This window comes from Pinus tabuliformis, chromosome 6 (assembly GCF_031772625.1).
Source record: "Pinus tabuliformis cultivar Carrire ecotype Pingquan chromosome 6, CPIR1, whole genome shotgun sequence".
NCBI lineage: Eukaryota > Viridiplantae > Streptophyta > Pinopsida > Pinales > Pinaceae > Pinus > Pinus tabuliformis.
This window is the reverse complement of record NC_142292.1, coordinates 1,859,840,124-1,859,901,071: the sequence shown is the minus strand read 5'-3', so window position 1 is coordinate 1,859,901,071 and position 60,948 is coordinate 1,859,840,124. Positions and strand designations below refer to the sequence as shown.

Genomic DNA, 60,948 nt, shown 5'->3' with positions numbered 1-60,948 from the left:
TTTATTGAGCTGTCGTGTCAATGACTTTTGCCGATGTCAAATACTGCTTTAAAAAATGAAATAGTTTAAATGTGCATGCTATTGTCTCTGGGCTTAATGATGTTGTCTGAGCATAAACACACAGATAGATGGAGAGCAAAGGACCTAATAACGAAACAATAGTAAATAATGCGTGGAACAGGGAATATCTATTACTAAACAGAGTGAGTACAACACAATTAACCACCTAACTGGTTGAATGAGCTTCCATAGACAGTGCAGTGCCTAACTTTTCGTCACTTGTTAAACAGTGGAAGCTCTCAATATCTAACCTTTCATCACTTGCTATACAGGTCTCAGTACCTAACCCCACTTGCTATATAGTGAAAGCTCTCGTTAATAAGCCTTCAAGCCTTTTTATAATGTATAAATCAAAACCTGAAACCTTTATTGAGCAAAACTTCATAACCATTATTACATAATTTCAATCCAAAGATTCGTTTGATGTAGAAATGGAAACCTAAAACCTTTGTGGAGCAAAACTTCAAAACCATTATTACATAATTTCAATCGATAATTGAATGAGTTTTAAAATATCCTCTAGTATAAACATTTGAAGCCTTTACACTAGCTTTTTGTGCTTGTGCGATTTTCCTACGATTTGAGAACAACTTTCTCCTTTTTGTGCTTGTGCGATTTTCCTACGATTTGAGAACAACTTTCTCCATTGTAAGTGATGAAATAAACATATAATGAAATAGACATATATGAAATAATAATGTATTCTCCTAACTCTATTTACAAAATATAATTTCCTTACAAGTGCTCTTTCATACAGGGGCTCAATTGTCTCCTGAGTTCTATATATGTCTAAATTTCTGAATCTCATTCAGAATTGCTTCACAATTGTAACCAGCTTCCGTAGAAACTATATTTGGGCTTTCAGAAGGGACAATGTCTTCTCTCTGATAACTACCACTACCTCGTAGTAGTTTCTCGGAACCACGATCCACTGCACCCTTTAAAATTATGGTTTTATGTAAGCCCGCTAGCATTTCTTCATAATCTGTATCACCAGTTTCTCCCACGAAAACATGCATATTTGCTACGTCCAACCCCCATCGAACAAATAAATACCTACATTACCAGTAATTACCTTGTTAGCAGCAGAATGGAGAACTTCTCCAAGAATACATCCATGACACTTCATAAAACATAAACATATGATAATATGATAATAAAACATATCATGTTTACCAGATTCTCTCACACGATGTGATAATCACGATATAATGGTCATACAAAATGTCGAGGAAAGGGGGATAGCCAAGAGAATATTTAAATTTTCAGTAATAAGATTAGACACTATTTACTTCTCATTTTCAGTGGAGATATAACCATAGTTTTGATAGGTTTCAAAATCCATTTTTTTGGAATCAGTATAATTATGAGCTTTGGCGTATAGGTTCTCCTATTGATGCTCCTATTATTGTGAATGGGAGAGGAAAATCAGAGAAGATAACTTCTTATAAGAATATGAATTCCATTTGTCAAAAAAAAAGCTAAAAGTAATTCACGTTGAGTTGCTCCTAATGTTATAATTGACTGCCCCAAGATGATTTCAAGGAGCAATGCCACATATTGAAGTCATGCATCTCGGTTGTCAAAGCAACTATGATGCGAGTCTGATTTTCATGAATGGTATGATTTGCACATATATCTATGATGCATATCCACATGGAAGGCACGTTTTGACATATTCATATGGGAAGTATCTCTCGAAAGACATGTTGTACTGTATTATTTACCACTTTATTTCCTTATGGATACTTGCTTTTTCTCAATTTGAGGGATAATCATGGTCAAGCTTTTAATCAAAATAATAGATATGAACATGAATAGATTATCATATCCAGTAATGATGGTCACTCATGATAAGGGTTTGTACTATTACAAGATGAAATCGCTATTTTTTGTTTAGTATGCCATTGGACATTTCGGACTTGGTTTAATTAAGTCATTGGGCATTCCAGACTTGGTATAAGTCAATGGGCATTCAGAAGGTAATAGAGAAACATCGTAATTATTATGGTTAAAAAATAGTTTCTAGCAAGATGTATCATATCTAGAACATAAATACCTTCAAGATAAAATCCCCAAGCATAAAAGTCATAATTTGTCAATTTAGACCAAGGACTAAGCTCTCATCTTCCAATAGTTATAGGGAGAAAAGGGTATGAATCAAGAAAAAGCTGAAAAGCATTTTTGCTTTCCTTAAAAAAGAAAAGTTAAGGATGAAGTAAATGTGATACTAAGTCAGTCTGTCTTGTTTCTTACTAAATTGTTTTAGTAAGCATCATCTCCTTGGTAATGGTGATCAAGGTGACATAGAAAAACTAAGATCTCCTTAAATTGGAAGAAGATGCTCTTGTTGAATAGAAGTGGATAAAAAGTAACGAAACTATCATTTAAAATTATTGTTGCTTCCATTTAATGAGAATAGGATTGGAGGATTGCTTCAAGTTAGGTTGTGGATTTTACAAACTAAGAATAGTTGGAGTCCCAAGGTTGCGGGGGAGCACCCCCCGCCTCTGCTGCCAATCCACGCTTCGAGCGGGAGCGCACTCCCTAAAAAAACACTCCTTGCCTTTTCCGGAGCGTTCGCTTCGTGACCGCTCTCGTACGCTCCGGGAGCGTTTTTTTTAGAGGGGGAGCATTCGGGGAGCGATCGCTCCCACTTTGAAAAATGTCTCCCAATTGGCGCAAAAAAAGGCCGCAGCCGAGAGGGAGGGCAACACCGGCGGCAGAGAGGAGAGAGGGAAAGGGAGGGGAAGGGGAGAAGAGAGAAGAAAGGGAGGGGGGGAATAAATAGACCCTCTCTCCTCCCATTATTCACTTCATCCATTGAGAGTGAGAGCTTGAGCTTGAAAGTTTGAACTTGGAGCAAGAAAGAGTTTGAAGCTTGGAGTGAGGAGCTTGGTGAGAGAGGAGCTTGAAGAGCTTGCAAGGGGAGATTGGAGCTTGGGATTAAGGCCAAAGAAGTAGCATCTACACTCTAATCTAGCATTTTTTTTTATGTTCATTGCTAAATAAATAAATATTTTTTTTCTCTATTTCCCATTCTCATTCCTCCATTTTTTTTTTTGGAGATTCAAAACTTCAAATTTCAAACATCATGGTTATATGGCTGGGCATTTTCTTCTTATTCTCATTCCTCCATTTTTTTTTGGAGATTCAAAACTTCAAATTTCAAACATCATGGTTATATGGCTGGGCATTTTCTTCTTCTTGGTTCTTTTTTTTTTATTATTATGGTGTTGGAGAGTAGGGGGAGGAGGGTTGAACATGAAGAAGAGGATGAAAAAGTGGGTTATAGCAAATTTGATGAAAACCCCGGAAAGGAGTATGTTGGTGAGGAGGAAGAGAGTGAACATGATTGACCCCAAAAAAAACTAAACAAGACCAAACCCCATTGTGGAAATATGTTTGTAGGCCTAAAGAAGGGAAAGGGGGTGGAACCACTAAATTTGACTACCCCCATTGCAACAAAACTTACACAGGTTCATACACCCGTGCCAGAAGGCACCTCTGTGGGAAAAGGGCATGGGATGAAGATAAAGCAATAGGAATCAAAACTTGTACAAGTGTGTCAGCAACAGATAGAGCCAAATACATAAGGGAAGAGGAGGAAGCCCAATACAAATCTAAAAAATCAAAGGGTTTCTTTGAACCAAGCTCACAATCACATCAACATGCACAAAGAACTCCTTCAACATCCTCCCATGGCAGTGGATATGGAGGCACAGGGTCACCAAACATCTCTTTAAGGCATAGAACCATATCAGATTTCCTTGATGAAGGGTGTAGGAATGATGTGGATTCAAAAGTTTACCGGTTTCTCTATGCATGTGGGATACCATTCAATGTTCTTCACTCACCTTATTGGCATGAAATGGTTTTTGCCATATATGATGCCCCTAAAGGATACAAGAGCCATGAGTATGACAAGGCCAGAAGCGTTGGGCTTGATCATGAAAAAGCAAAAATATCATATTCAGAGTAGAATGACAAATTCTTGGATTGAGCATGGGGTGTCCATTGTATCTGATGGATGGACACATGTAAAAGGCAAGCCATTGATAAATGTTCTTGTTGTGTCTGTTAGTGGTGCCATCTTTCTTTCAATGTATGATTACTGAGACAAGTTCAAGAACAACGTCAACATTACAGAACCATTACTTGAAACAATTGAATGTATTAGGCAATACAATGTCATCCAAGTCATCATTGATAGTGCGGCTATACCCCCAACATATTTTGGTTTGGGTGTTTGGTTCACACAATGAACCTTTTGATGCATGATATTATTAAGAACAAAAACCAACAATACAAATGGATTGATGATTTGTACAAGAGAGGCAAACAAATGATAAAATTTATTACAGATCATAGCAATACCCATGGCTTTTCTATAGTCACTCAAAATTGGCGCTGTTGAAGATTGCGAAGACCAGATTTGCCAGCGATTACCTCACCTTCAGGCACCTTTTGAAGGTAAGAGGGTCATTGGCTAACATGGTATCAAGTCCACACTGGTAGGTATTAAAGGATAGGACTACAAATGCAGTTGACAAGCAAGGTTTTGAACAGGTGGAGGAGATCGCTCTTGATGGTCTGTTTTGGGCACATGTGAGGCAAGTATTGGAATTCACCAAGCCCATTTATCACATGATTCATTTTGCAGATACAGATAAATCAGTGATTGGGGAGGTGTATGAGCAGATGGATACCATGTTGGGGCAAATAAAAGATATTGTTCAGAAAGATGATCCCAACTTGTATACACTGATTCACAATTGTGTGTGTACACGGTGGAATACACTTAATGTTCCACTACATGCCTTGGCGTATATCCTTATGCCAAAATACTACTTTCCATCTTGGTTGGGCCAACTTGCACCTGGCGGTGGGGTTAGGGTCAAACCCCATACAGATCCAAAGGTATCTATAGGATATATGGAAGCATTAGACAAGTTGGTACTTGACAGGGAGGAGTGTGCTAATCTGCGTCTTGAATTAGGCAGATACTTCAGTTGCACTAGTTTGTTTGGTTCTTTGCATGCAATGAAAGATAGAGACATCTTTGATGCTCTCACATGGTGGGAAGCATGTGGCGAAATGGGACTTTTGCCAAAATTGGCAAAAAAAAAGTTCTCTCACAAGTTGTAAATACTTCTTCTGCAAAGAGGTGTTGGAGCACCTACAGCTTCATACATAATGTGAGAAGAAACAGACTCAATGAAAATTGGGCAAAAAACTTGGTTTATGTGCACTACAACTTCAGGTTGTTGAGTCATTACTATGATCGGGCTTATGAGGATCTAAAATATAAAATTTGGGACAACCACCCAGAGGACAATAATTTGGAGGATGAAACTATACGTCTTGAAGAACTGGAAGAAGAACTTATGAGAGATGAAGATGAAGCAACAACCATGCAACCCCCACCATCCAGTAGGAGTGCTCGAGTTCCAAGTCTTATTCCTTTGTTGTCGTCGCCTCCATGTACTTCCACACGTGGAGGGCATTTGCCTTCTAGTTCTGGTTGTGGGACTGTGCGGGAGGAGACTCCTAGAAGACCACCATGACCTGCTCAGAAATTAGACATTATTCGTGGCGACAAGAGGACATTGTAGATGATAGATTTACTTGTCTTTTCTAGTTTCTAGTAGTTTTTATAACTGTTGACTCTTTCATATTTATTATGATAATTTTTGTAAACATTATATGACAATTTAAGTTTGAAGTTATAACTCATTGGTAATGAATTATGAATATGATGCTTCATAAAAGTTGAAAGTTGTTTCATTTCATTTCATTTCATGTTAGATATTCTTTGTTGCAATGGTTACACTTAGCTTACAAGTACAACTTTGGTGATCAATTATGATAATGTTATATATTGAATTTTGAAAGCTTGAAACTTTAAGATTGATGAATCGTGATTCATGAGACTCAATATGTTGTATGTTACTAACTTGTGGACGTGGTTGATGATGATGATTATATGTTACTAACTTGTGGATGTGGTTAATGATGACTATAACTTCTAGATGATTGTTGTTATATGGTTCAATCAATGTTTTTTAATGTTTTTTATATCTAATTCATCATTCTACATGTTTTTGTTGACATATATGAATCAAAATATAAGAAATATAAAAAAATATATATATTATATAAAAACACTCCCAAACCGGGAGCTTCTAAAAATTTCGCTCCCGCTCCCAAGTAACCTTGAGTTGGACTTCATATAAGATCAAGTGGGAAGGCTAATAACTAATAACTATAGTAACATTGAGTTGGACTTCATGAAAGATCAAGTGGGAAGGCTAATAACTAATAACTATAGGATGACCAATTGAGAGGCTTGTAGAGGTAATTTGTCAATTTAGACAAAAGACTAAGTTCTCATCTCCTAGTAGTTATAGAGAAAAGGGTATAAATCAAGAAAAAACTGAAGCATTTTTGCTTTCCTCAAAAAAGGAAAAGTTAAGGATGAAGTAAATGTGATACTAAGTCAAGTAACCTTGAGCTGGACTTCATAGAAGATCAAGTGGGAAGGCTAATAACTAATAACTATAGGATGACCAATTGAGAGAGGCTTGTAGAAGTAATTTGTCAATTTAGACAAGAGACTAAGTTCTCATCTCCTAGTAGTTAGAGGGAGAAAAGGGTATAAATCAAGAAAAAACTGAAAAGAATTTTTTCTTTCCTTAAAAAAGGAAAAGTTAAGGATGAAGTAAATGTGATACTAAGTCAATCTGTCTTGTTTTTGTAAATTGTTTTAGTAAGCATAATCTCTTTGGTAATGGTGATTAAGGTGACATAGAAAAACTAAGATCTCCTTAAATTGGAAGAAGAGCTCTTTGGTAATGGCAATTAAGGTGACATAGAAAAACTAAGATCTCCTTAAATTGGAAGAAGATGCTCTTGTTAAATAGAAGTGGATAAAAAATAACAAAACTATAATTTGAAATTATTGTTGCTTCCATTTAATGAAAATAGAATTAGAGGATCATTAAATAGAATTAGAGGATTGCTTCGAGTTAGGTTGTGTGGATTCTACAAACTAAGAATAGCTGGAATTTATAGATAATCAAATGGAGTCTATAGAAGATCAAGTGGGAAGGCTAATAACTAATAACTATAGGATGACCAATTGAGAGAGGCTTGTAGAAGTCTAGGAATAAAATTGATACAAATTCTTGGAATACTAGATACCAACTAAGAGAATACAATACATCCTTTGGAGATAAAGGAGGTCCAAAATGCTAGGATCTCAGCCATAATAACAAAATTCTACAGAGATGACTCTCTCAATCCAATTATAGAATAGATAGATTATTATAAGTGGATTATAATACAAACACCCCTATTAATCCAACATTTAAAAAGTTGAGCAAATATGTAAGGTGTTAATTTAGGTATGTTTTATGCTTAAGAGCAATTTACTTCAAATTTCTTATTAGCCCAATATCAATCTCCAGATTAGCAATCACATCAGCATGATAGTCAAATGCAGACAGAACATAAATAGTAGAAGACAAGCCAAGACAAGAGGACACAAGATATGGCACCAGCCAGGGACAAACCCTAATGTAGGGAAACCCTTGATCAATTCTTCTTATAATCTTCAATAGTTCAGTAGAGAGAGAGAGAGAGAGAGATAGTACAAATATACAAAACTGATATTTTATGACAGCAACAGCAAACCCTAACCAGCAAAGTCAAAGCTGGTCAAACAGGTCAGATTTGACCCCCAATCAACTCGGTCAATAACCGAAACAACTCAGCCTCCAATAGCAAGAAGAAGCACCCCAAAACAGTCCGAAAATCACCGTCAAACTTCGGTCAACTGCAGTTAGCCCTAGCACAGTCAATGCTGGTCAACGCAAAATCAAGGGGTCCAAAAAGCTGTCCAGAACTGCGGCCTGCCAAAGAGAGGCAGCCTAACCCAATCATCCACACTCAAGGAGAGATAACACTGTCCAAAACGCAATCCAAAAACCCTCCTGCAACTTCGGTCAAACTCAATCAACGCTACCCTAACAGAAAATCGGACTTCGGCCTTCCACACGTGAGAGAGAAGCAGCTCCAGAAATGCATACCCAAACAAGAGAGAGAAGGATGAGATGAGATGATGAAATGAAGCCATGAGGTCTCCTCCTTTTATAGCAACGTTGAGGTTAAGTTGGAGGTGAAAAATAATTGATTTGCTTGCTAGTCGTCTTCTACGACTGGATCACTAGCATTGAAAACCGTCTTTACATTGGATGGTTCGGCAATCTTGACAAATTGTCAAGAATATAAATAAATTCATATCTTCATATATACATGTTGGAATCGGATGATTTTTAGATCACCTACACCTCTCGAAGAGAAGAATACAAGAAAAATATCAGCTGCTCCAAATAAGGTGACCCACATGGAGTTTGGCCCTAGTTGCCAATTTTAACATAAGGCCTACCTTGAGATCTCATTTTTTCCTTGAGTTCTCTCTTAATGAATGAGGTTGCCTAAGGCCTACCTTGAGATCTCATTTTTCCTTGAGTTCTCTCTAAATGAATGAGGTTGCCTACGGCCTACCTTGAGATCTCATTTTTTTCTTGAGTTCTCTCTAAATGAATGAGGTTGCCTCTGGAGATCTCATTTTTTCCTTGAGTTCTCTCTTAATGAATGAGGTTGCCTAAGGCCTACCTTGAGATCTCATTTTTTCCTTGAGTTCTCTCTAAATGAATGAGGTTGCATAAGGCCTACCTTGAGATCTCTTTTTTTTCTTGAGTTCTCTCTAAATGAATGAGGTTGCGTATTTGCACTGCTAGTAATACTAGGAGATCCCATTTTTTCCTTGAGTTCTCTCTAAATGAATGGTGTTGCCTATTTGCACTCCTAGTAATATGTGAATATGTAGGCCTACCTTGAGATCTCATTTTTGCCTCGAGTTCTCTCTAAATGAATAAGGTTGCCTCTTTGCACTCCTAGTAATATTATCATCTAAATGAATGAGGTTGCCTCTCATTTTTTCCTTGAGTTCTCTCTAAATGAATAAGGTTGCCTCTTTGCACTCCTAGTAATATTATCATCTAAATGAATGAGGTTGCCTCTCATTTTTTCCTTGAGTTCTCTCTAAATGAATGATGTTGCCTATTTGCACTCCTAGTAATATGTGAATATGTAGGCCTACCTTGAGATCTCATTTTTGCCTCGAGTTCTCTCTAAATGAATAAGGTTGCCTCTTTGCACTCCTAGTAATATTATCATCTACATGAATGAGGTTGCCTATTTGTACTCCTAGTAATATGCAAATATGTAAGGCCTACCTTGAGATCTCATTTTTGCCTCTAAATGAATAAGGTTGCCTCTCACTCCTAGTAATATTATCATCTACATGAATAGGTTGCCTATTTGGTAATATGCAAATCTACCTTTCCATTTTTGCTCGAGTTCTCTCGAAATGAATAAGGTTGTCTATTTCCACTCATCTTTTATAATTTAAGTACTTTCTCGTTAAGTCCCATAGTGTATTTAATATTGTATGGTAGGTAGGTTTTGATCCTTTGAAATTTGTTTCACCTTCAACATTAATCTTCTTTCCATTATTTTTTCTTAATGTACCATTTTGTACTTGGATTTTTTAATATTTATTTCTCAATTGTCAATGGTTATTTTAATAATAAAAGTTTAAGATATTTATCTTAGCATCCTCTCTTCAATCACTCTTCAAGCTTTATGGTTCTTAAAAATGGCTAGAGTGTCTACTTGGAAACATAGGACATTTCGAAAAAGCAACACGATTCTACTCCAGAAATCAGCTCAAGCATTAATTTCTTTTCTCATTTGAGAAGCATGAAAATACTCTATCCAATTCATGTGAAAATAAAGTCATTATTTTAAAATGTATAGAGCCCTTTTATATCAATGGAAATAGATGTAACTTTCAATGGCACATGCCTATCAAAGGCGAAGAATACTATGGTCTATCACTACAATGATGAATACTATGTCTTGTCACTACAATCATGTGCCTCAATGAATTTATGAATCATATCCTAAAATATATGAAGAATATAAAGCACATTGTTCAAATACTATAGTCTATCACTACAATCATGTGCCTCAATGAATTTATGAATCATATCCTAAAAAATATGAAGAATATAAAGCACATTTCTTGAACATGAGAGTTCCCCATCACAAAAACCATTATAAATTAAGATAAATGTCAAAAAAATATAAACGCACAGGTATGATTCAGTAAACCATGCTCCTTTATATTGCCAAGGGCATTACTCTCAAGCTACTACAATTGAAAAAAGTATAAGCATACCTCAAAGCTTGTGAACGGGAAGCAAGAAGCGGAATCACATGTAATTGCGTGGAATTTCGACAAAACATCGGATGGCATCTGAGACCCCGCATTCTTAACCTTTGACGAAATTCATCCACCTTCCGAACCTAAACGCACAAATCCAGTTTGGTGAGAAAGAGACATTCCATAAAAAAGGCACAAGGCCAAAAACAAATACTATTCACCATTGATGAGGGGCTTTGAAAAAAAGATCAGTAAATCTCATAACATGTCTGTTCAAAAATTTGCCCTTAGTTAACCCTAATCAGTAATAATAATAACCTGCCTCGAAGAGGATTTAAGTTACATACCCTTGTTGAATCCTTGACAACATATGCAACGCAATGGGCATTACTATGCTTTGCATCCTCAAAAATAACACGCTCCTGCTTTTCTTGGCCATCTCTTTCTGGGGCAGTTAACAAGGACATTGTTTTCCTCAAACCTTCCCCACCCCAACGGTAGTCAATGTGGGAGTCATAATCTGGATCAGGGCATAGTTTTTTGTTTGATCCATCATCCGGATAAGCAGGAATTGTTGGATAGTAAAGTTCACTCCCACTGCTACAAATTAAAGCATCAAATTCATGAGGCAGTATATTGCCAGAGTTCAACATTCCCAGAGTTTCATCAACTGTCAATGCAGTTGATAGCACAAGACCCGCAAATCTTGCTGCTGTTGCATCCGAACGCACAGCTTTGATTATCTCCTGAATGATTTCCAACATACGGGGAGATACATTACCAGTGTCATCATAGCAGTCCACAGCTATAACAAAAAGCTTCCTCTTCTTTCTCAGTGCGGGATACTTGTTTGAGACAATCACGTTATTTGCTGGAGCCCTTGGCTCATTTACATCCGGCTTAGGTTCAGTTTCTTCAGTGATAGAAGATGGTGGTCCCCTTTTCAGTTTATCCAAAATTCGTTTTACCTGATTATATGTTTCTGGGTCGCCCTTTGCTGCCAGAAGTTTGTCAACTTCCGCAGAATTATCCAGAGAGCCATTGACGGAATATTTCTCGCCATCAACAGAAAGTCGAAGAGACATGTCCTGGACGTCCTTCAGGGAATCACCCATCGATTCCTCATCCATAGTAGTATCCATTAGAGTGTCAGTCTGCCACTGAGGATGCCTCATCCTGCATACATCCACCCGGGACAAATATTTTCTGCAATGCTCAGGCCATGAAAAAAGGTGAATGTTTCTCAACCCATTACGGCGACATTCATTCCATAGGTTTTTGTCTGCTACGAGCTCTAGCAATGCATTTGCTATGGCCTTCTGATCATGGGGATCGACTAATAGTCCATTGGTCAAAGTCTGCAAGATGTTTCAGAAATAGAAAAAAATTTAAAGGTTTGATTTTTGCCACATATTTAAATATCAGATTTGAAACTAAAAAAAAATCCTGGAAACCGCACCATCCAATCTTTGCCCTGAATATTTTTTCATCGCACAAGTATTAATTGCAAGACACCAAATATCCAAATTGGTTTAAGATATAAAATACTGTACACTGTGTATGTCCACTGGTCCTCCATTCTTTGTAGCTACCATCGGTAAACCATGCGCAGCTGCCTGCCAGTTACACAGCAAATTTTGTCCAAACAAATTCAAGTTGAAAATAAATTATATTGCTCCCAGGAAAAATCTGAACAGACACGGCCACAGAATAGACTGCAGAATTAAATCAGAAAATAAACTATGGCGAAAACAACATACGCTTAGGTACTAAAATGTTGAGTAGAGAATTTCTATACCTCAATGAGAGTGAGACCAAAAGGTTCCACCAGAGCTGGATTAATAAACACACCCTGTTAACAATCAAAAATTAATTAAATACTACGAAGAATTGACTCTATTTGTGGTATGTACTATGTAGTTTCTTCCATAACTAAAATAAAGAGTCTCTAGAAAGTTAGAAACAAAAGCACCTTTGTTTTTGCAGCAAGACGGTAAATTTCTGGAACATCTGATTGCTTGTGATGCTTTGGATAAGCAACTTGTCCATACAAGTCATACTTATCTATCAGCTTCAAAACTGTTGTTAGAACAGCTGCATTACCTCCCGACATTTCATCTATATCATCTCTGTTTCCCATTACTAGTGTCTGCATTAACCATTTTATGTGTAGTTAGTTTATGATTTTGTAGACAATACGTGATATATGGACATTTTTGCATGTGCATGCTGCACAAGATATTGATACCAGCTGGCCAATATAAACACCACAGTCACTAAATAAGCTCAAAAGCAGAGTTTCTGACCAAATTTGCCAGCTCTTTTAATGGCCGGCATTCTCCAAACGCTTTGACTAGAGTAGTGAGATTTTTTTTGGGATCAGGTCGTGATAAAGCAAGAATCATGGGTTTGTGCCGATTTGTGAAAAAACGCATCACCTGTGGCCAAAACATAAAACAAGTTAAGATGGCATATACTGGTGGAGCAAAGCTAGCTATGAAATGAGGAAATGTCAGCTGATGCATATTGGACTGATAAGAATGATTTACCTCGGACCATATGGGTGGCAAGGCTTTAGGAGATAAGTTACCATCACCATTGATCAAAGCTGCAAGGTCTCCATCAGCTTCTGCAGGCTCTTGGTCTGCAACTACATTGCTGAAGTCCATACCAGGAGGTATAACCTGGAAATGAAGCAGCTTAGCAGTCTCTTTTTCTAGAAATATTATATGACTAATTTCAGAAAGGTTAACTAAAAAACTTTATTAAGCTTCCTTCCAAGCAAAAAATTGAAAAATAATATGCATAGATCCTATGTTTCATTATTTTAGCATTTTCATATATACTTCTTTCCTGCTACATACTACAATTTGGAACGGCTCTGACTGCATAGACCCTCCCAGTGCAACTCATGCCAATGCCAACCCATTTGGAATTATGACTGAATAAATTTACGTATGTGCTTGACAAAGGTAACTCACCACCATTCGGGGCATGAACCGACCATGGCAACTCACTTGTCGCTTTGCACGGGCTCTCAAAATCTTTTCAAGTCTGACATCAAAACCATCATAAAGCCCCCACTGCTCCACAATTTCCTGCTTTGTACTCGTAATGACAAGCTCTGCAGCATCCAAAGATAGTTCTTCTGCTTCAATACGGCGCATTATTTTGTAAGTTGCATTGATGTCCTCTTTTGACTGCCTGCCTTGCTTCAAAAGCTGCTCAAGTTTATTTCTCCCAAGGGAATGACCAGTCAGAACCATTGGAACATTCAAAGCTCCTGACAAGAGTGCTGCACTATCACCTGCATCAGCATAGTGTCCATGAATAACATAAGGCCAAACTGGATCACCTTTACCCGCTTGATCCCCAAGTACTTTGGACATGTTCAGAATGTGACCTAATGCCCCATCTACAAATTCTTGAATGTAAGGCCACAATAATTCCTTGGGAATATATTTATCTCGTGGACCACAAGGGATTCTTATGATATATGCACCACTGCTTTCCCCTCCACCATGCCCATCAACATCATAAGATCCCGAAGATAACATTTCTGTTGGCTCTCCATAGCTCCAATCAACATCTGGAGAGGAAATCTGGCGTGTGAGTAAATCAACACGGTATACACCAGGCATCATTGACAATGCTCTTGCAAGTTCTACAACGTATTTAACCTGAACAATATGAAATACGAAGCAATCAGTAAGACTGTTGAATATCAAATCTTATTGACCATTCAAAATTGCATTTCCTCGGCAGGCAAATTGAACAAATATTTTTGTATTTGAAAGAATAAAGATCTTCCAAAAGGAAAATTTCAAAGCATATGCTACAAGGGAAAATACAGTCTCTCTGGAGGTAGCATAATAAAACACACACCTGCCCGCCTGTATCAGAATCTCTACCCAATTCCATGTTTTCTCCTCTTACTAAACCATGCAAGCTGCACAGAACAAGAGAAATATATAAAATAATTCCCCAAAAAGAACAATGAAGGAATTAATAAGGGCTTCTGCTTTATTATTGAACTAACGAATTTTCAGCTATCATCTTAATATGGTAAAAAGCTTCAATTATTTTTTGTACAATTAAAAAACTGACAATATGAATTTAGTTGAAGATAATTAGTTGGTATAGAATCACTGCCACGGGTGGCTCAGTAATCTTAGCAAGTTAGAGATATCCTGTTCTTTTCCAAGCAAAGACAATTCAGGTGATCAATAATTGGAGCATTAAAATTGAACATCTGAAGTGCTAGAGCTGTTGAGCTAGAACAAATTCCATTTTTAGCTATGCCATCCACATATAATAAGGGATAAATTATGCATAAGTTGATATAAGTAAAGTTTAAATCGCTGAAGAGGCTTTAAAGGAGCTTTGGAGAATCTTTAATGACTGGTACTCATTTGTTGTTAACTGCAACAAAAAACTACAAACTGACCCAATTAGAAGAGAGTTGCAAGAATTATCTTGAAGAAGCTTAAACAAATAGCTTCCGGAAGCAGCAAATACGTAGACTGATTTTATTAAGCAAATACGTAGACTGATTTTATTTCAAACTCAAATTGTATACTAAAATTATATTCATTAAGTGGAAAAATTTGAAAAGCGTTTTACAAGTGGCATGGGAGCAAGAGAGGAGACATTCCCCATCAAGTCTCCAGTCTATTACGCACTACAAAGTAGAGGAAAACACATATCAATATATAGTCAATGGCATAAAACAATGAGAGCATAATCATGATGACAAATCCAAGGCCTTGTAGGAATATATATGGCTCCAACCAGAACTGGGATCAGCATCCTCAGCCTTAGAGTTGCACAAACCTCTAACCACTCTTACTCTTTATCTTCCACTGTTTGGGAGATAGAAGGAAGGAAACTGGGATGACCTGGGAAATGTGGTATCACAGTGATTACTGTCACCAAAAACTAAAAAGAGACTTAAACAAGAATGCTAAGTTTTATTCATATGCTATAATTTTCAAGGCTATTTGAGCTCCTAATATTTTTGCACACAGTATGAGCACTCGGCTATGCTCTGAGAGAGAGAGGGGAACCAATCACCATACTGGCACACAGTCCACCTCAAGGAGAGGTGAAATTCTCAATCCAATCCATTTTCAATTAATGATAAAGACAACGACTAACCATCAAGAAAATGTTCAGTTTATCAACTTGCATTTTACATGGACAGCAACATGTGTTCTAGCAGCAAGGTTGTCAAGAATGCCAGATACTGGTTGGAGGGAGCTAGTCAAAACCAGGCCCATCACTATTGAAATCGTGTGCTTGGATACACTACTGTGCTACCTATGTAACTGCATCAATTAGTACCTACTATATAAGTTCAGTTATGCCACACTTGCACCAAGTGATGCTACTGCTAAGAAATTTTATAAAAATAGCTTTCAGCTAAAATGAAAACTGGCATCTTTTACAGTTCTCTGTTTTTTGACAAAAGTACAATAAACCTTCCATATTGCATGGAAAAAGAAGCGGCTGAAGCTTCCTAGAGAAATTGTAAGTAGTATCTCGTGTATCGATCTTAGTATACACAGCTGTTAAAGTTCCAAACCATTTCATTATATCCTTGTCTGAGTTCAATGCTGTCTGGAGTGGATATAATATTAGCTTCCAAGAGCAGCCATGAGAACACGGCTAGTTTATCAACATTCACCTTCTAATTACTTATTCTGGTATTCTAAGTTTTCCTACTGTTTCTTTAGTGTGTGGAACTATGCAACAGGCATTTAACAGATTCTCCAACAGAATTCTTTAGAAGCAAACCGAGGAACATGTCAGATTTTACCTGAACTCCCTAGACAGTAAACATACAATAATTAGATTAATCCAATCTTAGTTCATCCCTTTCAGGAAAGTAACCACAAAGGCTACCTTCAGTTTATCAAAAATTCCAAATACTTATTTCATTCATACTAGTTAAAATGGAACACTGCACTAGCATAATGTACTCAAAATTGAGAGGGACTGATGAAAAATTAGAACCTAATGTTTCTTCAACATCACAATAAAGTATAGGGTTAAAGGTGCTCATAAAAAGTTTTATCCTTTTGACAAAATGCCAATTAACTACACAAGCAATAGCTTGTTTCTACAACACCAGATTGAATGGATACAGCTTAAGATGCTTCATAGCTAATATGGATTAAACAAAAAATTTGAAATGTGTCAAAAAACAAGACCATGTATAGCATTTTCCAAATGACCTATCTAAACAGGGAAACCAATGGAGCTGTAATAATCTAATGACATACTAGAACCGCTTTTCACAATGATAGGCACCCAAATGCTAAATGATCATTGTAAGTTATGTATGGTTCAATAATTCAATGGGACATGCGAAAATGATTATACAAACATTCCTGTTCAATCATGTTATGGAGTATCCTCTACCATCTCTGCAATCTCTGAGCACTCAAATGATCAAATTCACAGGTAGTTTTCATACAGCAAGTTGAAGGACATGACTCAAATCTTTATAGTGTTCAAAGATTCAAGATTAAATTCATATATATTTTTCAAAAGCAAAATATTTCAAGGGGCTTTGTCAAAACGTTTACTCTACCAAATTATTGTGGAGGGGCATATGTTTGAGTAATATAGATGCAAACCAAATTACACATTTTTTTTGTTTTGTTTTCTACTGAATTCTATTATATCTTCTTCTCATGCAATATGCCCAACAAATAGTAGTTTTTACTCCAATGAATTTTTTTGTACACAATATCCCCAAAAACCAAGGTTACATAAGTCTGAAGCTGAAGTTCAAAAGGACAAGACAGCTGCTGCAAGAGTGTCAAGTTCAGTTGAAGTAAGAGCCAGACACATTAGGCAATGGAAAAAACAAATTGAACTATTACTCAACCTCGAAAGAAAAAGAGAACAGTGGCAAGGCTTATCAGTACCAAATACTAGAAATTCGTGGAATGCCCCACCAATATGGTGCATGGAGAGACTGCCATGCAAATATTGCAGCTTCACTTGAGATATCTAAGGTGCACTTGAGATATCTAAGGAAATCACCGTCATGCATATAGCTGGGATGGAAGCCAGTGAATGGGCTGACACAAAGAGAGTCCAAACCCTTCTGGGCATCAGCGTATAGTTCCCTGGCCCCTTGTCCAGGTAGAGTACAGAGCTAACCCCTTTTTGCCTTTTCTTAGTCTCCATTCTGCACATAGATCAAACTTTTGGGGACTCTGCATCTCAGATAGATATGTAACCTTACCTAGAACTTTAATATTTAAGGCCATCAATTCATCTAGCACCTTGGGCATCCTCATGTCTGTTGCTCAAAAGTGTGTCAGGTTCTCCAATTCAAGGCCATCTCCCACAACTACCTAACCCCTTCCAAGTAATCTTCGGATGTGCCAAACCTCCTCCAATTGCCTAAGAAGGAATTGAATTAGGCCATTTGAGAGGATATTTGTAGACAGCACACCTAGGTCACTTGGATCGTGCCATTGGAGGGCCTCATCATTGAAATCTGTTATGGTGGATCGTGCTTTCCTTCGGGCAAAGGGTTTCTTCTGAAAGTCCATTCTCTTGATAAAGTTTCCTGGTTAGACATCACAATGCAGTAGTCTAATGAGATGACCTTTTTGCCCTTTTCCGGGCAGATTTTCTGGTCAATATTGTTTAGAAATACAGTCAGAAATTAGGAAAAGTTTTAGTTTTAAGTTGTTCAGTCTGCACAGTCCAAATGCTCTAGGCTATTGCCAAGGTCCTGAAGCCATTCTTGGATTAAAAAAAGCAATTTATACAACAAAACATTGTGATATGACCAAGAATCATGTCCCCAGTTTTCAGCAAAAATGGCCAAAAAGTCACTTTGTTAGACAACATCTATTGCAATGCAGTTGTTTAACAAGGTAACTTTTTGGTCCTCTTCCAAGGATATTTTCTGGGGGATTTTCCCAGAAATCCGGTCAAAAATTGGGAAAATCTTAGTTTTAAGTTGTTGAGTCTGCACAATCAGATTGCCCCACCATTTTTCCAAAACACTGAATCCATTTTTGAATTCAAAAATGCAATTTAAACAAATGTAATATTCCCTTTTCTTGATATGGTCAAAGTGGACGGAATCTGCCCATAGTATTTATCGTAGTATTTGCCCATGGTATCTGCCTTTGTTTTTCGAGGGAAAACAACAAAATAAGGTTTCTAGAGAGTCCATCAAGCTTATAAAAGGGGATAGGAGTTAGGCATTTGGATTATCTTGAGTTTATCAATGTTATTGTGTTTTGTTGAAAACTCGACTTGGCCAGTTCTAGTTGGATCCCGGGAGGACAAACCCCGCGGAGACTTTTGTTTGGTGGATCCATCCAGGGTTCACAATTGTGCTTCAATGTCTTGGAATTTTCAATTGATGAGCAGTCGTGCATGCCATAAGCAAGGGCTTCATGGTCAATCACATTGGCATGTAATATTTTCTGATTATTAATAGAATAAGTGGATGCTTTCTTTTCAAATCCCTCTATGTTTAGTGTTCGATTGCAAGCATTTCTAATTAGAACACTTAAATGTGTCATATTTGTTGATTTTTTGCTGTTGTTAGGGATCTTATAGTGGTATCAAAGTTGTGCATCATGCCAGCCTAAGGGTTTTATGCATTAGTGAGATTTATTCTCACTTTCGCTGACATTTCCATCTTCGGTGGTATTTAATATCACCCTAATTGGTCACTTTTGGAAGTTTTCCTACTGCCAGTTCAAGGAATGAATCTTGATCCATATTGGGACAAAGGGTTTCGCAATTTATTAAAAAAAAAAACATTTTATTTGGGGGTTTTTGGCATTAATGGTTTTTTGGGTTCAAGGCTATTGGTCTCGGGGCTTCTCAACAGGGTTTATCTCATCTGGATCGAGACTGTCTTAATCACTTTGAAAGATCGAAGGCCCAAATCCATCACAGATCAAGCATATTTTGATCGATTTGTGAACAGGAAGGCCGAATATATGCTGAAGATTGAAACCCTCTTATATTACATCCCAGAGCGACCCTGTTAGCTGTTGATCCATTGCTCAAATCAGTTCTTGGGAGCGCTAGAGGATACATATTATATCGCACTAGTGTTTGAAATGGTGAGCAAAACTCCCAAATGGAAGGCTTGTATGCCGGACTACAATTCACCTAGTGGGAGAACGAAGACCCTGCATAGACGCCATTGAACAAAAGAGGCCTAAGCCATCATGGACTAAAAGGCTAGATATTTTGGGCATCCACTAATTTATTAAGTCTTGATAGTCGAAAGTTACAACACCGTAATCATAGGAGCAGTCTGGTTTCCTTTTGAGTGTCACGTTATCATAAGCAATTGCTACTATGCACCATCGGATTTGCAGGTTTTGTGGGATGACGTCGTCCAAGAGTTGTGAGCCGAAGGCTATGACGTAGTGATAAGGTGGATTGTCAGCCAAAAGTGGATTGCAAGCGCTGTGGGTCACTACCCAGTGGGCAGTGGTCGTTTGAGCAATAGGACCACTGACCAGGAGTAGTGGGCCAAAGGTCCTAGGTACATCAATCGACTGACAACGGATCACAAGGGTTGTGAGCCATTTGCAGTAGATAGGGGTGCACACAGGGGCGCCATGCAGAGAGGACGAAGCCATCAGGGACTGACACTTGCATCTGTTTGCAGAGAACAGAGGGAGAATTCGTGAACCACTCAGTCATGAGGGAAGGGCCGTGATAGACATTCAATCAAGTTGTTGAACAACCAGGTCTGATCCCTTCTCAATGTGCAGACAGGCTGAATACGTTTGGACCATTCATGGTTGACCGTTGTTGGCTGGTGTAGTGATATGGTTAACTGAGTGATGTAGTTTATGATTTTGCGATTTTGTCGTATTCAATACTCCAAAATTATTACAAACCATTTATCATTTAATTAAAAGTGCTTCCATCCATATTGCTCAATATATGCTTGCTTGGAATGTGGGTATAATTATATTGATTAGATTAAATGTCTCCATCAGTGTTTAAGGATCTCTACGTAATTGATCAAAGGTATTCTATCCATTATATGATATTCGTTTTATTTCTGCATGATATTTATGAAGTTCACGGTGCCAAAAGGCCCGCATGTTGTCACAGTGGATGCACCTGGACTGACGACAACATAAGAGTGTGTCATGGACAAAGGGTGCACAGTCAACGCACCTGATCTAGAGTACCGAGAGATCACACTCCCCAAGGTGACGGGAATGATCACAAAAGGGGTCAACGTGTTACACTGAAATAGAGGGTGATCACAAGCACAATGGCTTAAGCCACATCAGGGATGATTGTCTACACATCAACTGTCAACGCTCCAAGAAAACGGTATAACGATTAGGTGGATAGACCGCTGATCCAACCAAGACTGCCAATCCTTAACAGGTCATTGGGGACGCACTGAGCCATACAAGATCGAACAACAACCACAGAGTTCACCAGGCCTCACGTAGCGGAGCTCCTAAAGTCGTGGGTTCATATGCAACCACATAGACATCAACAAACAAGTGAGAGGGACCATGTGACAGTTTGCAATTGAAATTGAGCTGAGAAACCTCCTCAAGTGTTGCATAGCAGCATAGACTGGCTATTTATTTGCAACAATGCTTGGAGGAGCTATGTCCAGGGTTACAGTTCATGGTGTTTCGTGGAGGTGTTCTTAACAAGAGTCAAGCCAAAATTATTTTATCGCAACACCGACAGGACTCAGCGATTGGAGTAAGCTAAATCAATGTTATAATTTAGGATCAATCACATGGAAGTTTGGAGGGCCGCATTTCAATTTTACAGTCGGTCGAGGAGCCACACGCATCAATGTCGGACTCACATGGTGGTATAGACCGAGACGTTGCCACAACAACTGAAGTCTCAAGTCATGAAGGCCAACATGCAACTCTCATGAACTTACAATGTGCCGACACTGCCTCGTTCTTCATCCGCCACCAGTAGTTTCTTCACGCGTTATTGGGGCAATGTTGTATTTGTAGGCAACCATGGACCAATCCAATAGTCGCATTGCAAGATGGGTGCACATGTATTAGAAGGTCGTGAGGCCATATTTGTCAGCACTGGGTCATAAAATTGGCCAATCCACCGATTTTACCTGTGCAAGGGTGCCAAAAATGTGGTTGAGAGACCCCACGATCAATGTGGAGTAGATGAAAGCAGTCGCTGGGGGCTGCATCACAGTCAACTGAGCAATGTTTGAATACTAAGTTTTACTTTGCACTTGTAGGATGGAGTGATAAGGGCTTAATATAAAGGGTGTAAAATATGTAACAAACATATATACATATAAATGGGTTATAAGTATTTATTATTAAGAAAAAAAGAGAGAGCACAAGGAGGGTTTAATTTATTTTTGGAAAAGGGGTTTGATTTGTATAGAAGGATGGTTCATTAGGAGTGGTTGCCAAATTAAATTTTAAAAAAAAGGAAGGTGGTGGGGAAATCATTTCTATTATTAACTCTAGCTATTATCATCCAAGACTGTAGCTACAATATCTTTGGGCCAAATCTGTTGAAGTGAAATATTTGGGGAGGCATGATTGACAAAATATTGATGTAATCTCCCTATGATGAATTTATTCATGCATATTTTCTTGCTTTGGTATGTCAGAAGATGGGTTGTTTTGAAGAGATCCTAGAAAACAACTAGAAACTTCTTGACGAACTAGTGAAAATATATGGTCCTTTACACACCAATACCTCCTTAGACTAAAATAATGGTCAAAGCAACAGACCTTTCTCGAAAAAATTCTATGCCATTTTGCAGTAGAAGCACCCATGGGAAGCGAAGGAAGGACAGGGACGAAGGGCTAAGCTCTCCGCACTTGGATCTGAATTGCAACGAACAAAGTCTGTCAAGACCTTCGTAAGTTGGAGGAATTAGACATGTGTCTGTCTGGGGTGGGTCAGCCATAATGGAAGAAACTCAGTTGGGCTCTCAAGCCATCCATGCTTGCGTTGATACAACCCAAACTCTGGGAGCATCCTTATGAAGAGATCAAGCTCACAATTTCTTATTGTCTCAGCAAGATCATAGCTTTAACATTGTCTCTACTGCCTTACAATAATGATCTCATGAGGGAGATATTGCAGTTGATAGTGGAAACCCTTCAAGGGTTGAACAACATGATGCTTCCTACCTTTCAGAAGTGGCGCAAAATTTTAGAACTCATGGCAGAGTTCAACTTTGGCACCTTTATGTTGAATTTGGAATGTGACGACTTAATCTTTTAGTTGCTCCAGAGTCCAGACCTTTTACACTAGCATTACATTAGCTCATCCCGACCGTGTCAAAACAAGCATGCAAAAGATTGTATCCTTGTCTTGGAAGGAGACGCTGACATCTGCAAGATACTAAGATCCAAATAGTTGACCATTTGGAGAAAGGAACTAGTTGTATCACCAACTGCCTATGATCTAGTCGAAAAGTTGGTCATGCAAAACATAAAATTGTTCAAAAGGATGTTGACTAAGAAGGAGCTGAAGAGGATTGATGCTGGAAGCAAAAATAAAGGAAATAAAACCTGTAGCAAGAATGAACTAAGAAGGAGGACTATGGTTTATGTGCAGGGGATCTTGGGCACCTAACCATTCCTGCCCAGGGGATAGAAAGGAGGCAACGAGGGCATAACAGTTGGAGACTCCTTTAAATCACGGGGATTCATCTAGATTCTATAGTTGGGTTCATCGATTTTCAGGAAAGCACCCATGAAGGATCTGAGCAATCAAATACAAATGGTGAGCAACAACCCAATGTTATTCAAAGAGACTTGCAGGACAAGCCGATGATAATCAACCAACTTAACAAGCACCTAAAAGTACATGGGGAAAGGAAGGAGGAAATTCTTCCTAACGATGTGGTACATCATGTACAACTGAGTCGATAGATTTCCAGAGAGACATCCATGAAGAATATAAACAGTGCACCAATGCATCCATGTTTGACAGCCGAAGAAGACGAACAACAAATTGTCTCCACCATAGTTTTAAAACAAGGCCGATCTGACTCGAAATCGACCTGGTTGACTAAGCCATACCCCTAGCTGGGCCGATTAAGTCAATTATCCGGTTCAGTGGTCGGTCCGTTACCGAACCAGCCGAGTTGGTCACTGATTCGGCCAGTTTGGTAATGGACTAGCCGGACAAACTGAGCTCGACTTAAACCGGTCAATCTCGACGGGGGAAAGAAGGTGGGATGAGGGGACTTGAAATCATTTTTTTGTTTAAACTATTTCCTAGCCTCTCTATCTTTCTCCCACGCCTATAAAGGTGACCCAACCCCCTCATATTTCCTCACAACTATCTCATTGCATTTATGTGGGCATTTGTGAGGAGTTTGTGAGCAGTTGCATTTGGTTTTTGGAGCAGCATTGAGGAGGTTCTTGGGCAATCTTTGGAGCAACATTGAGGAGTTGGTTTTTGGAGCAGCGTTGGTTATGTGTTTTTGTTTTGATCTCTATATATTACATGTATTAGACAGTGCACTCGGTGCCATTTTGATATAATAGATATATTCATGAGCATGTTTTGATCAACTGTTGTCGTCTCTCTATTACTCTAATGCTTTGAGTTTGGAAACATGAATGAAAATATTTTAAAATATGATTTTTCATTAAAATTAAATATTCAATGTACTTTTTACAAACGCCGAGCCATTGGAATCAACTAGTCCGAGTCGATACTGAGTTCGAGTTTTAAAACTATGGTCTCCACAGATGGATAGGGACAAGGGGAAGACATTCAAGGAAACTTGAGGAGCTAGTTGTAGTGAACCGACATGATGAGCATGATCATGAGGAGCAGTATGACAAACATAGTATGCAGGGTGAGCCATTTCCAAAGAACCGGTCAAAAGCTCAATTTGAAGTTGTGATAGTTGGGCATCTGGTGCAAACAAATGCAGAAGCAATCAATAGGGCATTAGAATTTCTAGGAGAGGATTGTCAAGTACAAATTGAGCATTTCGAGATAGATCTTATGATGTTGAAGCAAAGGATTTAGACAATCCATGGCACTGTCTTATAGGAGAAGAGGAAAATTGAGAAGCTCATAAGAGTACATGCCGAGTCAACATTCAAACTATCTAGTGTTGAGGAACAACTCAAGTCCCTCACAAAACAGCGATAGGAGTAGAGTTGGGAATTCCAAAGCAACCCTCTACAGGGGTACATAGATAGGGCTTGCAACACTACCAACCCACCTTAATACATAGGGGAGAGCAGGACAAAGTTTTCCAAATGGATCATGTTGAGTGACCAAGTAGAGAAACATGAGTTAGGCATCGAGCAACATCAACAAAGTAGATTTGTTCCATGTGCAGGTATTCATCCTTCCCACATGATGGATTAGTGAGAGATGAGTTGGTATTGTATTGATGGGATGATTCTTAGGAGGATACTCTTAGCCAAGGGCATATCACAACATGGGCCCTTAGGCACAGACAATGATGGAGAGCTGAGGTGGTATCATAACCTACAGGGTCCAAGACTTAAGTGGCATTGGGATCCAGGTGGATCTATTGATGGTAGGATTTATTAGAGGATTGCTTAGGATCCATTCATGTTTATTTAGCAAGGAAGCATAGAGTAGCACAATGGTTTGTATGGGATTTTCATATCGGTATACAAATGTGTCTGTTGTGGATAGATGTTGATTACTTGAGGGCAAACAATCTTGGGGCAGATGGATTTGTAATTTTCCCTTCTCTTGATATGGTCAAAGTGGACGGAATCTGCCCATGGTATCTGCCTTCATTTTTTGAGAGAAAACAATAAAATAAGGTTTCTAGAGAGTCCATCAAGCCTATAAAAGGGGATAGGATCTAGGCATTTGGATTATCCTGAGTTTATCAATCTTATTCTGTTTTGTTGAGAATTCGCCTTGCGTAGTTCTAGTTGGATCTCGGGACACAAACCACGATTGTGATTCAGTGTCTTGGAATTTTTAGTTGATGAGTAGTCGTGAATTCCACAAGCAAGGACTTCATGGTCAATCACATTGGCATGTAATATTTTCTAATTATTAATAGAATAAGTGGCTACTTTCTTTTTAGATCCCTTTGTGTTCGAAGATCTGTGTTTGATGTTCGATTGCAAGCATTTCTAATTACAACACTTAAATGTGTCATGTCTGTTGATTTTTTGTTGTTGTTTGTGACCTTACAACAAAAGAACATTGTGATATCACCTAGAATTATGTTGACAAATTTTGGCAAAATTGGCCAAAAGGTTGCCTTGTTAGACAAGGGCTATTGCATTTAATGAAGCGACATTTTGGCCTTTCATTAAGCAGATTTTTTGAGTAATTTTGCCAGAAATCTAGTCAAAATTTGGGAAAGATTTAGTTTCAAGTTGTTGAGTCTATAAAATGCAAGTGCTCCAGGGTTTTCCAAGGCGACATTAAACAAAGGAACATTGTGACATTACGAAGTATCATGTCACCGGATTCCAGCGAAAATGGCCAAATTGTCAAAAAAAAAGGTTGCCTAGTTGGGCAACATCATAGCAATTTGCATCATGCTGAGTTTATGCCAAAGTCGTAGTCTAAAAAGGCCACAATTTTGCCTAGAAAATAATGGAAATTCTGGTAAGATTTTGAGAAAATTCAGCAGAAATTTTTGGAAATCCGGGTTACAGCTGTCAAGCTTCAGGGTTTTGGGTGCCCCCTGTATTGAATTCATTTCCACCATAAAAAAAAAATGATTCAAACACTCCCAGGATTGGATTTCTTGTAAAAAAAACCATCGGATTGCAGTGATGGCTTGGGTAGACATCGCGCCTATGCCAAAAAATCATGTAGTAGCAAGTACGCTGTCTGAAGCTTGAAAAAGTAAATGGTTACCACTTGTCGTACCCACTGTCTTAGTCATGGTTCTTACCTGCCTTGACTGTCACGTAAGGATTATAAGAAAAAATGTCTACATGGGATACCATGTTAGCTACAATGTTCGCCTTTATACCGGTTGCAAATGTGAATATACTATTTTCTTCTTCCCACAAAATCGTTTCAAATGTGAAAATACTATTTTTTTCTCCCCACAAAAGTCTTTGGGCAAAAAGTTCACATGATCGATAATGTCCGCCTTGAATCGGTTTCACATTATATATATATATATATATATATATCGGTTGCGTGCGTGCGTGCGACCTAAATATTGAATCGTGTAACACAATACTGCTACAGAGTATAAAAAAAATTAATATATATATATATATATATATATATATCGGTTGCGTGCGTGCGACCTAAATATTGAATCGTGTAACACAATACTGCTACAGAGTATAAAAAAAATTAATATACAGTTATCGTAGAAGAATATTCTTTGTATCCAGTCCGGCAAGTAAAATAAACAAAACTAAAGAAAACTAGTTGATAGAAGTTAAACCAAAAACGATGACGGCAACAGAACTGAAATGAAGTGTACGTGAAAAGTACCTTATGAGCACAATGTACAGGCGCTTTCCCTTATTGTCATCAGACCAGACTTGCAAGTCGGAGAAGTTCCGCGAAAAAGCGCGCTTGGGCGTTGCCCTGGGAGTGGCAACATCAGCCTTTTCACCCTCAGACAAATCCTCCGACATGTCCTCTGTCGCATCTCTCCGCCCTTGCTCGCGCTCGATACGCCTCTTGGCCAGCCTTTGCGCATCGTCCCACTCGATCTGTTACAATCTGCCTCCGTCAGATAACAGAAACAAAAGAAAAACACCCCACGTCTCTTAAATCTGTTTTTCCGGCGAAGAAAGCAAAGCAAATTGGGAAGGTAACTTCAGTTGCCTGTTTTAATGGGGTTTAGACTCGGGGAGGCTTATCAAGTGAGCATATTTGACTGAATCTCAAGCAGTTAAAGCGTGGCTTAACAAGTCCGCCGGTGGAGAACTGGTTGCATCTTCGGAGTAAAGGGCAGTGCGTGGTGGTGCGATGGGCCAGTTCGGCCCCACGGCACTTGAAAGAATCATGAAAAAGGGGCCGTTGATTAGGAATCTTCGAGAATCTGTTTCGACATATTCTACACAACCTACCGTGATGGCACACAGCTAGCACATTACTATGGCAGATTCCGATTGCCATGCGATTCCATTTAACCAGAGCTCTTAGCCAGGGTTACAAAGAAGCGAGATATCTAGGGCAGTACCTGTTTCTGTCGACGTGCCAGGTGCCATATCCTCCAGCACATATTTTCGAGTCTGTTGTTACGTTCCAGGGAGTTCCGCATCGCCACCACCTGAAAGCACCGAAGCCAGACGGTAGTTCAATGACTATTTCCATGGAAGAAGACGTGAGTGATAGAGATATTTCAAAATTTTAAAATCGTTGTCTTCAGCTCAAATCCTAACAAAAACCTCATTGCTTTGGAGTTTCTTTAAGACGAAAATCAGTGCAATTTTGTGGCTGGTATCTTCTTTATTTTTCTATGTATGGATACATGGACCTTTAAATGAAGGATTATAAATGACAAAAAACTACAGAGCAACCAGTCACTAGCAATCGTTGTTCAATACAAAAGAATCTTTTGCTGTAATGGAGTATCTTTAGGATGATTATCAGGAAAAATTTCTCCCCTATATTTTTTTTCTTCTAATGTTCGGATGCGTGGAATTTTAAATGAAGTTTAAATAAAGTCAGAAAAGATACATAGAGAAGCCAATCCCTTGCAATCGTTGCTCAATCAGAAGAAATTTTTTCTGTTATGGAGTATATCAGAACACTTTTGCCATGTTATTTTTTTCTTATTCTGGTTAGATACATGAAACTTTATATTAAGGTTAAATAATGGCAGATAAAATACACACAGAACTAGTACCTTCCAATCTCTGTTCCATCCCAAGAAATATTTTACTGTGATGGAAGATAAGTTCAGCAACGTAATAATACTAAATTAAACGGAATAAAGTTGCCATAATATTTAAATTTGCGAAAAAGCTAGATGCCACTAGGTACTCTGCATACCGCATGCATAATAATGGCTGATTATTACTAGTAATACAGGATGTAAAGAGCTGAATGTTTTTACCTTTATCCATGTGCGATGGAGATCGGATTCATCGAAACCAGTAACGACTTCCTCCACAAAGTACTTTGTCGGATTAAAACCTCCGCCATCACCAACTGTAAGCGCGGGTCGAGTCTCGGCTTCTGTAAATCCGGCGCCAGCATCCAGTATTGCCTCGAGATATCCGTTTATCCAATCATTCCCAGCCATTTTTTCTTAAAATTAAACCACTCCGCACACGATACAGGCAATAAAATTACCGAAGAAAGGAAGCTCGGCTACAGAAATCGTCCGGAAATTAGAACACTGCGTGTCCGCAGCGACAGAACTTTAACAAACCCCGGCGTTTAAAGCCCACTAAAAAGATGAAGTAAAATGAAACGGGACAGATATTAAAATCGCAGAATTCACGCGGAAGAGCGGCTCAAACCTGCTGCCACGTGAACCGAGAAAAAGAGAAAAAGTTAATGGAGCCTCAGGATTCGAGCCTTGACAAAAGAAAATTCATAAAACGAAGAGACATGCAAAATAAGGCATCAGAGACTTGACAGTAGCAATCACACAGAAATACAACAGACAATAGCTTAGAGGACATCAAACTCTAATATTTATAGAGACGTGGAAGAATTTCATCAAAAACGTGGAAATCTCGGTATCTCAAACGACTCTGGAATTTGATGGACACTGTAGTCTGCGATCATCTGCCCAGGTAGTCAAGGCTATCGGTACTAAATTCCACGCCCCCAAAACACGCTAAAAACTTTAAACTTCAAACAAACATGGCCTTCAGAAGACTCGGAAGCCAATCGTGGCTACAAACCATTGCAGCTTATTACAGAGTTGATTATATAGCTTTCTGGCGCGGAGGCCGCTGAATTGCGATCGTCATCAGATCGATGCCCTCCCTCGCGGTCACATGTGTCCCGAGTCCTATGAATCCCGGGTGACAAACGGCAGCTCGCAGTCAGCTCAAATTTTAAGATTCATCGCAATTATTGCGGGTTAACTTAACACGAAGAATCATGAAAGGGCAGCTGGAAGTGTCCCGGGAACTTGTAGTCGCCGGTAGCATGGCTCTTAGTTCCTGCCTGAGAATAACCCTACGGTCGGCAGTTGAATCTCCGGTGATCCCCGGATCCCGAATACCGTTAACCACCGCCTCATAATTGGATCTCGGAAGCCCGAGCTCGACTCCCTTGGCTCTCCACTTCACGCGGTGACATCCTATTCTACCGCCTGGAGCCTGTCAAACGACCCACACGTGGATAGACACTGTCCACCGCTGTCGTTTTTCTCACTTTTGTGGCAACCGACGATACTCTGAGCACCGCTACCTTCCTCGTTTTACCATTCCCAATCCAGGACCCATCTACCGATAACGATAATGGTTGAATTTAAACGTGGAGCACACAAATTTCCGGTGAAAAATCTTCGAAAACAAACAGATAATTCAGGGAACTGTGGTTCAGATTCGGCGCCGGTTCAAAACCCACCGATGATAGAATCTCGATTTTATGTACAATTTGCCGCATAAATGAAAACACTTCAATTATTTTTCAAAATAAAATAACATTACATTTTAAGACTCGGCAATTATTATTACACGTGGCAATAAAAATAAAAATAATGCGCATAATCGCACGTATATTCCTTGAATAATATTCTTATTATTTAATTGGGATTCGGTTTTGCTACGCATAGATGTGCTAGGTGTTTGTATGGCTGTAAGGTGGATCGAGCGATATAGAGTAATGTGAGGTTGATGTTAATGTTTGTGGTTATAATGACTTTGAGCAAGTGGGACACAAAGTAAAAAAGGCACCCTTTGAAAATTGATTTCAATTAAATCTTAATATAGTTTTAATATAGTTATAAGTGGGGGACAAAGTAAAGGTGCATCCATTGGAATTAAACCCTTATATGGGTAGATATTCATTATTAAGGTTTTATTTTGTTGGGACAGGGTAGTTTTACTAGAGGATTGGAAGGTACGTTTTGTGCTTTCTAATTTGGGTGTGTTTAAATTTTGAATGAAATTATAATATATTGTGATTTTTTATTATTATTAGAAATGGATATTTGTATGGCTTAAAGTTTGTGTTGGGTTACAATAAATATTTAAAAGATAATGTGATGTAATTGTTTTTTATTTTTTATTTTTATTTTTATTTGTATTATAGATTTTATGATTTTTAATGAAAAATAAAGTTTCATAAAATTGGGTACATTTTAATATGTATATATCATGCATGAAGTTTTTAATAAGAAGTAAAATTTGCAACAATATATAGATCATATTAAATCTTCATTTTCTTCCTTTAGTGTTTAATTGAGGTCTAAACATTAGTTCACTTCCTTCTAATCGCTTGATCCATTTAGATTGGTATTCAAAATTTGAATTTTATCTTGTATGTCCACAATGTATTGATGAAGTGCTTCTATTTCATCAATTTGCCTTGTTGCCTTGTCTTTTAGCCTTTGGATCTCTTCCAACACATTCACATTTGTTTCCATATGTTTTTGGCATCTCATGTTCATCACCATCATGTCAATTTGGACATTTTCCATTTGCTCTGCTAGCAGACCAACTCATTCCTTGCATATGCAATTGTTTGGATTTTCTCTTCCACTGTCATCCGCTGCTTTATCTTTGCCTTGCTTCATTTTCTCCTATCCTATCTAGGTAAGCCAACCACATACTTCAAAGCACCACATAATCACCCCCAAGCTTCTATTCTTAGCATACCCCTTAGACTCCTCCAATTCTCCTCCAATGTTGTTGCACTCTAGCAAACTCAAACATCGATACCCTCTATCGACCAATCCACAACACTCAATTTCCCAAATTTCCCAAAATTGTTAGTTATCCTAGATCAAGCCAACTGTACACTTGTTTAGCAAATCAAATATGCTTCGATGACCATAGTCAATGCTCCATAGTCTGTCACTATGATTATTAGTATGAGATTTAAGAGGCACCTGAAATGCAACTTGTGTCTCCAAGGAAGCTTGACAGACCTAATCCCAAGCAGTGCATTTTTCCAATTCCTCTGAATGTTGGGTCCAAAGCCAAGCACTGTGGAGGAGCCAAAAAAATGTTTCTACTCTTAATTTCAACCCAGTACTACCTTGCTCCCAACTATTCCATGCAGTGAGAGCAAAATGAGGCAACCCGAGCTCCCAAAATTTTTCTCTGATCCAACTTGTCCAAATGGTTTTCTCTCTGATGATAGAAGTTTTCCCCTGAACATGCATACAATATATAACAAGAAACAAATAAGAGCGAAAACAGAACTAGAGATTGGAAGTTGTAACTGGAAAGGATGGCTTACTAGACTATTTGTGTCTCCATGGAACTTGCCAATTTTGTAGCTTTTCCCCCAATTTTCCATTGTTAGAGCTCTGTGTGAATTGGCCACCCTCTACATTCTATTAATCGACTTCCCCTACAATGTATTCTACCTCCCCCAAACCCCACATGTGCGAAGAGTTATAGATACATGCCTGTTTATAATGGAAGCACCTCCCAAGGTGATCATCTTTGGAGGTGGGAGTACAATGACTGAGGTAGTCTACATCCTTTGACCTACATCACACTAATGATAATGGTACTGACATCTAGATATTGCATGTGTCATGTTCACTTGTGCCACCATGATAGTCGTCAGGTCCCTTACTCCACTTTTGTATTGATGTCTTCCCTATTCACTATCTATATACATCAACAATTTTTATTTTTATTTTAAACTATGTTGGGCCATCTGGACTATGGCAAAGGCCACCTTCCTAATGTGCCATTTACTTGTAAATGCTTTTCCTATAGGTGACATGCCTAATTGGCATATTATCTACTTCATTTTGAGTTCGAAAGACATGAAAGTATCATTTTTTTAGAATGTTTTCCAAGAGCCTTCTCATTATGTTTAATAGGTTCCCTGATTGCTTATCACAGGCGATGTTCCTTTGAATAGATGTTGTATGGTGATAAGAGAATCACCCAAAATTCTGATGTTGGACACCTATGAAGCTCTAGCTAAGATCAAACCTTGTAACAAACTATGCATTTTTGCTTGATTATTTGTCATTGATCTAGATTCCCATACGTGCGCCTTAACCAAATTTCCTTCGAGGCTATAAAATTCCCCTCTCACTCCTGCCACCCCTAATAATAAAGTTAAAAGAGTATTTTAGTAATATATATATTTTTTAATTAAGTTTTGGATTCTTCTTATTAAGATTGAATCGCTTGTAAGTATTCCAAATATCTTATACAGATTGATTTGTGAGTTATTAAATAACTTAAAAATTATAATGACAATCAAATTTGAACTTAAATCTCATCTAAGTAATACTAACTAGTTACCAATTCTTTTAGATTAAAAAAATAAAAAGAAAGAAAAAGTTTCCCTTTTGTTAATTAAAATGATTCCATATACTAAAGGTGATATTAATGATTATGGATTCTAACTAGGAAGGGGATATAACAACTTCCACCATCATCAACCAATCATGCATGCCAAATAGAGAAATATTTTATTTAATATTAATTTTTATAAATAAATGAATTTTAAATTTATAGATAAAGATATGAAAAAAAGTAAAGAGTGTACAAAAAAAGATGTAGCTAAATTGATAATAAAAGAAGTAAGAATCTTTAGTAGTGAAAAGAAAAAGATAAGGAAAAAAGGATATAGGGTTGATATAAAGTTTATTAGAGTGGAAATATGAATTAAAAGTAAGAATATTTAATATTGAAAAAAGACGAGATAAGAGATAAAAGATATAAGGTTGATTTAACATTTATTGAAAAAGAAATGAAAATTAAAAGTAAGAATATTTAGTACCAAAGAAAAGATGAAAAAATACAATATATATGTTTTATTCAAAGTTTATTGGAGTGGAATTTTGAAGTAGGAATAGTCTTTTTGACCTCTTTAATGTATAAAAAAAGCGAATGATACATTTTAGTGAACTCATGTTTCAGGTAAACTTTGATTTTTAGATTATAGATGAGATGTAATTTCATTTTTTTTTTTTTTTAATTATCTTTTTATTTCCCTAAATAATGGAGAAGTGTTATTGATGCCTATTGAGGTGTTAATTTCATCCAGATGGTAAAAAATCGTTGAAAATTTTGTTTTTTTTTTTTTTATAAAAAATATCAGAGTAGGAGTGCTTGAACCCTATTTTTAATGATGGGAATCGATTCAACACCATCAAACATCCCTGAAGCACCCAAATCTTGAAACTTGATAGCTATAACTGTGATTTCCAAAAAAATTTGCCAAATTTTATCAAAATCATGCCAGAATTGTCATGATTTTCCAAGTGAAATTTACACTTTGTTAGATTATGCTCTATGAAATTTGTAGTTAATTCATATAATCCCAAAATAATCAAAATCTTACCAAATGATATGCTTATACTTGTAAATGTGTGTAAACATTCATGAAAATGATAAGGCCAAATAAATATGTATAAACATACACTAAAATGGTAAAGCCAAATATAATTCATATACAATTTTGGTAAAATAAATACCTTTCGCTAAGAATTTCTTAGCCAAAAATAACTAAATTAAATGATACATATAGTTCTCCCTTAACATATTAACCTTTTAGCTTTATTATGATAATAAAAAAAAATTATAAAAAAAAATGGACAAAAAAATCCTAAACATATTAACTTTATTATGATAATAAAAACAAATTAAAAATAAATAAAAAGTCAATGAAACTATATCTAAAAAAATCTCTCTCTTTTTTCGCATCAAACTATTTAAAAAGAAACACCTTTACTTTTATAATCAGTCTAAAATTTCAAAGTATAAGGATTTTTAAATACACAATAACACCCTTGAGCGTCCTACTCAGTCACTCAATATGGTTTGAAAGGTTACCCTTCACACTATTGGTCATATTATATATGAAACACGAGGGACACCATAGTGGGTTTCCTAATACTTTTGAGGAGACATTAATTATTTTGAATGTATAAAGAATTATTAAGTATATTAATAATAATGATGAATGAAAAGCAACTTGAGAATTTATTGTTAAATGTAAATTTTGAATTTAATAATAAATATGGTTTTTATTTCAAATTTTGAATTTAATAATAAATATAGGGTTTTTTTTAATAGAAATAATAATTGTTTTTATTTAATATATTGTGTTATATTAAATTGATTAATTATTTAAATGTTTTTACATTTCTAATAAAAAATTTTATTTAATATATTGTGTTATATTAAAATGATTAATTAGTCAAATGTTTTTACATGTTTATTCAAGAAAAAATTAAATATTTTTTCTTTTTAACTTAGGCATTACTTCTTTCTATATTATGATAGCAAAATTCTTACATCAAACTTATGTTCAGGTGGCTGGCTTGCCCGCAGGAAACCAGGCCGCCACCTATCAGCGTTATACCCAGACCAAAATTTAAAAATGTTTTTCTCCTTAATACTGTCATATCTGTGCTTTTGAATACTGCTAACTATTTTATCTACTAGTCTATAACCGAACAACCATACACAGTTCATTTCTAAAAACATGTTAAACAAAACTATACAAGGGCCTAGCTTCATCATTCCTCGTCTGATGAATTAACTGGGGCGGGCGCCATGGCACTTGACCCTGGATTCACATTCTTCTGCTCCATAACCCATTTCATTTCCTGCATCATTTGTTCCATTTTTCCCAGCATCAGATTATTGCTCGCTGCCTGAATCTGGACGGCCGCTATTTCTTTCAGGAATATGGACTTTAGATTTTCCAGTTCTTCCATTGTCTGGCTCCTTAGCTGCTCCTCTCTCTGCTTTCTTTCCTCCTCTTCTTCCTCCCGGACTGCCTGGTTCATTTCCATGGCTCAAGCTACCACGTGCTTCATAATCCAATACTGTTGGAGCGACTTATTAAACAGTGAATTGCGGCTCCTGGTATTTCCTGGGTCTGGAACCAGATCCTCCCATTCCCCCCGGGGAATCTCCTTGTTCGCGCTTATGGATCTCAGCTCACGTTCCCACCCATTTATTTGTTCTCGAATTTTAGGGGAATTCCCGGCCATATACGCATTGACCATGTACATTCTTTTTTCTGACTCTGGTTGCCTTCCTCTCCGCTTCGGGTTGCTGCTCGATCCTTCTTCCTGGGTTCGAACCTGTTTCTCTTTCTTCGGAGCCATCTTGCTGTTATCTTGGAACCTTTGTTTGATTATGTCTTGCCTACCTATCAAGACACCAGACCACAAGTCAGTACCTCTGATGCAAAAGTCTACTTCAACCCACTCACTTACCTCCCCTATCTTAGAATTATGTTCCCGCTTGTTCTTCTGGCACGAGATCCCGGGCCACTCCTCGACCTGCCCTGTAGGTCGGCCCTTTCCCCTCGCACCCCTCTCTACTTCTCTGGAATTCCCTCGCTGTCCCTCTTGGTGTCTATCTATATACGACGCCATCATTCCTCCTCTCCCCGATTGATGGGGTGAACTACTTTCCCATCGATAAACCGGTGGAGTTCTACTCTTAGCCTTCCGAGATTTTCCAGGATAGCAGACAAGGGTATGGTTCCTGCGGCCAGCAGGGAACCCGTCTTTTCTTGGCTTAGCTACCCTCCCCACCCACCAGTCATTCCTGGACTTGGGTTTTATCCTCCTCCGAGGTCCGTTTTTCTCTCTGCCTGGGACATCATCTTCTCTAATAGGGTAAAGATTTTCCTTCCCATATCCGGGATAGCCTCCTCCCTTCCTAATACTAGCTCTTGACTTCCTTTTCCTAGACATCTCTGAGAAATAACAGAAGTATCTACCTCTAACTATCTTTAGAGCTGAAAGAGAGGGGAGTGAATATACATACCACCTTTCCTCGCTGGAACCGGAGCTATGGGCTGGTCGCTGCGCCTTGCTGCCACCTTTCGTCTTTCTTCCTTGCTTCGTGCTATGCTGCATGAAAACTCTTGCTGCCACCTCAAGCCCTTGATTGTATAATCCCCTTTGTCCTTCCGTCCTTACCTCCACCTGTCCATTGGATTTCCTTGTTCGCATCCCTGCGTCCTTACCTCGGGAATTGCCGCTAACTGTCTGACCACCTTTACTCGTCATAACTACTACATTCTCCCGGCTGCTCCTGCCGTACCCTTTCTGTACCACTGATGCCACTTGTCATCCCTACGCGACCTCTTATCCCGACTCCCCACACTCCCTCCAATTCATTTCTTAATGACGCCTCGATTCTCTCTTCTTCCCCGTCAAGTGACCCTATCCTTCCCTGCCCCGTCAGCTGCCCTGCTCCGTCACTTATACCACCCCTGTCCTTTCTCACGATTATACTGTCCATCCCCACCCGCTGTAATCTTTCCCTGCATCTGCCACGTACTAGCTTTTCCTGGCCGTTTACCTCGGAGTTGCCGTGGCCACCCTTATCGACGTCGAGAAGTTGTTGTAATTGTTTGCGCTCCTCCGGGAGCAGCAGCTCCATTCCTTCGCTGTCTATCAGCTTTCCCCTGTTCCGACTGCCCCAGTTCGCTAACCAGTCTGCCGGGTGATTGCCTGAGCGTCTAACATGGGTGGGGATCAGATAATCTATTTTGGTAAGTAGCTTCCCAATTTCGCCGATGAGCCACGCTGTTTGCCAACTCTTACTTATTTTTTCCACTGGTTTTTTCTGCTACAATTGCCTCACCATATCCACCACCAATTTTGAGTCACCTTCAATTTGGAGACTCTTGACCTTTACCTGAATCGCAATTTCAAGGCCGCGCTTCAGCGCATGCAGTTCCGCTTCGTTATTTGTCGCCTCCCCGCAGTCCATCGCAAATATTCTCAAGGTTTCTCCTCTGTCATTCCTGAAGACCCCCCTGATAACTGCTTCTCCTAGGTTGTTTTTGGCCACCCCATCAAAATTTAGTTTTGCAAATCCCTATGGGGGGTGCCTATACTGTTTGATTTCTGCCACCTCTCTAACTTAGTCTTTTCTTCGGTCACTGCATATCATACTCTGGGTTATTTCTAGCCTCTGCAAAATCTGTGCCTCTGTTAGTGAAGCCTTCCAGTCTTCTTCCTTCCAGCGTTTCGTTAAAATTGTTTCTCTCATGTTCTTGATTATTTGATCCCATATGTCTGCCGGGGTGCGTTTTTCTGCTTTGAAGATCACATTGTTCCGTGCCTTCCAGATGTTCCAGAGCATGAACCCAACGGATAGCAGCCAAGCACGATTTACCACCGGGTTTTGGTAAGGTTTCCTCAGCCAGTTTTCTAAGGTATTGATGATGTTTTGGTAATTTTTGTGACGTCGCTCAAACAACTTGTAATGTCTATCCCACAGGGTGTTGCTGACAGTGCATCTGTTCATCAAGTGTTCCATTGACTCCTCCTGTGCATTGCAGAGCGCGCATCGTGACGGTCCCTGCCTCCCTTTCCTCTGAAGTTGGTCCCAGGTAAGCGCCCTGCCATGTAACATAATCCAGACAAAGAAGGAAACTTTCGGCCAATGCTTTATTTTCCATAGGTTTTTCCATTTCTTCGTCTCTGCCTATTGATTCTGATTAGCTTTTAAGTAATACCCTTTTGCTATAGTGAAGGTTCCTTGTATTCGGGTGCCCCATATTAGGATGTCTTGCCCTGTTTTTTTCGCCACTTTATGGGATGCCATTTCCTTGTAGTAATCTTGCCATCTGTCAGAGTCAGGGGCGCTACCCAATCCTCCTTTTGTTTCCAATTACGCCAATATGCGGCTATACCTGGTTTCCAAAATTTGCCAACAACATCCCCGTCTGCCTGGGAGGTGAAAGCCTGGATGACTTGAAGGGCTTCCTTATGGATGAGTCTTTCGCGTTGTTGCCAAGATTCCTCCCAAAACCTGGCTTTATCTCCTGCTCTTATCTCCCAAATGCTATATTCCCTTATCAGTTCTTTGTTATTCCTCACCAGGTTCCAAATTGTGGAGCCTTTGGCCTCTGTCTGACTTCTCATCTTGTCTTCTAGTTCCTTCGCTGCCTCATATTTCCTTTCCCAGATTGCCTTCCATAAGTCTTGGCCACCCTGTGTCCATCTCCACCAAAGCTTCGCCCCCATCACTTGGTTGAGAATGTAGGGGTCCCTCAAACCTAATCCTCCATCTTTGGTTAGCTTGCTGAGCCACTCCCAAGATAATAAGGCCCATTTTCTGGTTTTGCTGGTGCCCTGCCAAAGAAATTTCTTGAACATGGCGACTAGCTTTTGACTGATGGACTTGGGGATAGCTTGGCTCGATATCTGATAAATTGGAATAGCTTGCAGAACTGCTTTTAGGAGAATTAGTCGACTGGGGGTATTCAGCGACTGAAAGGTCCAATTGTCCATCTTTTTCCTGATTTTATTTATTAGGGGTACCCAGTTAGCAGCCCTGAATTGGTGCTCATTAAGCATAATACCCAGGTACTTCGTTGGAAAAGTTCCAATTCTAAATCCCATTGTGCGCGCCAGAAATCTTTGGGCCACTAGCTGAGTGTTGAAGAAAAATATTTCTGATTTCTCTTTATTAATCTCAGTCCCGGAAGCTTGAGTGAACTCAGATAAGGTTTTGAAAATCTGTTGGGCCTCCTTGAGTGTGGCCTGCCCATACATCATTACATCGTCTACAAATTGCTGGTGTGTTACGGGGAGATCATTCCCACATATTCTCAGCCCCTTTATCTAGTCCCTGGCTACTTGTGCTTTTACCAGCCTGCTCAATCCTTCCGCTGCCAAGATGAAGAGGAACAGAGACAGGGGATCTCCCTGTCTTAGCCCTCGTGAGGGGTTGAAAGCTTCGGTGGGGGTGCCATTCAACAGGACTGACATCACCGGAGTGCTCACCATAGACAGGATCCATTTCACCCATCTCTCATCAAATCCGTGGGCTTTGAGGATACCTTCCAGGTACACCCAACTAAGGCGGTCATAAGCCTTAGCCAGGTCTAATTTGATTAGCATGCCTGAATTTCGAGAATTTTTCAGGGAGTGGATTACTTCCTGGGCAACTATAATTCCGTCTGTTATCTGCCTTCCTTTAACAAAACCGGTTTGTTCCTGAGCTATGAGGTCAGGCAGAATTGGCTTGAGTCTATTCACCATAATTGTTGCTAAGATTTTATACACGACATTACAGAGGGATATTGGTCTGAATCCCTGCAGTTCGTCTGAATTTCCATTCTTAGGAATCAAGGCCAAGAAGGTAGCATTCAGTCCCTGATGCATGCGTTTTGTACACCTTGATTCCTCCACTAAGTCCAGCAGGTCGTCACCCATGAAACTCCAGGCTGCTTGGTAAAACTCAATGGTGAAGCCGTCAGGTCCCGGGGCCTTATTCTTCGCCATTTTGTTCACCACTTCCTCCACTTCTTCCTTTGTAATTACCCTGAGCAGAGCCAGATTTTGTTCTCTAGTTACTTTTTTAGGAATATGTTGACAAACCTTATCAATTTCCTCCTCCCTGTTAATGTTTGGTTCTGTTAGGATCCCTTTGAAATAGTCCACCAGGAGCTGCTCCATATCTTTCTGCTGCAACACTCTGTTTCCTTGACTATCCTTCAGTGAAAATATTCGATTGTGCTGTCTGTGATTCAGCATCACTTTGTGGAAGAATTTGGAGTTCTTTTCCCCGTCTTTCAACCATTGGACACATGATTTCTGTTTCCACAGAATTTCTTCCTACTTGCGTCTTTCCTCCAATTGATTGATTAACCTACCTTCCTCCTCAGCCAACTCCTCGCTTCTTCCTTCCTCGATGATTTGTTGTTGTATTCCTGCCATTCTAGTCTGTAGTTTTCCTCTCTCTTGCTGTATGTTGCCAAATTCTTCCCTGTTCCATTTCTTAATTTTGCCCTTTATGTCTTTGAGTCTGAGCTGGAATGTGTGCATTTTGTTCCGACCTTCCGCTCCCATCTTGCTTTCCTGCCACCAGTTTCTTGCTTTGTCTAAGAAGTCTGGATCTCTTAGCCAAAAGGATTCAAAACGAAAAGGTCTCTTTTTATTCTGGTTATTCATAGCTATTTCTAGTTTGATTGGCCAATGATCCGACCCTATAGAGGGGAGGATGGAGGCTTCGTAAAAAATGTCCATACCTATTATATACTCAGAGACTAGAAATCTATCTAATCTTGACGCTATTTGTTTGTTCCCGCCTCTTCTATTGTTCCAGGTGAATTTCCCATTTATTGTTGGTATATCTACCATCCTTAAGTCTGTCTGGACATCCCTGAATCTTTCCATCTCCAGGTCTTCCCTGCTAATGCCTCCTTTCTTCTCTTCTCTGGAGGTTATCAAGTTGAAGTCTCCTGCGATAACCCACCTTTGCTCCTGGTGCATATTTTTGAGTTTTTCCAGATGACTAAGGAAGAGGCCGCGATCTGCCGGGGTATGGGGCCCGTAGACTGCCGACACAGCTACCCATTCACTTTGCCCAATGAGTCTGAATCTGCTGGTCAGGATTCTGGGCATTCCTATCCACTAGTCTGATAGGACTTCTGTTGGATTTCAAATGACTGCTATCCCTCCCGCGCTTCCTTTAGCGTCTATGGTTACTTGCTCATATCTTGGGTTTATTTTATTGAGAATTTCCTCCATCTTCTGGCCTGAAATTTTAGTTTCCTGGATTAGCATTATCTGTGGTTTGTCCTTCCTCAGTCTTGCCACTAAATGTCTCTGTTTCCCTTTGCTGTTTAAGCCTCTAATATTACATGATGTCAAAATCATTGAGGGGTTTGAGATAGGTTTTGAAACACCGCTGACAGCAGAGCCACTCTTCCTGTGTTTACCAACATTTCTCCCATTAGTTGGATAGAATCTTTAAGATTTTTCCGTCCTTGTTTCCCCCCCCCCCCCCTTGCCTTGTCCTTGCTAATCTGTTCTGCTTTCCTTCTGGCTCTCTTGGTATTCTTCCGGCACCGCTTTACCTTTTTCCTGTTTAGCTTTGTACTGCTGAAAGGTTTCCGCATACAACCTCTTCTGGTCTTCCGGGATAAATCTCTCGTCCAAATTCCTCCATTCATTTAGTAGTTTTCTTAGGACTTCTTCTTCTTGACTAAGATCTTCCCTGATTGTCTCCATGTCTGTCTCCATCTGTTCTGCCGGTTCTTCCTGCTCCTTGCCTTTGTCCGTGACCTCACTCGAGGCTTTCCTCTTTATGTGAGCTCTTTCACTACTTGAGCTATTGTCTGACTCTTTATCTTCTTGATTTTCCATGGTTTGGTCCTCCTCTTCTCCCTCTTCCTGTAATATTTCAAAGCTATTTGATTTCCCTGGGATTGTTTGTTTTTCCTTCTTGTCTTCCTTGGGGTTTACCTTGGTGATTTTCCGTTTACTTTTCACCTCTTCGAATCCTTCCTGATCTACTGGCCCTCTCTTCTGCAGATTACTTCTCCTTTCTTCTTCTTCCATAGTAATCGGGCAATCCTTAACCAGATGTCCATGTTCATGGCATCTACGACATCTAAACGGTATATGCTCATAGTCTAGGTTTTGCTGCCAGACTTCTTCATGATACTCTAGTTCCACTGAATCTGGGATAGGGTTTGCTAAGTTCATATAGACGCATATCCTGGCATACGATGTATACCTTCCTTTCTTCATGGTTTCTGCTATTTTCACAAAACTTCCTATTGTGTTTCCTATCCCTTCCAATATTTCCGGGTCCCAAAAGTCTATGGGTAGCCCAAATAATCGAACCCAGACTGGCGCTGCTAGAAATTTTTCCTTATCGGGGTTATAGCATTCCTCCCAATACCTCATAAAAAGACCAGCATTATAATAAAAATAAGGTCCATTTTCAAACACTTTTTCCTTATCTTGCAGGTTAGAGAAGATTACCGTGAAGAAGCCCTTCGCTCCCAACTTTAGCTCAATGTGTCCTTGGGGCTGCCATTTTTGCTGTATCCACTTGGTAAGGTCTCGTTCAGATGACCATGCACCGACAAACTTGCAGATAAGGGCGTGGTCTTTCATGTAACTTCTGTACCTTTCCAGTTTATTTGATGGAATCACAAACCTGGGTTTCTCCTCCGCACATGGCAGGCATCTTCCCCTTCTGCCCGCCTGCCAAGTCGCTCCCAGAACCGGGCCTGCGTTCTGTTTCTCCTTTGCCCACTGACTGTTCTGACCCTCCCCTGTCACCGTATCCCGATAGGAGGGGATCTCTCCCCTCTTGACCTCTTCTGTCATGACTGTGTCTCTCAGGTGTCTGCCTTGTCTGCTGCTGTAGCTCTCTGTTGTCTGCACCCTGGCCTTTGCTTGGTTCCTCCCCTTCGATTTTACCACATGGCCGCCATTAGGTTTTTGGTTGCAGAGCTCCCAATATCTATACTTATTTTAAAGTACAAAGAAACCCTGTAAATATTAAAAAATATTAAAATATAAAGAATTTCTTTTAAATATTTAAAATTTAAAAGATTTTATATATATTTTAATTTTTTAAATAAATTTTAAAATAAAATAATTTTATAATTTTTTTAAAGGAGTTTACTTCGTTTTATTATTGAGGAAGTAATAATAAGTAGATTCATTAGTCATATTTTGATGGGCATCTAATGAGGATGGATCATGTGGAGGAAGTATCATCTTATTCATTAATACACATAACTTTCTGAAATCTAAATTAGGTTAGGCCACGGGTCAAACAACTATGCCGAGCTTCTCTCATTAAAACTTTTGATGTGTTGTGTTTAGGAACACAATTGCCAATCCTTACAAATATTTGGGGATTCACTGAATGCCATTAATTATTTCAATGCTACACAAATATGTCACAACCACACACTTATACCTACACTTGAAGAAGTTTTGCAGTGAAAATGCCTATTTGACCATGTTTCTTGTTGTCACATCTACAGTGATCCAAAAATGAAGGTGAAGGTTTCATTGATTAATTTACAAGTTTATTTATGTCCTTTTAAGCAACGGATCGAAATTGCAAAAGTACACAAACGTAAGATAATTTGCAGAAATGTTATAGTAATAAGAGGTAAAAAATGCAGCATAAGACAAGAGAAAATTGATAACAGAGTTCACGCATCTTGGGCTATGTCTCCAGACCCAACTTCCAATGGTGTTTGCTTCATTAAAATGCTAAAATGCTCATTACGCTAGTTTACAAGCTTGAAACTTAAAATCTGACACTTCCATGTTGCTCAGAACACAAAAAAATCCATCTAGGCTCTTCTTGAGCTCAAAAAGGCTTAAAATTGAGCAAAATATGCCCCATTTTCCAAATTGTCTACAAAATTGTTCTACATACTCCCTTGCTCTGCAAAAGTTTCAACAAAAACTCCTTAGTGCAATTGGTTGGGCACTGGTTAACAACCTGCAGGTCATGGGTTCGAATTGCAATAGTTGGTGGGGTCGTTTTAATATTAAGTATTATTTTAAATGGTGTTGTTGGCCCCGCCCCTTTGTTTTCCCACTCCCGTCGATCATAAGGGCATGTGGAACCATGGGCTACAAGCCATGGGCCACATGCCCGACCCGTCTCCATTGTCGTAAGTCACATTTATCAACATATGGCCAGGGACGCGGGTGGTAACACCATATGCTTGACCCCTCTTCTCCTCTGCCAACAGTCCCATGTTGTCTCATAAAACCTTGGGTCATATTTATTATGGTTGACATTTATGATGCCCCCTCCATTATGCTGTCGGTTATATGGTTATAATAAAAACGTGGGCCGAGTCGGGTGGGCTAGCCTGTCGGCCCACCCAGTACCCCCAACCGCCAACTCCATCCATAATAAACATAATGCGCACAACAATGTTTAATAGGTAAAATGTAGCCCGATTGGTCGGGCGGTCGGTTTGTTTAATGACGGTTGTGGGGTCAAATTTGTCGGAGGTTGGTCAAATTGTTAACCAAATTTTAGTCTCATCCAAAGTGCCACATCACACCCTGGGATTGGGCCACATGTCACTCTGTGGTTAGCCCAACTACGATAACATCTGCCCAGCGCCACGTGCCCTCACGTGATTATCCAAAATGTTGGCTTCTGGTTGGCTCCCACTTGACGAGTTTGTACTACCACATGTTTGGTCCCTATGTTTCTACATGGCAATCCGTACACTTGCACAGTCAAACTGCAACTTTGACTTTTAACCTGTTTAGCCAAAACTTCAAAATGTGATAACTTGCTCATACAGTGTCGAATTAAGGTGATTCAAGCATCGTTGGAATCAAAACAACGAGCACTATGACTTGGTGCTAGTTTCGGGGGAATTTGTTGACTTTGATTTTTGAGCATTTTTCCAGATCCCCTGGATCATACAAAGAGAGAAATTTTGAAGCCGATTTCTTGTCTAAGGAAGGCGATCGACATCATATGGGATCCCAACAAGTTTTAGAGCACATTGATGGATAGGTCCAAGAATATCAACATCAACCTTTGTTTGTAGATTGATCTTTCAACAATTCAGTAGCAACTTTTTGGTTTGGTTTTATCTCAACGACAGTCTCTTTTTTGCTCCTACCTAATAGATATGATACCGATTTTTTGGACAACAAACGTTTTTAGTTTTGATAGAAATGGCTTCAATTGTTTTTCTTATGTCATGTTGAGATCTATATCACTATCTATGACATGTATAAATTTTGGATTGTTATTTTTTTATGATTGAGCTCTTACTCTTCATGAAGCCCAGACATTGTTTTATGATGACTATGATGCCATCATACAATGTTGATGAACGCCTTGAAAGACATTTGCTACATGTAACTTTTTAGCATTAAATAGAAAGTTATGATATATATATATATATATATATATATATCCCGTGGAAAAAGTTGTAATTTTATTCATATGAAAAAATTACATTTTGTAGATGCTTAAAGCATATGCAGATGATTTGTTCCTGTAATGACAAGAAACAAAAGATTACAAAGAAAGAAAAAGATCCAGCTAGCCTATACTTTTTTGCCCTTCTTCTCCACTCTTCGCCAACCTCCAGAGTTGGGAGTGGGTGCAATAATAGCAAGTTGGTTTTCCATTGTGTTCATTGGATGTTCTTTGTTAGTTTTTGATCCTTCGGATCCATGAGTTTGTTTGATGCCACTTACTTCCAATTGAAATTCTTGTTGCTGTTTCATATTGTATGGCCCCAAATTAGTATCCGGGATATTCTCTTCCTGTGTATTTTCCTGTCCCATTTGTGTGTCAAGTTCTGTTTTGTTTCCTGTAGGTTCTGTCTTCATGTCCTCTTCTTCTAGCGGGTTGGTATGCTGCCACCCTTTGGGCTTTTTTTGTTGTTTCTTATTCCCTTTGGGATCCTTCCTGGCCAGTGGACATGCATATTGGAGGTGCCATGTTTGCAAGCATCTGCGACATCTGAATGCTGTGTTCTCGTAGTCAAGTGGTTGTGTCCATAGAGAATTACTGAAATTCAATGTGATGTGATCAGGTATCCCTTGACTCAGGTCCACATCTACACATATTCTGGCAAATGTGAATAATCCTCTAATAGCTCTATCTTCATCCATTTTTACGAATTCCCCAAGGAATTCCCAATGGCTATTAAAACTCTGTGATGCCAAAAATGTAGAGGGAGGTTATGTAGCCTAACCCAAACAGGCATTGTTGAGACTATCATAGTATTGGCATCAAAATCAGGGAACTAGGGGGTGGTGAAGAGGCCAGCATTGCCCCAAAACCAAGGCCCCTAATTGATAATATTATCGCATTCTTGTTCTATGTTGAATCTAACTATAAAAAACCCTTTTGGGCATAGGTAAATTTCACAGTTAGATGACCATGTGGAGAAGATCCATTGATGTAGAGCATCAGATTTTGGCCAGAAACCATTAAATCTACAGATAACAACATTTTTGGATAGATTTGTGTATAGATTAGTTACCTCTGGCAAAGATACTGTAAGCATTGGAGATTCCGGTTTTTGTTCCACAATGTAGGGGCCTGGTAGCTCTGGTGTTGGTGCTGGTTTGTTTTGCATTTTTTCCTTTCCTTTGACTACATCATGAAAGGAACCTGTATTTTTAGAGCTGGCTCCATTGCATCCGCCTCGCAGTCTCAGATTAAGAATGATAGTTGAATCTTTGATGATGCCATAGTCCTGAAGTGTATGGTTGTCCTGCAAACTATGTCCTGTATATATCAGATTTTGGTATTTTGTTGGGGTTCCAAGTTGTATATGGATTTCCTTCTTTAACTCTTGGATACTCATCCCCTTGTTGAGCTGCATGTAGTAATGTCTGCCCCCTATCGATTTGATGAAGATTTGTATCAGATCTTCCTCCATACATAGTGGAACAACCTTGTTAAGGCCTCGATCTGTTGGATCGGGCATTTTCTCTGTAAGCCCAAGAGCACCACAGAGCTTTGGAATCTGTCTACGCTGTGATATCTCCGGATCAGGCTTGCAGAGATCATTTTTCAGAGACCCAACTGTAATGCCGAGAGTACCAGCTATCAGTGAGAATGCCCGGATCTCCAAGGGCATGGCGACTTTGGCTGGATCCGCTACAACAACGATTCTCAACTTCCACTCAATGGCACAAACCCTCACCAGTCCAAAAGAGAACGGGGACGAAACAGGCCGCACGAACCATAACCAATCTCGCGCAGTCTAATCCGGCTAGACAACGTCTCCTTTGTCTTTAAGCTTGTGGACAACGGATCGATAGAAACCAGGGTATAACTAATTGTCGTCTAGCTGATCTGGTCGATGCTGGGGTGTATCTTCCATACCGTATCCCGATACTATAGATCCATGTTCCACATAGTAAAAATCACCCCGATTCAGGAAGAGAGGGCACGCCCTTGACCTGAGTGGGAATCGATCTACCGCAGAGGATTCATTATCTGGTTCGAGACGAAGCCAAACCATTGACAGAATGTCATAGTCGGCTAACCCAGCTACCGATTTTCTGTGGGGGCTTCGTGTTGTTCCATTGTAGCCCCAATCTCTGGTTTGCAGTGCGACGACAGTGCAAATCGCTATTTTAGAAACCCTAGCCATGGCTCCCCCCATAAATAAATAAATAACTATATATATATATATATATATATATATATATATATATATATATATATATATATATATATATATAAATATCTAAATCTTATAATAATTTTTTAAATAATTTATATTTTAGAATCTTTTAAAATTTCACAAATCGTTTTGAGAAATGGAAACATAATTCATAAATGAAATTTAATGTTATATATATATATGTGTGTGTGTGTGTGTATATATATATATATATATATATATATATATATATATATATATATATATATACATAAAACATCGAACTCTCAAGGATCTAAATCAATGGGCGATAAAATGTAATTAAAGAATTCTTTGCGAAGTCAATCGTTCAAATCTCACCTAATCCATGTACTGTGCTTAGGGGGTGTGTGGTGGACCTTGAACTTTATAGTGTTAGTGTCATTATTAGTATTGTAAGTTTTGGAGTTTTTTCGGGCATATTTTCCTATCGAATTTGCTCAGAACCCAGTAGGGATTTGTTGGAATCACAAGTTTGAGTCATGAGCTCTCCACAATCCGAATATCCCAAGGATTTTTCAGAGTGTTAAATCCATATATACAATGAAAAATACATTTTAAACAACAAAATATTATTATTTAACTAAAATTTGTTTCATTAGATTTTGGCCAAAAATTCTAAAACATATAATATTTAGACAACACCATTATTAATTTCTCTAAACACACCAAAAAAACAAAAAATATTAATTAATAAAAAATTAAATTTTATATTTTCCTTAATATTTTTATTGTATGTAATACTAAATATATGTTATTATACCTACTAAAGGTAGATTATATTGTTTTTTTTTTATTTTGGTCAAATTTTTTTTACTTTCAATTAGTTTTGAAATTTTTAATTACATTCTATGAAATTTATTAAAATTTTGGAAAAAATAAATATTAAACTGAATATTTTGAAAACTAAAAAATCATAATACTTTTTAATTTTTTTTTTCCCTAATTGGTTGATGACTAATTTTATGTGGTTTTAAATTTAATTATGAAATATAAAAGTTATATTAAAAAATAAAAAATCTCAAAAAAGTTTTTATTCGCCAAGTGCCATAATAATGATTGTTATTGCAGTGTTTGCACAACATAATGCCATGTGGATAGTTACCCACCATAACTTAAGTAGTTGCATAAAAAATAAATAAGAACAAAATGTAAAAAAATGTAATATGAAGTTATCTTTGTTTTTAATATTATATTAGTTTAAAATTATATATATATATATATATACTTACTTACTTACTTACTTACTTTTAACATAAGAGACACGAGTTAAGCAACAACGTTGCATATTATGCTTGTTATAATTATGTTACCTAAATGACATGGACTATTATTGTTTTAAAGTCAGGATGACATTTATGTGATTTGCTTTAGGTTCATAGAGTTTTGTTGGATGTGTACAATACTCTAAATGATCTCTTTTTCTTAGAAAATGCAAGTAAATTTTTGCTTCAGTCCCTGCCAAATCAGGACTCTAGCAATCGATTTGCCTAGTGACCATTATTAGTTTTGCATTGACCATGGCAAGTTATAATGTTTAACTTTATAAATAATTAAAGTAATTTTTTTTAATTAAAAAATAATATTTTGTTAGCATTTCATTAACTTAAACATTTTTATGTCTTATTTCAGAGTTCCCGGCATATGTACCATGTTGCTTATGAAATTTGCTCACCATGAGAACTGTCAGTTTTCACAAGGATTACCAATTTTCATGGGATCTTATAATCTAATTAAACGAGTTGATAAAAGTTAATACATATATGAGCATATGTTATTAACTTGACAGTTATAGTCTTCTAGAGTTTAGAACCCAATCGTACTAGAGGCTGTGATTTTGTTAATGTAACTAAATGCTTATTTCTCTCATGTCAATCATGAGGCTCAAGTTTTCTCTACAGACAAATCCATGAAGGGGATAAAGGAGGTTGAGGAGGAGCAATCTGTGATAGTGGGAGTGTAATTATCAATTATTTTCATTAGTAGGTTTCATGTTGTGTCAAACAATATGATTGTTTACTTTCACTCAATGATAAATCCACTTTTATTAGCCACTATTTAAACGTTGGCCTATTTTTCTTACTTAAAGTAGATACAAGTTAAATGCCCTATATTTGACTCATGAATGCCTTGATGGTTGTGGTGTTGTAGGATCTTGGGACGAAACCTACAAGGAGAATATGGTCTTCCATTGATCTTAACGCTGAAGTATATGTGAGTGACAAGGATGAAACCATATAATGGATTGTTATTGACTTTGATGTTGTTATTTCGATAGCAAATAAAGACTTAAGAATCATTTAACATCATGAAGGTGAAGTATTCTGCAGTAATAAATCCAACAAGCATATATATTCAATCAAACTATTTCATTTGCCATGTTGTCAACTGATTGAAGCCATTTTTGTACTTAAGGTTTTCATACCGTCACTCATTTAAATTTTGTTTTGAAATAGAAATTAATCACAGGAGGTCCCTCAAAGTCTGGAGGGCTTCAATATCAACGCCAGACAAAGAAAACTCCTATTGTATTATGGAGTGCGAGTTTTCCTCAAATTTGGTCAATCATTCTGTAATTTCAAAAATTGAGAACCACTTGGAAGAAGTTGAGAACGATTATGGAGATACTTCTCTGAAATACGAAGCAGAAAGTAGACAATGGTTGTTGGAAATATTGGGAGGGGGTGAATCAATATTTCTCTTCAATTAGTATTTTTATCTTCATAGAGAATTAACTATCATTAACATAATTTCAACATAAATAAAATAGTGAACAACACCATTCAACAATGCACAAACATCAGTAGACAACAAATTTTTAGGTGGAAACCCCTTCTGGACAAAAACCACTAAATGCTTCTTAATATTTGTCTTCAATAAAATGTACATCAATATTTTTAGCTCCAACTGGGGGAGGTTCCAACCCCCTATTTTATAGGCTTGAACCTGTAGGATGCTCCAATGCCTTGTTTGCAAACTGTAATTGGAAGGACACTCTAATGCCTTAATTTATAGGTTCCAACCTAAAGGATATTCTAACACCTTGTTTACTAGATGCAATCGGAAGGATGCTCCAATGCCTTATACAGGTTCCAACTTGCCCTAGCACCACCTTTTTTCCCTGTTGTATTCTCAGGCTCCAACCTAAAGGATTCTCCAATCTCTTGCCTTGCACCACCCTGACACCTTAATCAATTGACAACCCAAGTTTCACAATTTTCAGACCGGATCCACCTACACTCAATATCAATACAAAATAAACTGCAACATAACTTCTATTCAGATAAAAAATTTGCTCAATTTTATCTTTGCAATACAAGCTAATGCTCTTAAATTCTCAATACATCGTTCTCTCATTGCATACCAACAAACAAGCAATTTTTCTACAATCAATGCAAGTTCCAAAACCTTAGCTACATAGAATATTAATTTACTTTTGCTCCTAGCATATGTCAACTTAAAAGGAAAACCCTAATACAATCCAATCTGTTTATGTTCAATCATAGGTCAACATAAGCATCATCATGTATTATGCATATTAAACCCTAGCTACTAAACAACTCATCTACACTCAATCCTAGTAGCAAAACACACTATTGCAAAACTGTCACAAACAAGCATACCTTTACTCGAAACCACGTAACTGCCTCTGCTTCCTCACTGTTATATAGTTACCACAATATTGTTGGGTCAAACTCTAGCAGTTGATAATCCCAAATTCTCCGCTCAATAGATCTCAACAACTCTTCCTAATAAGTTCATGTAAACACATCTCAATGGATTTTATATGCACATATCAAATGCATCCTCAGTGTAACAACCTTGGTTAAAAATCCATGTAAATAAGACCAAGGTCACGGGACACTTATTCCAAGGTGAATGTTGGGAAAAACATCCTAGTCGGTGTTCATTTCATTTCATATGGCTAAGGGGAATTGGCAAAGGCAATGGAAAAGGTTTTGAAAAGGCAAAGAGGCATTAATTGGCATTTTATTTATGAAAATAAAGGAAATTAGGAGAAAAGGAAGGTGAAAGGTCACAGGTTGCATGTGAGGAGGAAATTGAAGGAAAATAATGGATGTTGAAGAAAATAGGGGTCTCAATGATAAAAAGGCTTATGAGGATCAATTCACTACTTTTGTCAATTTAACCTTTTTGAAGTTCAATTTTGGAGCTCTCTCTTTATTCTCTCTCTCTCATACTCTTACACACTCAGAGAATTCTTGGAGCACTCTAGCATTGGATAAAGGAAGGCAAAGGAAGGACAATAAAGTAAAGGGAAGAAAATATCAAGCAAGGAATAGTTGGATCAAGCGGCTACAACAACATCACTTGTACGTATCGAGTCGCATGTATGATTTTCTTGCTAGTTTTTGCATACGTGGTATATGCATGTGTGTATTTGGTTCTCTTTTTGTCATTGACAAGGTATTTTCTAAGTGTGATAGCGGTTTCAACTTTTCCTTTCCATTTCCGGATAGCCATGGTGTGATGGGGTTTTTTCATTTAGCTGAGCTGGATTACTGGATGATTTTGGAATCAGGTGAGGTGGTCTTAGGAAGATTCCCAAGGGCCTAGGAATCCCTTGAATGGTAATGGCGGGATACACAGTAAAGCTTGAGGGTGGAGATGGGCAAATTCCTCAAGGTATTGGTGAATAAATCTGAAGACATTGTTATGAAACCAGCTCAAGAAAAGATAGAAAAGATAGATCAACGCCTTAGAATTCAGCCTCTTCGAGGGGGCAACCTCCTTTACATTACATAAATGAACAATTCTTGGATGATACAAATGAAAAGACCTCCTTTCTATATATAGGAGTCTAAGGGGTTATAACATAATCAGAGCCGACATAACAATAATAATGTAAGGGCACAATAATAACAATATTGGGCTTCTATGGGGCACAATAGTAACAATATGGGCACTACATGGGTACATCAATATAATAAGTGGGTTATACTAATAACAATAAGGGGTTACACTAGTAGTATAGGGGCCTAACATGCCCCTCTCCTTCAAAAAGCGTTGTCCTCAACGCTTGAGTAGTTCTTGATGCTTCTGTATAAAATTCTTGTCCTCCCATGTGGAATATTCAGTGGGTAAGTTCTTCCACTTGATGAGATACTCTGAAATTGATCGATTTCGTAGCTGTCGGGTTCTTGTTTCTGTGACTGCTCCAAATTCCAATATGATTTTTCCTTCCTCTTCAATTTCTGGCAATATTGCTTGAATTGGGATCTTTTGCAACTTTTGAATAAGTGGCCATACTTCTTCGTCCTTCTTCCATTCATCCCTTGCTTCGTTTATCCAATCTGGTTGGATAATATAAATAGCACAAAACAATGCTTCCACATCCTCATCCTTGAAGAGTCTTCCCATTCGGTAAGGTCGCCATTTTTTAAGTGCATGTAGTATTGCCAACATTTCCTTCTCATAAATAGCTTGCTTGAGATGTAGCAGTAAAAATACCCAATCACCTACATCAAAACATTTTTCACTACGATGTTGATCTACCTGTTGTTTCGTTTGATTTTGCACCGAAGTGGCGTTATCCTTTAAAAGTTGGAGAACTTGCTGTTGATGCTCGATGTGATCTTTCTCTGCTTGAACCTTTTTCTTCTTGATATGTCCTTCTATTTTTAGAATTTGAGGAGTGGTAATTTCTTCCAATCCTTTACAAGATATGGTCGGATTCATTTCTTGATGCTCGATGTGATCTTTCACTTCTTGAACATTTTTCTTCTTGATACATCCTTCTATCTTGATAGTTTGAGGAGTGGTAATTTCGAACAATGAATTACAAGATATGGTTGGATTCATTTCTTCTTCCTCGATTTGATCTTTCACTTCTTGCACCTTTTTCTTCTTGATATGTCCTTCTATCTTGAGAGTTTGAGGAGTGGTAATTCTTGCCAATGCTTTACAAGATATGGTTTGATTCATTTCTTCTTTCTCTGGGGTGGGGTCCTGGCGTATATCTTCTTCTTTTGATGTTTCTTGATCCTTTTCTTCCTCCTCTTCATATTCTATGTAAAATAATTTCTTCTCAGCACACTTATGGCCTTTAGTGCATTTTCTATCACAATTGTAACAAAGCCCTTTTTCTCTTTTTTCTTCCAATTGTTGTGGTGTAACCCTTGTAGGTTGTGGAAGGCTAGGAGAAACAACACTTCCATCTTTATAGTTGTGAGGGGTACACTTCCTGGTTTCCATAATTTTGCTTTCCACTATGTCACAAAGCCCTTTTACTCTTTCCAATTTTTGTGGTGTTGCTCTAAAGAAGGTGTTGCTCTTTGTATCCTCATAATGTGCTATCATTTCCTCCGTGAAAATTGACCACGTAACAAGTTTTTTACGAGAACAAAGCCCTTTGTACCATAAAAATTGATCTGGTTCTAAATATGAAGATGCAATACATACCTTTTGTAACAGTTGTACACCATGTAGATCAAAATATTGCTCCATCTGAAGTATCCAATTTACCAGATCCTTGCCATCAAACTTCCTCATCTTGCTTTTTCTTGATTTTAGGAGCTCGACCTTGAAACGACTGTAACTTTGTACTTTCAGATCTTTAAGTTCTGAAATTGTGACCTATTGTAGCCTTCTGCGTCCTCTTTCCAATGCCACAAGTCTGACCCAAATTGGATTCTCCAAGGAAGAGTTATTTGAAATCTCCCACAGTGACTTGCTTTTAGACTAGTTTAGTAGAGCGAACTTGTACGACATGCCACGAGTCACTGTTTCAACATTTGGATCTGAAACACACATACAAGAAACTACAGTCCGTCCTCTTTCTGTACCTTCTTACGAAATTTCAATCCAATACCCAGAGAGAAAGTTATGACGATTTTCCCCACGTCACCTGTTTTGAATGTAATTCAGGAGCCTGCAAAAAGACCAACTTCCTCAGATCATATCTCTGCAAATATCATGTGAAAAGCTCTGAAATTCGGACCCAAGGTTTAGCGCGATTTCTTCTCAAATGGGTTTTTTTTGCGACTTCTGAAACGTCACAGAAAAAGAGTTATAGCGAAAATTCCACGATGACCTGTTTGGAGTAGCGAAACCCTAGAATCCAAAGCTCTGATACCAAATGTTATGAAACCAGCTCAAGAAAAGATAGAAAAGATAGATCAACGCCTTAGAATTCAGCCTCTTCGAGGGGGCAACCTCCTTTACATTACATAAATGAACAATTCTTGGATGATACAAATGAAAAGACCTCCTTTCTATATATAGGAGTCTAAGGGGTTATAACATAATCAGAGCCGACATAACAATAATAATGTAAGGGCACAATAATAACAATATTGGGCTTCTATGGGGCACAATAGTAACAATATGGGCACTACATGGGTACATCAATATAATAAGTGGGTTATACTAATAACAATAAGGGGTTACACTAGTAGTATAGGGGCCTAACAGACATCCACGCTTGTTTAGGCCTAGTGATCCCTTGACTAGTAAAGGCGAGATTGTGGTAAATCATGATAGTGTATGTTTCTTGTTTGGGCCTAGGAATCCCTTGACTAGTAATGGTGAGATACACGGTAAAGCTTGGTTGTACAGATGAGAGTTTTAGGCCTAGGAATCCCTTGGCTGGTCATGGATAGATACACAATAAATCCTTAGGAAGCCCTGGCTGGTTTTGTTGTGAGTCCCACATTCATGCTTGAAATATGGCATGGGGGTGATTAGCTGAAAGAAAGATTTGGTTCAGCCCAATTTATGGTCGGGTGGTACGTGGAAGTCCCTAACTTGGTTTCCTTTTTCATATGTTAATAAGAGCTCTTTTCCCTCTTGTATTTCATGAGTATTTATACTTGTTACTATGTGGATTTGATGGTTGTTCTATCATTGTTATTATGTTGGTTCTAAGCATGGTTTTATGATAGACTTTAGTTATGGCTCTCCTCATGTTTTAGCCCCAAGGGTTAGCTCAACTGGTTGATTCCCCGTTGTTAAGTACCTCGCCTATCGGGAGGTCACAGGGTCAATTCTCCTCGACGCCCTTGGGGTTAGGCCCTGCAAAGTCTGGCTGAAGGGCTTTAAAATATTCCCTTTGGGGTTGATTTGCCCAACTTTTCCGTGGATGTAGCGGCTCTCATCATGTTTTGTGTAGTAAATTAATGCTTAATGAATGTATGACCTAATGCATGATAATGCAACTATTGTGAGAGAATCAAACCTTCTTAATGATTCTCGGATAAGTATGAGATCCTTATGTTCATATATGTGATTATGATCTATAGATTACATGTTCATGATGTGTTTGACGGAATGTCTATGATGGTTAAGCCTGGTTAGGTCAAGTTATTGTCTAAGTTTATATGGAAGGATTTTTTCCTTGTGTCATTTATCATTTATGAGAGTCACATTAAGTTCTGGTCAGTGGTATGGAGACTAGCCCTGAAAAAGTGCCTCAGATCTCGTGATTGCAGGCATATAACTGTGTGAAAAAGACTATAGTCTCTCCCTTGTAGGGTTATGCATGCGACTGGTGGGTTACAATCGAATTCAGGTAGTGTTATGCCAATGTTTGGGAGTTTAGACCAATGAAAAAGCATGTTAACTTAGGGTTTGGGCACCTGGAAGGGTGGTTTAGCTCTTGGGGGTCCTATAGCACCTGAGGGAAGTCAGTAAGGTTTTGGTTTTGTTGATTCCAATTCCTTAAGGTGAACTAGGAGGTTTAGTCATATCATATTAACTCTTCATTATATATTTACCCCTGTGGACCGATGAGCTTGGGTAAGTGTGGGAGGAGTGTGTTACAGAGTGGTACCAGAGCATGGTTCAACACTTGGACTGGATGGGTAGAATGTGTTTGTCATGCATGCATGAAGGTTGTATATGTGCTTGATGTGTGTGCATGGTGGTGTTCATTATTGTAGTTGTGTTGTCTTGTAGATGTTGATGATGTTGTTGTTGGGATGTGCTTGTCATGAATGCATGTCGGTCATATATGCATTTGTTATGCATATCAATGTCTATATGTTTGTGATGCATGCATTGTTATGGTCATGACTGTTGTGCATGAGGTCATGGTATGTAGTTGGTATTTTCATGCACGGTAACTGGATAATGATTGAGATGATGTTGTTATTGGGATGTGCTTGTCATGAATGCATGTCGGTCGTATATGCATTTGTTATGCATATCAATGTCTATATGTTTGTGATGCATGCATTGTTATGGTCATGATTTTTGTGCATGAGGTCATGGTATGTAGTTGGTATTTTCATGCGTGGTAATTGGATACTGAGTGAGATCATGTTGATATATTGTTATGATTATGATTATACATGTATCATGCTAATCTAGTTGATCTTGCAGATGATACAGCCTCCCCTAAACTATACCGAGGTATGTTGGTTATGTTTATGTTTAGTTATATGACAGAATATGATTGCAAGAAGTAGAAGATCAAATATGACTAGAAAAATGGTGGATTACAGTTCATGAGACTCTCCCTACAAATCATACGAGTAACATGGTGACAAGTACTCCCCTCACATAGCAAACACTTTCAGAAGTTTGAAGGTGAGAATAAGGAGTTGCAAAGCGGATAATGATCGAATAATTTAGTCAGATAAGAAACAAGAAGAGGTCAATGAAGTTATCATTCAGATTTTTTTAGATTTGCAGAGATAGGGGCTGCTTAGAATCAGTCATGGACCGAAAGACAGGACTAATGGAGCATATGGTTGAAGATCTCATTGTGGGAACATGTCAGATAAATATGTCATGATTAGAGATGGTATATTCTTGGATACACCTGATAGGAAAGGCAGTGGACATGGTATTTACTCTAGTTTTGGTTCAGACAGGTATCATTCTCATCATTCCTATCATCCTTACAGGAGGCGTGACAAGGGATATTTTCCAGATGAGTTCAAGAAAGCCAAGCCACCTACATTTAATGGAGAATTGAAGAATCTGGAAGATGTAAATGCATGGTTACTTAGGATGAATAAGTTCTTTGAGTTGCATGACTACATCGAGAACATGAAGGCCAGGATAGCTATTTTCAGCCTCAAAGGGAAAGCAGACATCTGGTGGGAAGATGTGAAGTGGAGCAGAGACATCAGGACAAAGGAGTTGAGTTGGCATGAGTTCAAGAGGCTTTTCTGAAAGAAGTGCTTTTCAGAGAGGTACTATGATAGTAAATCTAAGGAGTTCTATGTGTTGAAGATGGAAACGATAACAAATGAGGAGTACATGACTGAGTTCTTGGAGTTGATGAGGTATGTACCATATATTAAGGATAAGATGGCCAAATTTCAGAGATTTTTCAGTGGATTACCAGTAGAATTTAAAGATTGTATTAAGTATGATGAGCCTAAGTTTTTATGCAACCAGCTCACAAAACAGAAGAAAAGATAGATCAACGACTTGAAAAATAGCCTCTTCAAGGGGGAAACCTCCTTTACATCACATAAATGAAAAATTCTTGGATGATTCAAATGACAAAACCTCCTTTCTATATATAGGAGTCTAAGGGGTCACAATATAATCATAGCCTACATTAAAATAATAATGTAAGGGCACAATAATAACAATAGTGGGCTTCTATGGGGTACAATAATAATAAATGGGGACTACATGGGCACAACAATAACAATAAGGGGGCTACACTAACAATAAAAATAAGGGGCTACACTAGTATTATAAGGACCTAACATGTACCTCTCCTTCAAAAAAGTGTTTTCCTCAACGCTTGAGTAGTTTTGGATGCTTTTGTATAAAATTCTCATCCTCCCATGTGGAATATTCAGCGGGTAAGTTCCTCCACTTGATGAGATGCTTTGAAATTGATTGTTTTCATAGCTATTGAGTTCTTGTTTCCGTGACTGCTTCAGGTTCCTATATGATTTTTCCTTCCTCATCAAGTTCTGGAAATATTGTTTGAACTGGGAGCTTGCCACCTATAATATTCTTTAAGCATGAAACATGGAAAACTGGGTGCAATCGGGAAGATGCAAGAAGCTCCAATTTGTATTCCATAGTACCAATCTTTTGCAACACCTTGTAAGGACCATAGTACTTTGGTGATAATTTAATATCCTTCTTAGCTTGCTTGAGGGACATTTGATTTTATGGTTGTAGTCATAAAAATAAACAGTCGGCTACATCAAAACTTCTTTTGCTGTGATGCTAATATGCTTATTGTTTCATTCGATTCTGCGCCAAAGTGAGGTTATCCTTTAAGAGTTGGAGAACTTGTTGTTGATGCTTGATGTGATCTTCCATTGCTTGAACCTTAGAATTTTCTCTTAAAGATGATGTGATGGACGGTGGATGATATCCATAAAGTGCCATAATGGGGTCATTTTTGCTGCAGTATGGAAGGAAGTGATATACCACCATTTGGCCAGAGGTAACCACTTGACCCATTGTGTTTGTTTATTAGATACAAAGCAATGAAGATATCCTTCCAAACATTTGTTCACTATCTCAGTTTACCCATAAGATGAGCTGTGAGCTAATTGAGTACCCAAACAAGAAAATAATTCTATCCAAAAGTTTCCAATGAAAATGGGATCTCTGTCGCTTACAATAATCTTCGAGTTTCCATGTAGCTTTGGAATTGTTTCCATAAATGCAGTAACAACTATACTAGCTTTAAATGGATGAGATAATGCACAAAAATGTGCATACTTGATAATTCTATCAACTACCACTATGATGACACTCTTTCCTTCAGACTTGGGTAAGCCTGTGATAAAATCCATTGAAGCCTCCTCCCAACATTGACTTGGAATGGATAATGGTTGTAACAAACCTGGGGTCTTAATTGTCTCAACTTTATTTTGTTGGAAAAACAAACATTCCGCCATAAAATTTTGAATATCAGATTTAAAGCCATCCCAAAAAACTTCCTTCTTGATCCTGCGGTAAGTTTTAAAAAAAATCCTGAGTGCCCTCCTAAGGGAGATGTGTGGAATTCCAAAATAATCTTTTGTTTGAGTTGGGAATTCTTATAAAGATATAAGCGATCTTTGTACGATAATGAATAAATTTTACAGCTAAATGTATAAGATGTACTGGGATCTTGCTACAACTTTTGAATGAGTATCCACACTTCTTCATCATTCTTCCATTCATCCCTTGCTTAAGTTATACAATCTAGCTGGATAACAGAAATGGCACAAAACAATGCTTCTACATCCTCATCCTTTCTTGAGAGTGCATCTGCAACAACATTTTGCTTCCCTTTTTTGTAGATGATTTCAAAGTCATAAAACAACATCTTTGTGACCCATTTTTTATACTCTTCTAAAGACAATCTTTGTTCCAAAAAGTATTTAAGACTATCATTATTTGTTTTTACCTTGAAGTGTCTTCCCATTAGGTAAGGTCACCATTGCTTTAGTGCATGTAGTATTTCCAACATTTCCTTCTCATAAATAGGTTTGTGTAAATACTTTCCTTTGATTGGATGACTTTCAAAAGAAATGGGTCTTCCTTATTGCATTAAAACAACACCAATTCAATTTCTCGAGGCATCACATTCCATACTAAAGGTTTTTGTGAAGTCTGGCATAACCAAGACCAGTGATTGGCACATTGCCTCTTTAAGATGTTCAAAGGACTTAGTTGCTTCTGGAGTCAAAGAAAATGCATATTTATTCAGTACTGTTGTTATTGTTATTTTTGTGCCCATGTATTCCCCACATTGTTATTATTGTGCCCCATAGAATCCCAATTCAAACTGATTTTTCAAACAAAACTTATGCAAAATTTTAAAAATACACACTTTTTTCTTGATTTGTAGGAGCTCAATATTGATTATGTTTTATCTCTGTAATTTACGATCTCCAAAGTCTAAAATTTCATCTTATGGTAGCCCTATGAGTCTTATTTCCAACCCCACAAGTCAGACCGATATTGGAGTCTTCAAGAAAGAGTTATTCATGATCTCCCACGATGGCCTAATTATAGATTGATTCAGTAGAGAGGACTTGTACTGAGTGCCACGTGTAACTGTTTCTACCTTCACCCTAAAATTACTACACGAAACACTACAGTCCATGCAATTTCATCTAATTTTTACAGAATTCAAATCTGATGCCTGAAATGAAAGTTATGACAATTTTCCCTAGGTCACCTGTTTGAGACTGAATTTTAGAGCCCACAAAAACCCTAACTTCCTTGGATCATATCGCCACAAATATAGCGAACCAAGATATGAAATTTGTACAAAAAGTTCCACAAGGTTTCATCTCCACACGGTAAAAATTTCAGCTTCTGAAGCCTCGTATAAAAAAGGAAAGCGAAAATTCCAAGATGACCTGTTTGAAGAAGTGAAACCCTAGAATCCAAAGCTTTGATACCAAATGTTATGCAACCAACTCAAAAAACAGAAGAAAATATAGATCAACGACTTGAAAAATAACTACTTCAAATGGGAAATCTCCTTTACATCACATAAATGAAAAATTCTTGGATGATTCAAATTACAAAACCTCCTTTCTATATATAGGAGTCTAAGGGGTCACAATATAATCCAAGCCTACATAAAAATAATAATGTAAGGGCAC

The 60,948-nt window shown here is 38.2% G+C and overlaps 2 protein-coding genes across 3 annotated transcripts; both read right to left on the bottom strand.

Annotated features, from left to right (window-relative positions):
- Positions 1 to 532: 532 nt before the first annotated feature.
- Positions 533 to 29,388, bottom strand: SPS3F (sucrose phosphate synthase 3F). 2 transcript variants are annotated; one of them, XM_089430582.1, is made up of 14 exons: positions 28,401 to 29,388; positions 27,522 to 27,611; positions 26,825 to 27,048; positions 14,240 to 14,303; positions 13,336 to 14,034; positions 12,904 to 13,038; positions 12,661 to 12,792; positions 12,327 to 12,503; positions 12,153 to 12,206; positions 11,908 to 11,970; positions 10,702 to 11,712; positions 10,370 to 10,497; positions 800 to 1,116; positions 533 to 680 (listed from the first exon to the last, which is right to left on the bottom strand). In XM_089430582.1, exons 1-13 carry the CDS (start codon positions 28,587 to 28,589, stop codon positions 840 to 842), a joined length of 3,243 nt encoding a protein of 1,080 aa, XP_089286708.1. In that variant the 5' UTR covers positions 28,590 to 29,388; the 3' UTR covers positions 533 to 680; positions 800 to 839. The 2 variants fall into 2 exon arrangements, with proteins under 2 accessions (XP_089286708.1, XP_089286704.1); XM_089430578.1 differs by lacking the exon at positions 533 to 680 and having other exon boundaries at positions 722 to 1,116; positions 28,401 to 29,387.
- A 10,658-nt stretch (positions 29,389 to 40,046) lies between these two features.
- Positions 40,047 to 40,835, bottom strand: LOC149266507 (uncharacterized). The gene has a single exon (XM_089408505.1). The coding sequence runs from the start codon at positions 40,833 to 40,835 to the stop codon at positions 40,047 to 40,049; it is 789 nt and encodes a 262-aa protein (XP_089264631.1).
- Positions 40,836 to 60,948: the final 20,113 nt, after the last annotated feature.

Coding starts and splice junctions, on each gene's coding strand:
- LOC149266507 (XM_089408505.1), bottom strand. CDS start 40,835: ATGCCCAGAATCCTGACCAGCAGATTCAGACTCATTGGGCAAAGTGAA.
- SPS3F (XM_089430582.1), bottom strand. CDS start 28,589: ATGGCTGGGAATGATTGGATAAACGGATATCTCGAGGCAATACTGGAT. Junction 11,713..11,907: donor GACCAGTGGACATACACAGT/GTACAGTATTTT, acceptor AACATCTTGCAG/ACTTTGACCAATGGACTATT. Junction 1,117..10,369: donor TCCCGTTCACAAGCTTTGAG/GTATGCTTATAC, acceptor CTGGTAATGTAG/GTATTTATTTGTTCGATGGG.